We start from the raw sequence: 72,089 nt of genomic DNA on the forward strand, positions 1-72,089 counted from the left end.
TCTATATAAATAGAGATAACCTAACTTGAAGGAGATCTATTCTAAAGGTTGTACAATTGTGTCCTTAAGTTCTAAACATATATAAAGTGTAAAACAGTTAGTGCACGCCGTCTCTTAATATTTCTACAATTCTACCAGTTATCATGCAGAAATGGGGAAGAGGATCATTTTGTGCTCAATCACCGACCAAAAAGAAGAAAATAGTAAAAGAAAACAGAAAATAAATCTCTCTGCTCCTCATCAACGTATGTCCATAGACACCATAATCCATAGGAATACATTTCTTTCAGATCTCAACTGCGTAATCCCAAATTAACGATGGAGAAAAAAAAAATCCAAAGATGAAGTGTGAAAATAGAAATCCAAGTACGCCAAGGTAAATCGTCCAAGACTAGAAACAGAAATCATTAACGCGGCCATAGGTAAGAAAGCAGAATCAATAATCAACTTTCAAGAAGATCGATGCATCTATGCATCATTTAATCTAACATAGAAAGTCAAAACATTCACTGTATAAATCTCCGAAGACGAGAAATAACAGTATAGATCGATGGATTTGGAAATGGAGAAAACCTGAACGAGCCACAGAGCAGTTGTGGCGGCGGCGACACCCCAGCCGGCGGCGGCTTGGATGTCCGTAGATTGGAAACGGCGTCCTGGGCTCAAGAACTTGAACAAAGTCGATTCACCTGCCATTATTTTCTCTCAATTCCTCTTTCAATTCCAATTACAAACCTAATACTAAAACTAGGAAGTTTTTATACGATGGATTCGGTTCCAGCCACCATATCAACCGGGAATAATTTTCAACCGTCTGATTCTTTTGATGAGGTGGACCGCACCTTTTCCTAATCAGAACGCGCCACTTGTTATCGGGATTATTCTTTTATCAGTTCTATTGTCTTTTCCCCCACTGTGTCATTTGGTAAAATTGTCATTTATCCTTTTAATTAACTACATATAAATATACATACACACGTAAAATAAGGAATAATATTTCTTTCATCTAATGTTCTGGCTCTAGTTTCTTTACGATCCGTAGGTTTTAAAATGTTAGTTTTGATTTTCGTTTCAATTTAGTTTCAAAATATTATAATTTTTCTTTAAGATTTGAGGATTAAATTTTGGTCTATGGATTTCAAGATTTTACATTTTTAACCTCAATTTTTCATTAAATACTCATTTCAATCATTAACGTCAATTTCTATTAATTAATTAAAAATAATTAGGAAATAAAATTTAAAATTTAATTTTAAAAGTGGTAAAATAGTGAAACTTAATTATTTATAATTCTTTTAACGTTTTTTAATTTATTAATATAAATTAACTCTAAAGACGGAAAGTGAATATTTAGTGAAAAATCGAGGTTAATAGTGTAAATCTTGAAATATAAGAACCAAATTGAAGCAAAACTCAAATGTCAAAGATAAAATTGAAACCTAGAGACTAAATTGAAATCAAGCTCAAAACTTAAGGATAAAATGTATAACATTTTGAAACCTAAGAGACTAAATAGAAATTAGATCAAAAATCTAAGAACCAAAAAAGTATTTCTCTTTCTTTAGGACAATAACTAATAAGAGGATATTTGGCTCACCAGCATGAGTTGTACCAACTCAATATTTGGCCCACCAACTTTAGAGTTGGTATATTTTACCAATCCATTCAACCTCTCTTTTATTCCTGTTTTCAGTGGCTCCACCCATCGACTACTATCGATGACTATTACTGCCACACTCCGAGAACAATCAACTGCGGGCTCTAACAACCACCTCCGATGACAACTCCAGCGACCGATTCTAGGCTCCAACAACCACTCCGTGTAGGAATCGAAATCCTCAGCGGAAGTATGTGAACACTTGTGCTTTCAAAATTCGTTTTGAAAATCGAGGAAAAAAAACAAAGAAAACATACAAAACAGAATAAACATAAATTAATAAGCATGTTGTACATGGAAGAAAACATGCCCTTGGAGACAGTCTTCAATGCTTTCCTGTCGAACAAACTCCCATACCATGAACTCTTCATACAGTGAAAATCTCTCTCGAACTTCTCTGCACGAACTTCAACGGGACACCAACACGAGGTCTTCCTTTCTTCTTCTGTCTCTAACATCACAAAATTCTTCTGTGAATTAGACGTGTGGAAAAGAAAATAACTCCTATGAATCTTACGTTAACTCCCTTGCTAGCTACAACAGAGTTAACTTTTATATTTAATTTAATTAAATATTATTCAATTCAATTCAATTAAATTAATAGTGATTAACCCAATTAATTAACATCAATTAATTAAATATCATATATTTAATTTATGTCTTAATTTTATTTTTACCCTTTGTGAGCTAGCAATGGGACCTTATAGACCTACAAATTAAAAGCTCCAATGATACGAGATTAATTAATTGAAATCTTTAATTAAATTAATCAAATGCATTGACTTTAAGTCATTCAACTAAAGACCCACAGTTATACTCTCCATATTATAGATATATTTCTATGTCCATGGATATAACCAATAAACAGTAAGTTAACCCTTCACGAATCGCTTGTAATTACAACTGGGTCAAATTAATGTTTTATTCCTGTAATTATATCTAACTTCTTAAGTCTCATGGACCCTCTAATGAACAACCTATTATGGTTCTACCATAAACAAAACCCTCTCAGGTCAGTGAGAGGGAGGGGTCTCATTGTCCAAAACCTGGAATCAACACTTAAGAAAGCAATTCATCTACTTACCCTAAAGATAGGAATGAGTGAATTTTATCTTGTGTAGCTATGTTTCCAGCTCTCGACACGGAAAAATCTCCAAAATGGCAAACTTAGTGAGTCTGTGAATCTGCCCACTCTCACCCATACAGATCAAGAACTTCCCTCATAGACAGAAGTTCATAACTCACTCAAGATTAAGGTCGAGTCACCTATGGTCATCCTATAAAATGTTATTCTCTTCAATCAACGGTATTATAAAGAGAGATTAATCATTTCGTGGTCGGGTCTTATACAAACTCTTTGTATAGGATACCTCATCCGCATGTCTCCGCATGAATGATTAGGATCAAATCGTTTGTAACACTTTACAACTATTGTAACAATTGCAAAGTGGGTTGTATCTATAGTGTCATCAAGATAAGGCAGCCAATCTTATCTACATACTACAAACCATTTAAGTTATTACTTAAACATGATCCACTCGTATGTCAACCACATACATGTTTAAGTTACATAAAATAACCTTGGATCTTTCTGTAATGGATTATTGCATATAAAAAATAATCAACCATGATTCCAAATAACATATTACTACGAGGCTTTAAGGTATACATCCCAACACTTTGAAGACAACTCTAATGACTCAAATCCGATGACCACATTTGCATTATCAACTCCGGTGATCAATTTCATGTTCCGATAACTAACTCTGACAACAAACTCCAGTGACCAACTCTGAGAACCACTTTTATAAGCTCTGACAACTACCTTCGGCTACAAACTCTAACAAAAATCACATTCGATGATCAACTTCAAGTGAGCAACTCCGACGACCAACTCCGACGACTAACTCCGAGCTTTGATAATCACCTTCAATGATAAACTTTGGCAATCAACTCTAATACTACATTCATGTGACCAACTTCGAGCTTCAAAAACCACCTCTAACTACGAACTCTAGCGAAAATCATCTCTGGTGTTCAACTTCGATGACACCTTCAACGACCTACTCTGGGCTCCGAAACTACCTGCAACGACAAACTTTAATAACTAACTTTAGGCTCCGACAACTACCTCTGACTATAAACTCCAACAAAAATCATCATCGATAATCAACTTCAACAATTACTTTCGATTATTATAGTATTTTATCTACGTAGAAATTTGTAAAATATATTTTTATTTAATTGAATTCGCATATCAAATGAGTATTAAGAATATTCGGAAAAGCATTGTAGTAGTTAAAAAGTATGTAACACATAGCAAACAAAACCATAAAATGGAGATTTTTTTTCTAACATTTTCTAGCAAAAATTAATGAAAAATGGAGATTTATTCTCTAATAGTCCTCCAAATTTGGAGGAATTGAAAGGGAAATTGTTGAAAGAATGTGGTAGTATTCCATTGGCTCCTAAAATGATGGGGGGGATTCAATTAAAAAAGAAAAATCATGACAGAGTAAAGATACAGAGCAATAACAACAACAAGAAGAAGAACATGATGATGATGAAATTCATGAAGAAAAATTAGAATCAAAAGTTTTGATTTCTCTTTAGTTTTTCATTTTATGTAGCCATATTTCTACGAGAAATATAGTGGATTAATTATTATTCATTACCCAAAAAAGAAAGAAAGAAAGAAAGAAAGAACAACTTTACAAATTAAAAGGAAAAAAAATTGCAATCCATATTTTATTCAAACAAAAATAGGTAGAATTATTGAATAAAAAGTTTCAAAACAGAAATAGTGATCATAAAAGCATATTATTTAGAGTTCAAAAAGCTGTACCAGATACCCAGACATATAAACTCAACTTTGCACCCCAAACACAGACATAAGAACTCAGACCAAATAACTTTGTACCTCAAACACAGATATATGAACTCTACAGATATATGAACTTTATATACATATGAACTGCAAACATCATATATTTCAACTCAACACCCCAAACAGTCCTTAAGACAAATCCAAACGACTAGAAAAGAGAAACACAAGGCATAACTAATGTAAACTACTCAAGCTAAGAAATAAAATGTAATGAAGATTCCCAATCCTCCAAGACTTTCTGCATAGTGAGCCATAACATTCTGATTTTGACGAAGATGGGAGAAGCTGACAGCTTTCAGCTCACCAACTCGATTCTTTGCCTCCACTATGAAGAAGAGGACTTCAAAGAAATCAACAATAACATCATTCAACAAATTAACAACCTCAAAGCAATCATATTCAACTACCACATTCGAGATATAGATTGAAGAAATCCTTCTAAGCTAGAACAAATCGTCATTATTTCAAGAAGTTTTTCCTTCTTGCATCGGGAGATGAACTTCAACTCAGCCATATGAGCACATCCCAAGTGGTCTTGAAGCACCCAACTCAAACCACCTGAGTTTTTAATAGGGCTCAGGAGCTTACCAATCGACTTGTGGCGAGATTTGGAAAGAAATGGTAGACTCATTGCCTTTACTATTAGCTCCCTTCCCACCATATTTAGACTATGTAATGTGGTTATTAATCGAGTCACAAATAGCCTTAACATCAATCTGTTGTCTTTGAAACACTGCTTTATTCCTAGCCTCCCAAATCTTCCACACCATGATCACGATCTTATTGAGGTCGACAGTCGTAACATGATAAAAAATCCAATGTCAATAGTCTGGTAGCTCAAATGGACTCTGTCATCCCAAAGAACATCAAAATTAGTTTAAAGAAACCTAAGCAAAATCTCCCTAAGGACTAGGCACTTCCAAATAAGATGAGACGCAATTTCTACATGTTCCTTACAAAACACGCACGAAAATCAGAATGGACACCTTGATTTGAAAGATTGTATTTAGTAGGGAAGATATCAGTGATTATTCTCCAATAGTAGATCTTAGCCTTAGAAGGGGCTTTAATCTTCCATAGAAGTTGCCTCGTGTACTTGAAAGCCACCCATCAAATGAGCTAATTGTTAAGGAATTGAATTCCTCGTGGAAGCGTGTGAATGTTGTGCATTTGGAAATCAATTTGAAAATTGTAAAATACAGGAAGAATAAATAGAGTATTACAATTTAATAAGCATGCTGCTGATTTGAGAAGAAATTATGAGAAATTTACCCTTGAAGACTCCTCTTCGCGATGTTTCCTCTCCAAGTCTGGAACAACTTTAAACTTGATCTCCCTCAAACAAAATTTCCACGAACAACACTAACCACAAATATAGACACCACCAAAAAGATTTCCTTAGTATTCTTCGGTAAGGAACAATGGATTGTGGTTTTTTTTTTTCTTTTTTTTTTTTTTAGAGGAAAGGGAATATAAAGAGGAAATTTTAAGGGGATCTTGAGAGCACCATATGTTTTCTTCTTTATAACCTTTTTACAGAAAAAAAAACTCTCAACCTGATAGAGTTGACATTCAACATGGGAAGAGATTTGGATCTTAAAAACACTCTAATTACATTAACTTTAATGAATTAGTAAGCATGTTCAAGGAAAAAGCAGAATAGAATTTGTAGAATACAACCTTTGATGAATCCTCCAATTGATGCAATCTACCTGTGAATTCTTTTCTACAACTTGTTGTGACCACCCACAAGGAACTTCTCTACTATTCTCAGGCTTTGGATTGGATTGTGAGATCCAAATTGAGAGAGATTTGAGTGAAAATTGAGAGTTTGAGTGAAGGAAAATTTTCTAGAAATTTCACATTTGAAATTCAGATTGCATAAAAAAAATCATTCAAATTAACTTGTACTTAAGTAACTTGAACATGCAAAATGACTTAATTGTGGTATTGATACTTAAAATTCCACTCAATTAGTGGATTGGGTGTTTGAGATAGTGGGAAAATCCAAAATTTTCCACTAATCTCATTTATTTTAATCTTAAACGAAATTTCAAATTATTTTCATAAAATGAAATTCAATTTTATTTGATTTATTTATAATTAAGTTAATTTAATCGAATTAAATTATATATTTTGAGTTTCATAAATTCAAAATAAATAAATAAATTATTAATTAATTAAATTATTAAAACACCTAATTCAAACATGAATCCTAATTCATATTATTAATATTTAAATCTAATTTAAATATTTTCAACTCTCTAAAATCCGTTTAGTTTGTTGATTAAACTTTATTATATCGAATATAATAATCCAAACCCTAAATCAAATTTGAACATTTCAAATCCTCTCAACACGCTATTCTAAAGTTTTGATCCTTTTACGAGCTAGTAAAGAGACCTAATGGACCTATAGATCATGAGCTCCAACGATTTGAGATTAATTAGCTAAACTATTTAAACCGAATTAATCAATATTTGTTAACTACCAAGACACTCCACATAGCTCAGTAGTTGCACTCTCCTTACCGTAGATATATTTTTGTCCATTTGATTTAACCATAATCAGTAAGTCGATCCTTCAAAGGTTGTTCGTATTTATAGCTAGGTCAAATTACCATTTTACCCCTATAATACATCTTACTCCTTAAGTCTCCATTGATCCTCTAATGAACGATTGGTTTATGGTCCTACCAATAAAGCAAATCCCTCTCAGCCATATAAAGGGCGAGGTGTGGCCTCTTTGTTTAAGACCAAACATCAGTACTTAAGGGAACAACCTATCTGCTAACCCTAAAACGAGTAGGAGTGAATTTCGTCTTGCAAGACTATGTCTCCAACTATCTATATGATCTTACCCTTAAAATGGGAGGCTTACTGAGTGGCAATGTTGAGCCACTCTCACCCTTGTAGATTAAAGGATAATTTCAAATAAACAAGAGTTCATAGCTTAGGATTGAGATCGAGTTACCTAAGGTCATTGAATTGAAATAGTCAGTTTTAATCCTCTCTTATGTCTAAGGTCATCGAATTGAGATTGAGTTACCTAAGGTCATCGAATTGAAATAGTCAAATGAACAGCGTTATAGAGAAAAGTGACTATTTCATGGTCCAATCTTATGTAAACATCTTTTGCATAGGATGCCCCCACTTATATGTCTCCACATGAACAACTTTGAGATCATGTCGTTTGTATCAATATACAAAGCGGGTCATATCCATAGTGTTCCCAGAATAAGGTACCCCAACTCTATCCATATACTTATAGACCGTTTTGGCTATATACTCAAACTTGATCCTCTCTTATGTCTCCACATAAAGTTTAAATATCCAGGTTATAGCCAAGGGTTTGTTAGTTTATTGGATTTAGGAATCTATAAATGTAATTTACATATTCAATAACAACTTTATTGGAAAAAAAAAATCTCAATAACATCTTTATTATGAATAGAATATGTTTAAAGTTTACAAACTGTGAGTTTTAGGACATATAACCCAACAAACTCCCACTTGTACTGAAACTCTAGTTGGTTTAAATATATACAAATATACAATATTGAGTATATAAGAATAAATATAATAAACTAAAACATCTATATACCCATGAATTCTCCCACTTGCCCTAAACTTATGAAGCTCATAGTCCTAGTCCGACTAAGTGACCCTCAAACACTTTAGTCGTTAGGGTCTTCATAAATGAATAAGCTAAATTGTCTTTTGAGGCTGTCTGCGTGACGATCACTTCTCCTCGATGTAATAACTCCCAGGTGAGATGGTACTTGCACTCGATGTGCTTTTCACACTTATGGCTTCTTGATTCTTTTGAGTTTGCAACTGCTCAACTGTTATCATAATAGAGAGTAATTGACAGATGCATATTTGGAACCACTTCAAAATCAATCAAGAACTTTCTAAGCCATACTGTTTCTTTGGTTGCTTCACATGTAGTTTCATATTCTCCTTCCCTGGTGGAGTCAGCAATACAACTTTGCTTAATCTCTACTATAGCTCCTCCATTTAGAGTTAATACTGATCCCGAAGTAGATTTCCTAGAATCCACATCTACTACAAGAAAAACCACCTTTCTTGATGTTTGCAATTTTAAATACTTGACATTTTTATGAAAAAAATGTCAAGAAATAGGTGATTTTAAAGAAAAAACGTCAAGAATTGATTTTGAAAAGAAGGGGTTGTGCATTTTTCTTGGAAAATATAGTACTTGACGTTTTAAAAATGTCAAGTTCAATTAATGGATCCTTGACATTTTAAAAACGTAAAAAATTGAGAATATACAGGGTAGCATAGCGTTGCAACGCTACGTATTTTGACGGAAAAATGAAAAACGCGTACGCAGCGTTGCAACGCTACAGGCTTTGACGGAAAAATTGTGCACTCTTCAACAGCATTGCAATGCTCTTTTAGTAGCATTGCAACACTCTTTTAGTAGCGTTGCAATCCTATCAGACAGGTTTAAAAGAAATTCCAGTAGATTTAGTCGATTTTATTTGCAATACACCCGAAATCTTCTTGGTTTTTCACTTCCCTTTGATGCATCTTTGTTATTCCATCAATCTTGAAGAGATTCTTCATTGAGGTAAGTAGATTTAAGGCATGAACTTTCGAAGTTAGGGCTTAATCTTGATTTTCTTTTTTAGATAGGGTTTAATTCTTGATTTTCTTTGTTTGATTAGGCTTAATCTTGATTTTCTTGTTTAGATTAGGCTTAATCTTGTTTAGATTAGGTTTAATTCTTGATTTTCTTCGTTTGAGGCATGAAGTTTCAAAGGGCTTGATTTTCTTGGTTTGAGGCATGAACTTTCAAAGTTAGGGCTTGATTTTTTTGGTTTGAGACTTGAACTTTCAAAGTTAGGGTTTAATCTCTCATATATGTTCTTGAATCTCATAATAAAATCTTGTTTCATATTTTTCTTGAATGAGATTGAATTTCAGAGAACTTGCGAAAGTTGGGATTATCACTTTAATTCAATGCTTTGCCAAAGTTAGGGCTTTAATTTTAAAGAACTTACAAGAACTTGCCACTTTTCTTTAATTAAATGCTTGCCAAAGTTAAATATGTCGATGTGTCTAATTTGTTAGGGCCTTATGAACTAAGTAATGCTTTGCCAAATTTGGGTTCAATTTTTAGTTATTGGAATTAATATATGTTTAGCACATTAGCGCACGTGCACACCTTGGGTTCAATTTTTTTAGGTTTGATTACACCTTGAGTTCAATTTTTTCAGATGTGTTTGTCTTTGTTCTCTAATTTTCCTTAAGGTTCTCTAATTTGTCTTACTTTCTTGAGGTTGGAATATTATAGAGTTAGAATGACAAGTTGTATGTATTGGAAACTTGTTTGTTTTCCACAACTTGTGTTTTTGAAGTTAACATTGTTTATTCTCTTTTCTTACTAGATTTACAATCATGGATAAATCATGGATGCACAAGAGTAGATTATCCAAAGATTATGAATTGGGTGTGAAAAACTTCATAAAACTTGGATTTTCTAATACAAATAGCTCCTATATTCGTTTTCCTTGTTTGAAATGTGGGAATTGTGAAAAGCATAGTAACAAGGATATTAGAGATAATTTATATGTCAATGGGATTGATGAAAGTTATAAGATTTGGTTTTGGCATGGGGAAAAACTTCCTAAATCATCATTTTGTGGAGAATCTTCTAATTTGACACCTATGTGTATGAAGAGACTAATGTTGGAAGTTTAAAAGAAATGGTTGAAGTTGCTCATGAGGAATATTCAAGAGATCCGAATGGATTTGAGAAGTTGCTTAATGATGCTGAAAAACCATTATACGAAGGGTGCAAAAAATACACTAAGTTGTCTACATTAGTCAAATTGTATAATTTAAAAGTTAGATATGGATGGAGTGATACTAGTTTTTTAGAACTACTCAAAACCTTAAAGGAAATTTTGTCCACTAGCAATGAGCTCCCAAATTCAATGTATGAAGCAAAGAAAACTTTAGGTGCACTAGGAATGGAATATGAGAAGATTCATGCATGCTCTAATGATTGTTGTTTGTATAGAAAAGAATATGCAGATGCAATTGAATGTCCTGAATATGGTGAATCAAGGTGGAAAAATGGGAAGGATACAAAATGTGGGAAAAAAACAAACACCTTCAAAAGTGATATGGTACTTTCCACCAATTTCACGATTCAAAAGGCTTTTTAGAAGTATTGATTGTGCTAAAAACTTGACTTGGCATGTTGATGAAAGAATTGTAGATGGTAAGTTATAACATCCAGTAGACTCTCCAGCTTGGAAGTTAAAAGACTCTAAATGGCCAGACTTCGGTTTTGAACCTAGGAATCATTGTTTAGCATTTTCAGCCGATGGATTAAATCCACATGGTGAAATAAGTTCTAAATATAATTGTTGGCCTGTAGTGATGGTTATTTATAATATTCCACCATGGTTGTGTATGAAAAGAAAGTACATGACACTATCAATGTTGATTTCCAGGGGACGAGATTGACACATACTTAGCACCACTAGTGCTTATCGAGAAGAACTATTCAGCTTAAGGTCAGTTTTGTTGTGGACAATCAACGATTTTTCTGCATATGGTAACCTAAGTGGATGTTGTGTGAAAAGGTATAAGGCATGTCCAATTTGTGGAGAGAATACGTTTTTTTATAAGATTGAAATATGGGGGAAAATGGCATACCTTGGACATTGAAGTTTTCTAGCACGAAATCATCCGTACCGGCATAAAAAGTCGTTTAACGGTAAAAAAAGAACTTGGTACAATTCTAGAACCACTGTCTGGGGAGGCTATATATTTAAAAATCAAAGATTTAGAATTTCCTAAAGGAAAGAAGAACAATAAAAAACAAACCACGAAAAGAAGTTCAAAGATCTGTTCTCTTCTTTTTTTTTCAGCTGCCATACTGGAAAGACCTTCATATCATGCATTGTTTAGATGTGATGCACATTGAAAAAAAATGTTTGCATGAATACCTTAGGTACGCTTCTTGATATTCCAGGGAAAAGTAAGGATGGATTGAATACTAGACATGATTTAGTTCATTTAAAAATTCGACAAGAGCTTGCACCTGTTAGTAGTAACAAAAAAAATTTCATTCCTTTTGCGTGTTATACTCTTAAAAAGGAAGAAAAATGTTATGTTTTAAAGACATTGTCAGGAATAAAGGTTCTTGAAGGTTACACTTGGAATGTTAAAAACCTTGTGTCGATGACAAATTTCACTACAAGAATTTTGGGCTTTAATATTGGTTGAAAAAAGTGAAATCAGATGTATAATGTCGGTTTTAACAAAAAAATGGATCTTTAATGTCGGTTTTAAACCGACATTGAAGATGGGCTACAATGTCGGTTTAAAATCGACATTAAAGGCCTACATTTATTTTTCTTTTACTTTGCATCTTTTTCATTTCATATCAAATCTTCTCTCTCCTTTCACATCTCTCTTACCAAACCCTCTCTTCTTCTTAACTTGGCCGTGCGAATCACTCCGATCGTTGTTGTCACTGGCGTTGCTTGGATCTTTGTCTTTGTGGGCGTTCTTCCGGTGGTTGGTCATCATTGTGGGCATTCTTCCAGTGTTTGGTTGTGGTCGTTGGCGTTCTTCTGGTGGTTCGATCTATAGATTTGGGTCATCATCCGATCCAACTTGTTTTGGTCTTCGTCACCGGCATGGTGGAGTTCATCGTTCGTAGATTCTGTCAGTGGTGGAGTTCTCTCTTCTCCTTGGATCTGTAGATTCCGATGGGTCACTCGTCGTCTGTCCAGCTTGTTCTAGTCGTGAAGGTGAGTTGCTGGCGTTGGATCTATAGATTTAGTTGTGGATTTTTTCGATCCGATCGTTTATTTGCCCGATCTACTCGTGGGTCTTCCGATCTGGTCGTCGACGTTGTACTTTTCAAAGGAAACGACTATGTGACTGCCAAAGGAAACAACTCAAACCTCCATTTATATGAAGGTTCAGTTAACTCAACTAAGCGCCAACTACAATCGTGGATTTTTGTGTGGTGGGTCAGTATTATACGAAGTTTAATCATGGATTTATGCGTGGTGGGTCAATATTATCTCAGTCTTTAGTGTTGAACGGTGAGAAGGGAGAGCTTGTAAAAGCACCAATTTAGTCGTCAAAGAAAAGGGTTTCGGAGGAAAAAAGCACTTGCGGATTAAAGAACAAGTGAGGGATTAAGATTTTTTTAAAATTATTTTACACAGTGTTGGATTACTGCTTGTTTTGTTGTTTACTAATTAAAACTAAACCAAGTTTCAAAGGAAAAAAATACACACGGTAAAAGAGAAAATTGGGTTAAAAGTTGGAGTTCTCAATATTTATGAGAATTTAATCGAAACTGAGATGATAGTCCTTAACTAACCAAGCTTATTTCTTTTTATAAGTTTAGGTGTTTATAAGTTTTTTTTTTTTTAATTATGTTTATGCATTTGTCCAAATAAATTTGATTGCTATTAATCTTCTCTTAGAGGGATAAGCTTATACTTTCTTGGATTCATAAAGTGATTGCATTTGTCTTATGCTTTATCTTCAACTTTTGGGAAAAATTGAAGGTTACAATGTGGATAAAAAACTCCATCTTTGTGACTTTGTGACTCTGGCTTATACTTTCTGGCGTTCATACTTTGTGACTTTGACTTTTGGAGGCATCGAAGGTTAGAACTTTGTAACCATCATTCTCATATGTAGATTTGAACTTATTATATGGTTATCTATGTGTATATTCCTGAAATTCTTGTTGAATATTTAAATTTCAGTTCAATTTTTAAAATGTCCTAGAAATTCTAGAATAAATGTGAAAATGCTAGGTTAGCATATAGATAAAAATCATTACAAGTATGAATTTATGATGAATTTGCTCTACTAGCGTTCTTTAACATCCGGTTAAATAGTTAGTATCTAACTCTGTAACAGAATCGGTATTTCTATTACATTAGTAACATTTTTCATATTAAGATTCGATAAGCATCATTCTAATATTCGATTTAAATTATTTGATCATTCGATAAGCATCACTACAAGAATTTTTCCTTGAATGTACCATTTATGCACATTCCCAATAAACACGTTTAGTTGAATATGAATTTTGATAACATTTTCACTTTCAATCATTTGTCTTAAACCTTTTTTGTTTGTGTGTTTTTTAGGTGTTTGGAAGGGGTGGGGAGGAGATGGATTTCTTGCAACAGCAAGGGATTCAAGTGAAAATTGTTCCTGGTAAGTGCATTTTTGAATGCTTTCAGTTTTAAGCACAGTTTCTAAGTGTTTTCAAGTGACTCTAATGATATGAAAATTCCTATTTAAGAAGTTATAGTGTGCTTATTTCTCTTTGGACCATATTGGATTAGAATGTAACACCCGTTTATGACTCATGGGCACATTTATTTGTAGTTTAGATTTGATTCAAGGTGCTCGAGTTTGTAGGTCACACTATGGTAGTTTGTGGGTTATTCATGCACTATGGTAGTCTTTGTGACAACTTTTGAGGTTTGAATTACATTGTGAGCTAAATTTCCTTATTGATGTATGTGTTCTTGAATATTCATTTTTTGGGAATTCTAATAGTTTGAGAACAAGTGGTTGTGAAATATTTTTGGGAGTGTGTTTCTTTGAACAGGTTCAAGGTAAATTTTTGGTTTTGTTGTGGTAGCATCGTTATGCTGCCGAAAATTTTTCATCATCTTCGTATCTCATATCTAGGTAACCAAGCTTCTCTTCTTCAAGATCTTGAAAAAAAAGATTCTCTCATTTATTCAACTATTGAGTTTTCTTGTTTTGCAGATGCAACAAAGGAGTAAATATTTTGTATCGCAACCTCTTTATGCTTTTTCTTGGGGAACTTTAGATCCAACACATTCATTACAAGAATTTGCCTTGAATGTACCATTTATGCACATTCCCAATAAACACGGTTCGTTGAATATGAATTTTTATCACATTTTCACTTTCAATCCTTTATCTTAAACCTTTTTTGTTTGTGATCCTTTGAACAACAGTGGTCAGACAAAGATACCTATAACCAGACACTACTGAAGCTAAGGGGTTGGTTCAAGAAAAATTATGAAGGGATCCATACTTACCAAGTGGAGAGAGACAATAATCTCATAATGTTTGTAAAATTATAATGTTTGTATTACTTGTAATTTGTGTTTTCAAGGCATGAATTATTGTACGACCTTTTAAATTATAATTTTATAATAGAATTTGTGGATTAAATGTGAAAGATTTACAATCCATACATGAATAATATGTCATAGCCACAACGTTCAATGATGATGTGTCATGTTACACTTTTTGACCAAAAAAATGGATTCAGCAACGAAATTGAAAAAAAAAAAAACGGACAGATTCGGGCTTCAATGTCGGTAAATAATTAAAAAAAAAAACACAGGCTTTAATGTCGGTTGAAAATTTCACTGAAGGTCTCTAATGTCGGTTGCAACCGACATTGAAGGGTGTGTTATTGAAGTCCTTTAATGTCGGTTTTAAACCGACATTAAAGGAAACCGACATTAAAGGGCTTTGATAACACTATCTTTAATGTCGATTGTCAACCGACATTAAAGCCCTTTAATGTCGGTTTAAAGCCCAAATTTCTTCTATTGTTTAAAGCTTAATAGTTTAAAATCTACGATTTTCATGTGCTCTTACAACAATTATTTCCTATTACGATAAGATCAGTGCTACCAAAACATGTTTGATATGCCATAACCCGATTGTATATATTTTTCAATTCGGTATGCAACAAGGTTCTAGATGTGCATCAATTAGAAAAGTTGGAAGAAGATATTGTGCTTATATTATGTTTATTGGAGAAGTATTTTCCTCCTTCATTTTTCACAATTATGGTGCATCTCACAGTACACAGTTAGAAAAGTCAAACTTTGTGGGTATATCTACGATGGATGTATCCCTTTGAATGATTCATGAAAGTCATTAAAAACTTTGTCAGAAATAGATATCGTCCAAATAGTTGTATTGCTAAAAGTTATATAGTAGAAGAAGCCATTGAATTTTTTTCTAATTTCCTATCTGGAGCAGATCCTATTGGGGCTGACACTTATAATTCACAAGACTGTTTAAACAATTCAAATATTGGTAGACCATTGTCCAAAGGAGTTTCTTTCAAACCTGAACAAGAACTTTTATATCAAGCTCATCGGTATGTTTTGGAAAATACAATTGATGTGTAACCATATTTGGAGCAAGTTTTTTCAATGATTTTGGTTTTATTTTTTCATTTAGTTTTATGATATAAATCTAACTATACAATGTTTCAATGTTCACTTCAAAGAAAACATAGGCTTTGCAATTGCAACATCGAAATAAGTCAAAAAATCATAAATGGATTCAAGAGGAACATAATCGGACTTCTATATCTTGGCTACGAGGAGAGGTAAAATGTTCAACCTATTATTTTACATACACTTTTTAATGTTTGAGTTGTTATGAAAATTCTCATGGTAGGTTGCAACTGAGCTCGAAATGGGAAATACTGAAGTTTCAAATAACTTGAGGTGGATTGCTCATGATCCTCATTCTTTTGTGATTACCTATGGTAGTTACGTAATTAATGGATGTCACTATTATACAGAATCTTGTAATAAGGATCAAAGTGTACAAAATAGTGGAGTTACTTTAGTTGCAAAAACGATGCAAGTGTCTAATTCAAAAGATAAAAATCTCATAATTGGAGATATGTCTTTTTATGAAATGATACAAGAGATAATTATCATACGTTTAATGTTGTTGTGTTTAGATGTGATTGGGTTGAGAACAATAGTGGTATCAAAATCGATGAGCTCGATTTTGTCATAGTTGATTTAAATAGAATAGGTCACAAGTCTGATTCTTTTATACTAGCAACCCAAGCAAGACAAGTATTTTATGTTGAGGATCCAAGTGATGTTAGATGGTCAATTGTGCTTACCCCACCACAAAGGGACTTTGAAGATAAATATAATAACGATGAACTTGGAGATACAATATTACACTATCAAGAAATACCCAATAATATGTCGATTATTGATGTACATGATGACTTTGATGAGAACATGTCAACATATGTACGATCAAATTGTGAAGGCACATGGATACCTACATAACATTTTATGGGTAAGTTATATATTATGTAATATGGTAATTATTTTTTTTAATTTATAAATTTTATCCATCACATTTGATTTTTTGTTTGCTTAATATGTATACAATGCTAATTGTTTCTTAAATTTGATTGTCAATTTTTTATTTATACACCACATGGAGCATAGTACAGTGGGTGACGAAGATTTAGAGCTTGGTGACAAAGTAATAGTAGTAGTTAGGTCAAATGAAACCATTGATCAAAAGAAGAGAGAATAGGAAGCTACTATTATGTTTGATGTAACACAGATTAGGAGTGCGGGAGAAAAGAAGTTTGTAGAATACAATGAAGATGGCGTACCCCTTGGTGAAAATAGAGCTAAGTTAAAGACTTTCATTTGGTCCTTATGCATTATCATGTACCTATTATATATACATCTTGGAAATGTGTGCCTACTGAGTTGAAAGATAAGATATATAGTACAGTTGAGGTATATATATTCAATTTTTTGTCTTGATAATATTGTAGATGTATATGTAATGCTTTCACTAACTTTTCAATGTTTAGGCCATCTTTGTAATTGATATAAGATCTAAGAAGAACATTATGAAAATTGCAGGCATAGCTTTTTGTCAGTTTAAGAATTGATTAACAACAAAATACATTATGCCATTTAAAGATGAACCTCAACTTCTAATAAATCCACCAGAAAGGTACTCATTTATTGATCAAGATTGTGCGTAATGTTTCAGGTATATTATTAATTTAATTTTATAAATATCTGTTATGTCATTTCCTACTAATAATCACGACGTTTGTATAGTAAAAAAGACGCTTGCAACAAGAACGTTGATCTAAGAATAAGTACAATTATCGAATTTCAAGGAAAGGTTATGCTAACCTTGTTGAGAAGATGGTAAGAATTTAGTATATGTTCTCACGATTCCTAAATTTATCACAATATCTAATTTTTTTCTTCATTTGAATGTAGAAGAAAGTATCTTCAAATGAAAGTAATTTCGATCGAGCTAACCTATGGAAGAAGGCTCGAGTTAATAAGAAAGGAGGATATGACAATGAAGATGTTCAAGAAGTCGCCAATCGAATAGTAAAACAAGTATTAAATTTACATGAAGTATATGACATATGACTTAATTATATTAAATTTCATTTCTTTTTAGGATGAGATCTCAAAGAATAATACAAATCCATTGTGCCACAAATATCACTCTCCCAATGATATCTTAACACAAGCTTTGGGTGCTCAAGAAAGGTACGGGCGTGTGCGTGGGGTTCACTCCAACGGATTGCTTTCATACAGTGAAACGAAAATCAAAACATGGGAATGATGAAAACAAGGAAATTGTAAGTGAGAATGAAGCACTTCGTCAATGTGTTAGAGAATTAGAAGCTCGTCTTCAAATGTCATCTTCTATAACATTTTCTAGACATGGAAGTTGCTCCAAGAAATTTTTAGTAGATGAGATCGAATCTCAAGATAAATAAAAAGACAAGATGAAGACTGCATATAAAAAGAAACAGAAAGAGAAGATTGGGGTGGAGGAGATTAAGTCCCCAGAAAAACGAAGAGACAAGATAATGGTGAATGTAAATTGCAACGCAAAAGATTTGAAAATCTTTAAGGTAAGTGAGACAAATAAAATCAATTAAGTTAATCAAATGTCTAATTTTTCTGCTTTATATACTTTTGTTACTATGATTTTGCTGCATTAGGAGAAATCTTCAATGAAAATGACTAAGAAAAAAGAAGTTAGTGACTCAATATCAGTTCTTTTGGTATCTTTGAAATCCATTCTTAGATATGTTGAGAAGGTGATGACCAAAGAGTCTAGTATTTCTTTACAACTTCCAGTTGGACTTTTTGGCATCATCCGAAAGAGTTGTGTTTTATGAGAGGACATAATTAACTTTTGTAATATGGATGAAGTCAAGACAATGACTTTGGTGGTTTACGTCACGTAAGTAATGTTATTACTTTTGTAGACTTTAATTATGACGTTTCTTTCCAATTTTGGTTGTCTATATTTATGTTATAAATCTTTTGTAGGTATTTGCACTTATCCTTTATTGATTCAAAGGAAAGTTCACAATACACTTTTGTAGATTCATCTCTCATTTCCTCTGGACATAACTCTCAGGAAGTTCAAACTCAAAACCTGTGTAGTAGACTGATGGTCTCAAAAGCAAACCAAATAGTTCTTGCTCCTTTTAATCCTGGGTGAGTTAAAACACATTTTGTTTTTATCAATTACAATTAGCAATAAAAATACTAATTATATTTTATTAACTAGTGGTCATTGGGCACTACTTGTTATAAATGCATACGATGATACTGTGTACTACCTAGACTCAATAAGAACAACATCACAGATAGATATAAGATATATAACTGACACGTAAGTTAACCTTTTTCATTTGTAGTGTTTGTTTTAAAGTGTACTTTCTTTTAGAATTTGTAGTTATTTCTTGACAAATAGGGAAATTGTGATGTTTCAATCTCAAAAGAATGTTAAAAAAAAAAAAAAAGAAAAGAAAAGTTGGAAGCAAACCTTATGGAGAACAGTAAAGAGAAGTATAAATTAACAATGACTACTTATTCATCATATTAAGTAGACATCTAGTGCTTAAGGATTACTTCATTCTTATTTACTGGTTTTTCTCTATAGTAGTGTGAAGGAAATCGAACATGAGGGATTTCCATGAGCAACGGAAGGATCATTCCAAATTACAATCGTATATGAACTTTACAATTACAATCACAAACGAAAACATACGGTTATGCATTAAATATAGAAATTACAGCATGCTATACAAAAAATCAAGGACAAGAATCTACACACTTTTGTACATCTTCAAGCTCCTTGATCACGAATGCTCGATCATAGAAACACAGCAACCCACGAACGCCCGTCCAACACGACCGCTACACTGCACGAACACTGCGCACTCAAACTCAACGTTCGCCAAGATCATGAACACCCCGAACTCCACGAACGACCTCCACAGAACCTTGCCAGTGTCAAGTTGAGTATGACACCACCAAGAAGGCTACTTTGGTATTCTCGGCGTGAGAATCCAGAGGGTGGGCTCTGTGTGGACTTGGTTTGAGGTAGAAAAATGGAGAAACCATAATCGTGTAAATGATTGAGCAAGTGGGAGATGGAAGAACCTGTCGTATAGGTCGATGCCCAATCATTTAAGAAAAGCTAAGCGATCTTTAGCTCATTGCTTAGCTAAGTGTCTATCGCCTAAGAACACTCCACGATATTTAGCTCATCCAAGTTGTCACTTAGTAAATCTTATTCAAGCCCCAGAATCAGCCCTTAAGAACACTTTACTGAGTCCTCTCTTCCAAAGAGAAGTTGTGGCCACTATGTTCAAGCCCCAAAATCAGCCCTTAAGGGAGAAATCTCTCTACTTACCCCTGCTTTAGGGAAGAAGTGAATTCCATCTTGTGTATTGAGTTCCCAACTCCCAAATCAGAAAATTCCTAAAAAAGGTAGGCATGTTGAGTTGGAAATCTGGCATTTCTCACCCATACTAATCAAAGAACCGCCCTCAAAGACAGGAGTTCCCAAAATACTCAGGATTAAGGTCATGTCACCTATGGTTGTTTAGGTGAGATGCAAGTCTCTAGTATCAACGACGTTATATACAGAGTCTAGTCATCTTGTGGTCCGGTCTTATACAAACTCTTTGTATAGGACACCCCCGCTCGCATGCCTCCATATGAATGGTCAGGATCTACCATCTATAGTAGTTTACAACACTTCCAAACCTCTACAAAGCGGCTCGTATCTGTATTGTCACCAGGATCATGTATCCACCTTAATCCTTATACTACAGACCTATTTAAGTTATCACTTAAGGCATGATCCACTTGTATATCACATATACATGCTTAAGTTTACATAAGATAACCATGGAGCTTTGTTTATTGGATATGAGTAAATGCCAGAATGAAATAACAGTTATTTTATTCATAAACAATGTGTATAATTACAAACAATGAGACTCTAGGAGAATTAGGACACCAATCCCAACATTGTCACATTGTTCATTCATTACTACTTCTTTTATATAACACTTATACAAAACAATAATGAAACAAGCATAACATGCTTCCATTCACCCTTAGACTATAACAGTTATAATAAAAGGATGATGCATGATAATGCTCACTGTATGCAAAATATATCTTTTATATTTCATGATGCATGCACATGCTTTCAAGTAATTTCTTCATGCTTTATTATAACATTTATAGTATATGAAACATGAATAAATGCACAACCTAAGGTGGGTTTTTAAACTGTATGTCAAACACTTTGCCATATAAACACCACACATCTCATGTATAATAAACAAATGTTGATGAGCCACGTAAAAGTGCCTCAAACCTCACAAAATAAAGTTAACTATTACAAAACCAAGGAGTCTCCGGTTCAAACAGGCGAACCGAGTTTTAAACCATTCGGGCAAAGCAACACGTCTCCAACCATCGTGCACCAAACTCCCCGCGATCGTCTACACGAAAGAACAAACAATTTGCTCTATCGTTTGCGAATGCTCCTAGTGCTAAACGATCGTTTAGCAACGATCGTGTACCTTTTACCAAGCGATGAAGCCTGAGGTACGTGATCGCTTAGCGCGCTCTGCACAACGCCTGCCTTACGAATCGTCTAAATGATTACGATGCAACAAAGCACCATAGCCTACACGATTGTTTAGCGAGCGCCTTTGTATCGTATACCGTGTGATTGTGTAGGCAATAGCTATGCGATGAGGCTTGCTGACTATACGATCGTCTAGCGCGCGCCTTTTACTAAATGATGAGCATCAAATGCTCCCACTACGATCGTCTACCTCCAAAGCCTATGCGATCGTGCAACCAACACTATGCGATCGAGTAAACGATTTACCCCATCGTTTAGTAAATACTACACGATCGTATAGAAAAATCTACACGATCGCTTAGATAAATCTCAACGATCGTTTATCTTAGGCTACACTGTAATATCCCGAATTTTAGAAAAATTTAAGTTAATTATCTAAAATTATTGAGTTTAAATTTCTCTTTCATTTGAAAAATTGGGATTAAGTTAAAATAATTGAAAAACTTTTATTGGTTAAATTTAATTTAATTGATTAGATATTCGAATTGATTATCTTGAAAATTTTGAATTTTGCTTCCCTTTGATTTTGGATTTTAGGGCCAACTTAAAAAAAATAAAAATAATAAAAATTAAATTAAGGAGATAATTAATTTCATGTGGTTTTGAATTGATTTAATTTGTGTCAAATGGATGGATCTTATGCCATTTAATTTTGGTTTTTGAAGCCTAAATTAAGATAATTTGAAAAGTTAATTGATTTATTAATTTAATAGAATCTTTGGAGATTTTGGAGATATTGTGATAAAATATTTTATTTATCTTTTCAAAATTTGAAAAAAAAAATAATTAAGATTTTTTTGACATTAAATGAGAGTGAAAAGATGCCGAAAATTGGGGAGAAAGCAATTCGACTTTTCAGCGATAGCTTCTACAAAATTATCGATTGTCGAAGTTTGAACCATTGGATCGTGCTCAAATTTGGTCAGTCTGTTCGAGACATATAGAGGTTTATTTTGAACGGTTGATCGTTGTTTGAAGCTCTGATTTGTTCAAAATAACTGCTAAATAAAATCAGTAAAACTAGAAATTCCCCTTCTCTATCGCAAACACTCCTCACGCAAGACCTTCACTACCAACCGCTAGCCTAAACAATTTATGTCGTCTGACAGCAACACCCACTGCCTATCTATGGTAGCTATGAGCCGACGCGCCATCAGTCGCCACTGCCCGATCTTTGCCGGAATCTTTAGAAAAACCTTGAGTAAGACTTATTTTCCTTATAATTTGGGAGGTGAAATTCACCCATTTGATTTTGGGTTAAATTAGTAACTTCTCTTTGGTGTGAAACTTAGATTCAAGATTTGGAAGTTTTGAGGCATTGACCATTAAGCTAGACACCATTTTTCGTTTTGCTGGTAAAGATCGGTAAGTTTTGGGTAAGTTGTTGGTTTGTTATTCTTTTGGATTGAGAGTAATAGTGGAAAATCAAGTTATTGATTTTGGATTTAATTCTTGATCAGATTGGCTAATTGAATCAAGTTTTGGAAATTTCCTTGGACCAAGCTACAACTTTGGGTTGATTCAAGTTTTCCAAAGGTTTTAAGGAATTATTTGCGTGGACTTTTGTGACTAAGTTGAGGTAAGTGGTACTATTATCGGTGCCTTTGTGCCAGACGACCTAGTCTAGAATTATAAAGTTAACTAATTGACTTTTGAAGCATGATTTTGTCATTATGTTTTACTTGTTGCATGACAATTATAAGTATTATGAGCATGCTCGAATTTCTAATCAGTACTGATATTATGTATGTGGTGCATGAATAGACCAATAGAGCGGTTTACTGTCTCACCTTGACGCATGTTTTATTTCAGAGGACCTACGGATCTAGTTTGATGTTTGACGGTGTGTCTACGGGCCGCTAGACATGCGTGAGTCGAAAGGTTCACGTTCATGTTATTATTCCATGTTTGACGGTGTGCCTACGGGCCGCTAGACATGCATGAGCTGAGAGGTTTATGTTCATGTTACTTTTATTTTCACGTTTCATGTTTGACGGTGTGTCTACGAGCCGCTAGACATGCGTGAACCGACAGGTTTACGTTCATGTTATTTTCATGTTTGACGGTGAGCCTACGGGCAGCCAGACATGCATGAGCCAACAAGTTTACGTTCATGTTATTTCCATGTTTGACGGTGTGCCTATGGGCCGCTAGACATGCGCGAGTCGACGGGTTCACGTCCATGTTATTTTCATGTTTGACGGTGTGCCTACGGGCCGCTAGACATACGTATCAAGGCAAGATAGTACGTCTTTTGGTTTTCCTTTCATCATAAAAAACCGATGTAGCTGTATGAGCCACGGGCTATTTTTTTTCTTTGCTCAAGGATGCATAGCCTGATCTCGGTAATGGGATCACTTACTAAGTATTTTATACTCAACCTTTCTTAATTTATGTTTTTAGGTAATGATAGGAATAAACCGGTGGGTGACGAGTGGGACCTGTGATCGTGCCATATGGAACATGTAAATCGTTTCCGCTCAGTTTACGTTTTCAAGCTATTTAAAAGTTTTGATTTGAAACTCGATGTTGGTCAAAATTTTATTTATTTAAGTTATTTTTTTCTTCATTATTTTAGGGGCCACGAATAAAGGTTTTACTTATTTGTTATTTATTTTAGAAAACTATCTTTATTATTTTAATGAAATTTATTTTCCTCAATAGTCAAAATGTTTTTAATGTAAATGTGTAATTATGAGCAACAACCGTTATCAGAGTACTCAAAAGGTCGGGTCGTTACATACACGATACGACCAACTCTTGGTCTTCTTCCTTATTGAGAACTGCATCTTCATGCTTCGAAACTTCATCACGAACGATTCGACTAACTCAAACTCTTTGAATTATAGACTTGATTGCAAGTTAATTACGCCCAAAAACACAAGGGCCCTTACAAATTAACACTTTATAATTGAAGAAAGCTTTAACTAAAGGGACTTAAACCCGAGAACATTCATTAACTCTATCCACAACACAAATGTAGAAAACCCACCAAGACTGTAAAAGAAGTTCAAAACATAATTGAAATTTGGAATATCAGAACAACCTAGTTCTGATACCAATTGAAGGAAATCGAACACGAGGATTTCCATGAGCAACGGAAGGATCATTCCAAATTACAATCGTATATAAACTTTACAATTACAATCACAAACTGAAATATACGGGTATGTATTAAATATAGAAATTACATCATGCTATACAAAAGATCAAGGACAAGAATCTACACATTTTTGTAAACTCATCTTCAAGCTCCTTGATCACAAACGCTCGATCACAGCAACATGGCAACCAAGAACGCACGACCGCTACACTACACGAACACTGCGCACTCGAACTCAGTAATCGCCAAGGTCATGAACGACCCAAACTCCACGAACGACCTCCACAGAACCTCGACAGTGTCGAGTTGAGTATGAAACCACCAAGAAGGCTATTTTGGTATTCTCGACGTGAGAATCCATAGGGTAGGCTCTGTGTGGACTTGGTTTGAGGCAGAAAAATGGAGAAACCACAATCATGTAAACGATTAAGCAAGTGGGAGATGGAAGAACATGTTGTATAGGTCGATGCCCAATCATTTAAGAAAAGCTAAGCGATCGTTTAGCTCATCGCTTAGCTGAGTGTCTATTGCCTAAGAACCCTCCACGATCGTTTAGCTCATTCAAGTTGTCGCTTAGTAAATCTTATTTATTTGACAACTCTTTGTGAGTAATTTCCAAGATTGGAAATCTCTAAACAACTTCTTTTTTTTTTTTTTGCAAATCTTACTAAAATTAGGAAAACATTTTTCCTTTTATCTCACGGTTACCATGAAACCACCAATAACCTCCCACTCAATTAGTTATTAGAGAAAAAGAGATAATTATCCAATAATTAATATTATTATAAATATAAATGATAACAAACTTACCATCTATAGTTTAATATTTCGTCTCATGAAACATATAAACCATATCTCTTTTTCTATTCCATGGCTCTTAATGTAAATCTCATTTACATTAATCCTCCATTTTATGTATCTCATACATCATATCGATCATATCATATATAATTGAATTACCTCTTATCAATTTGAAAATTCCTAATCAACACTAAGAACTGATCCTCAACTTGAATCCATTGAGCTACCAAGGGGACCTTATGGACTTATAGCTCGAAGCTCCAACGGTACATGAATAACTGACTAAACTCTTTAGTCACGGAATATACCATCCGTTAACTTCCAGGCACTCCACTAAAGACCGACAGGTAAACTCTTCTTACCACAGATATGTTATGTGTCCATCTTAACCAATCAACAGTGCGATAACCCTTCACAGATCGCTCGTAGGTACAGCTCGGCCAATAACCGTTATGCCCCTGTAGTTACATCTAACTCCTTAAGTACAACTGAATCCTCTAATGAACATAAGTCATAGTCCTACTATGACTGAATCCTCTCTTCCAAAGAGAAGTTGTGGCCACTATGTTCAAGCCCAAGAATCAGCCCTTAAGGGAGCAAGAATGCTTATATTCTTGACATTTCAAATATGTCAAATGTCTGTGTTTCTTAACGTTCTTTAAATGTCAAGTTCACAAAATTTCTTCATGTTTTTTCCTTGTCAATAATACCCATATTCTTGACATTTCAAACATGTAAAATGTCTGTGTTTCTTGACGGTTTTTAAATGTCAAGTTCACAAAATTTCTTGACATTTTTTCCTTGTCAAGAATGCCCATATTCTTGACATTTCAAACATGTCAAATGTTTGTGTTTCTTGATGTTTTTTAAATGTCAAGTATCACTTTTCTTGATGTTTTTAACACGTTGAGAAAATCGACATTTTTGACACTGGCTTCCTTGACATTTTTAAAAAACATCAAGAAAAGTCACTCTTGACATTTAAAAAAGGCCAAGAAACACTATTTTTATAGTAGTGATTGGTCGAAAAATCAGAATCTGGGTATCCAGTAAGAATCAAATTCTTAGAGCAATACGAGAGCATATAGTCCCTCATTCTCCGAAGATACTTGGGAATGTTCTTAACGACAGTCCAATGACTATATCCAGGTGTTGGGTTTGATGCTCTAAATCTCGTAGGGTCCTATAGTTTGTAAACACCTGTATGAACAAACACTTGTGATGTAACAACATGAGATATTTTCTTCACTGTTGTTTATGAAATATGAGATATTTTATTTACATTAACCACAAACCAATAAACTCAGATCCCTAGTTGTCGTTGTAACTTAAGCATGTATGTGGAGACATACAAGTGGATCATGCCTTAAGTGATAACATAAATGGTCTGTAGTATATGGATATAGAAGGGAAACCTTATCCTGGTGACACTACGGATACGACCCACTTTGTAGATGTTACAAGTGTTGTAAAGTGCTATAGATGGTCTGATCCTGATCATTCATGTGGAGACATGCGAATGGGGTGTTCTATACAAAGGAGTTTGTATAAGACCGAACTATGAAGTGTTTAGTCTTGTTATATAATGTCGTTCATGACAAAGACTTTCATTTCACTAGGATGACCATAGGTAACATGACCTTAATCCCGAGTGAGTTGGGAACTCCTACCTATGAGGGCGGTCTTTTGATTTGCATGGGAGCGAGTGACCAGATTGCCGACTCAAACCTACCATTTTGAGGATTCGTCTGATTGAAGAGCTGGGAACTTAGCTACACAAGATGGAATTCACTCATTCCTCGAAGCAGGGGTAAGTAGATGATATCTCCCTTAAAGGCTGATTCCGAGGCTTAAACTATGTGACGCCACACACTTTCTCGTGGCCCGAGAGCTGTTCACTCATAGTAGGACTATGATGTATTGTTCATTAGAGGAATCAGTGGTACTTGAGAAGTTTGATGTAACTACATGGGAAAAATGGTAAATTGGCCTAGCTGTACTTACGAGCGATCTGTGAAGGGTTATCGTACATTGATTGGTCATATCCAATGGACACAAAAATATATTTGTAGTAAGAAGAGTGTAGCTGTCGGTCTTTAGTGAAGTGCCCGACAGTTAACGGATGTTGGATCTCGTGATTAAATAGTTTAGTCAGTTATTCACGTACCATTGGAGCTTCAAGCTACAGGTCCATAAGGTCCCCTTGGTAGCTTAATGGATTCAAGTTGAGAATCAGTTTGTGGGTTAGTTTGAAGTGTTCAAATTAACAAGAGGGAGTTTGATTATATATGATATAATTAAACTGGTTCAATTATATGTGATATAGTTGACATGATGTATGAGATACATTAATTGGAGGAATTTGATATAAGTATGATTTATATTGAATAAAGAAGAAAAGAAATATGGTTTAAATATTATATATGATGTGATATTAAAACGATAGGTTATAAATATAATATGATAAATTATTATATTTATTTATAATTAAAACAATTATGAGATAATTGTGGTTGGTTATTTTCTCCATTAGCCGTGAAAGTGGGAGGTTATTTTCAGTTTTGATTAACTGAAGGATAAAATGAAAAGTGTTTTCATTTTGAAAGAGATCACTTCATAGTGTGCATTACTAATTGTTTAGCTCACGAAAGACCACACGATAGCCTTCAAGCGAGATTTTAAACGATCGTGTACTAGTGATTTACTAAACGATCGTGTAAAGCGATTTACTAAACAATCGCGTGCTAAGCGCCTTTTCCTAAATGATTATAAAAGATCAAGAGTGTTTTACTAAATGATTGTGTACCAACCAAGTTTTACTAAACAATCAAGCATCTTAGTCTATGCGATAGACAATATTTTCTCCCACTTGCTTGATCATATAGTTTGATTGTTGCCTTCCTCCATCCCTCTACAAATTCATAACAGAGCCTATACCTCCTGGATTCTCACTCAGAGAATACCAAGGTTGTCGAGTGGTGGTGTCTAAGAGTGCTTGTTCGTGGAGAAGATTGTTCGTGATTGGGTAGGCGATCTGAACAAGAGCAAGAAGATTGGAAAACCTTGGTCGTCCTTCGGACTTTAGTTAGCATCGAGCCAGAAGAATAGGAAAGAAAAGAGTTTCAATATTGAAACAGCATTGGATAAAGGAAGTCATCTCGATCAAAGGGCTTTGGATTTGTCTCTACATCTGGAATATCTGTAAGAGGATATGGAACTCAATATCGATCTGAAACGTCGAAGGGGTGCTCCATATAGCGAAAATGCCTCCGCCCGTTTGAGTCGGTCGTTCCAAGCCGGAAAGCGTACCGGCTGTTTGAGCGAGGGCGGCCCCCTCTTCCCCTCACTCTCCTTTCCCTAATATGAACCTTGAGTCATCAAAGCCTTTCTGACTCGGCGCAGATGGAGAGTTTTTTGGTAGGAGACTACTTGCCAAGGCTTCGGGGAGAATTCGCAAAACTCCGTTTCCATCGAGAATTGAATGGAGTTTTCCCATATTTCGACTAGAGGCGGACCTGATGATCCGTAGGAGGCTCCACGGTAAGCTGCTGCGCGACCTCTGGTGCGACTATCTTAGTCGCGGGATTGGCCCCACTAAGACGGATCAAGGTAGCTTACCTGCCAAGCCGATAGGCGAAGGGCCGAAGGATGGAGCGTGCAAAGTCAATCGTGCACCTGTCGTGTGACCCGTTGGTCCTAAGCAATGTCTTGCACGAAGCGACCCACCCGGGACTCATAGCAAAAGATGCCTCAAAGCATACGGCCACGAAAAAGATGAGGGCAGGATTCGAATTATCTTATCCCATTCGGAAGGATATCGTCTCATAATTATCTATGACTGTTTCTGTCTCTAGCACGACCACTTGATGAAATGGGGAGGGAAGTGGGACAAATGGTCGAGTTGGATGGCCTGGAAAGCTGGGTAGGGTTTGGGGCGAGCTGTGGGCTATATTAGATATGGGTTGAAATGGCGAGAGGATTTCTAAAGCGAAGGACTTTTATTGCACGAGCTAGCCAGCCAATCCAGCCATTTTCTTGCTTCCATCCACCTATCTGATGAACAGACCTTCAGCTTCAATCAAATAGGCCATAGATATAGATTGAGATTCACTCATGTGACGGTGAGGAAAAGGCGTAGGTTGGCCTGGCTTTGTCTTGCTCTGGTCATTATGGCAATTGATGATCTTTGGGAAGTTTGATCAATAGGCTCGAAGGGGTGTGTATTTTGTATTTGAATATGAATTCGTTTTTAGAAAATGTCGTGAAGCTTCTGCCCGGGGGGGTCTCAGGGAGGGTCGAGAGAGGTTTATTGCACGATCCACCCAACTCAGCTAAACTAATAAATGCTGCATAAGAGAGTGGGAGGCCGGCCCCTGCCCATCTGGAGGTGCACACCCATTTAGAAAGATATCAAAAGGGGTAAAGAGAAAAAAAATGGAGAACTACCAAATCCAAGTCATTGGATTTGTTCGTACCATTCTGTCATTGATCACTGCTGGGTCGGTTGGTGAGTCACCCCAAAAAAAGCATCGAGAAAGGTCAAGCATATATGTTTTATGAAATGACCAGCGGTTTCATTTATGTTATGCCCTGCATTGTGTTCGTCTGTGTTTATTGAGCTTTCTTCACTGTCCCCTTAAGCTATAAGGATAAGGTAGGCCGCTTATTCCCATCCAAAAACCGGATCCCTAGGCCAACCCTACAGGAAAACTACTTAAGAAGACAGAACCCCGAGGGAAATAGTGAATCATAGGTACTTACTCTCGTTACTAAGATGGGTATATCTGGGTTTCTAGGACCCTACTTCCTAATAGCTAAGCAGACTCGGAGGAAGATGCTCCTGATAGTGCGCATTTGTATTAGTACAAAAATGGATCTATGCCCGAGTGCATTACCAATCCAAGAGCTGGGTAGCTAGTAGTTCTTGTTCTTGTCATTCCTACTAGTCGGATAGGAACAAATGCCTAGCTACCTAGTTACAAAAAGAGAGCTACGAGTTAATAGCTAATAGGATAGGAACTCAGAACCGATCTACGACTAAGATAGTCGCGCCAGAGGTCACGCAGCAGCTTCCCGTGGAGCCAAACTCTCATCCCTCTCGCTGACGCTCGAGCAACTCTCGTCCCTTGCGCTTAAAAGGAATGGTCGAAACAGCCTTACGGAACCCCATCGACTTTGCAAGTAGACGACTTTCCGCTTGGGAATTATACAACCATCGAACCTTCTTTATCATGATCCGACCCACACCTAAGACCCAAGATTGAGCACCAGAGCAGCTCATAACAACATACCAAAAAGAAGAATGTGATGAGTTCATATTCTCCAGATTCGACTATAAAGCAGATAGTGACGATGAAAAAAAAAGCAGAAGGCCCTTACTACACTAACCAGAAATGAATTAACAAATATGAAGCAAGACCTACTCCCTCTCATCCCAGGAATAATTGAAGAGAGTTATCTCCAGTCACCAACATTGGCATAAAAATGGTAAAAATGGATAAATAACACATAAATCGAGGGCTATGCTGGAGACATATCTTTAAGAACCAAGAACGGGATATTCGCATTAGCGGAAGGGAGGAGAGCGAAGAGATGAGCACTTTTCAAGCAGCTTTCCTTAACAAAGTCATCTATGTGACGAATGCACGCTTCAAAGAAAAAGCAGGGAAGCGCCTCTTCAGCTCAAATTAAAGCCATGAAACAAGTAGCTACTCCTACTGCAATTGCAATTGGGGGCTTCTTTTAAGCCAGCCCACCAAAGAATTCCACCTCGACTCCCCTCTACCAGAGAATCCATTTGGCTAAATGGTTAATGAATCTTTAATAGTCAAAAGGCCTAGAAAGGATGGATCGGACACTGCAAACCGGTCGTTATTGGAGTCACCATTTCCGTAATTTCAAGTAATTGATCCGGGTCTCTTTTGAATCCATCTTTTCAGACTATATATATAAATAAATTCCCTTGGTTTATTAGAAAATCTTGGTAGGATTCCAGGAAAATCAGGCCTTTTTACTTACATACCAAACCCTTTACCTGTGGAATTGGTGCATTCGATCATATTCCCCATACCCAACTCACGGGTCTTTCTTAGTAAAGGATCGAAATGAGGAAACGTCTTATGCCATATCGACCGAGTCATTTCTCGGGGGACATGGTCCCAAAATGACTTCTATATATTGAACGAAATCTGCTGCTACTAGAAGAGCGATGCCCTGAGACCAGGCTCCCCTCTAAGCCTAAGTATTCCTCAATGACCGATAGCGTACAAGTATTGTGAGGGAAAGGTGAAAAGAACCCTATTTAGGCCCCGACGCCCAGCTCCGCTGGAGAGGCCTAGCCTGATCTGAGAAGTGCTAATTCGGTTCATCTCGACTTCATTCAAGAACGCCGCCGCCCCTAATGCATCCATGAGTTGCGAGGGACAAATCAATATGAAAGCCCCAGCTTGTTTCTTATGCCCGAAAACTAGAATCTCTCTGGTTCCATAGAATAATGAAAACCACTCTTTCCTTCCTTCCTAGAATAGTTCGCTTGTCATTGACTTCCATAAAAGAAGAAGCGGTTCACCAGCCACTACATCTGTGGATCCCACCAAATCATTAAACCTGGCGGCAGCTCGCTCTTTGATCAGTGATTCGCCGACTGTGGGTCCGCTAACGTAAAGCGAGGAGTTGAGCCTGAACTAGCGAACCGAAGTCACTTTCAGGGGCACTAAAATGCCTTAGCCAGAGTCTTTCCTTAGTTTACTGGAAATGCTTTAAGGTGAACTAGAAGATAAAAAGTGAAATTAAAGAAGAAAAAAAATTCTATATTCACAGCTCATTCGTTTAAGAACTGAACAGGACGAGAATTGGTGGGCTTCTTAGGTAGGGACCACCACAAGTCTTCCAGCCATTCTAGATATCCTCGTGCTGATTTGATTAAATGACTTCCTCATATTTTACTTCCCCATGGCGAACACCTATTCGTGGAAGAAGTGTTGTTGTTGTGAATAAGGTGGATCCTTCTTTCCCGTTTTTGCCATTCATCAAAGGCTTTAGACTGACTTTACTACCATATCTTAGGTCGGAGCCTACTCTATTTCCTAGTGCAGTCTCTTTCGATGGGGAGCAGAGCAAGTTACGGGACTTGGCATCCGGGGTATATGGAATGGAATCCCTGGTATAAGGTTAGGCCTTCACGCGACGACCACGCGCAACGGGCGAGGAGTGAGTGTTTGCAAGGTCCCAGGTTATGACACCGATCAAGCTTAAGAATTTGTGCTGGAGGGCACACAGTGGCATGTCTGAATGTAGAGCAGTCCGCCCCTACAACGTTTGATTAGTCGATTCTTTTTTTCTTTGGAAGATGGTCAAGGTAGGCTCCCGGTGAAGCAGATGAGACGGATAGGATAACGAACTTGAAACGCGGAGCCCGAGCGGCCGATGAGTGAGTGGTTAATGGAGGGGACGAGCGTGTCTCAGCACTTAGACAAGATGAAGAAGATTCGAAAAGAATTTTGAGCTGTGAGAGTCAAAATGCCCTATACAAAAGAGTAATCAGTGACCAGGAAGTCCGCTTCAGTCATTTGAGTCTTTGACAACCACTCACAGCTTATAGAATGGATCACTCAAGAAGAGCACGGGCATAAGATAGCGAAATTTGATACTCTCGCGAAGGGAATGAACGGGCTATACCACCCAAACCAACTGAGGGAAGTCGCATCCGTCCCATCGCAAGCACCTACAATGTCATGATCACATTGGTTTACCCCTTTTTCTTTGGTACGGATAGACGCCCGCCCCCAAGCCAGTGTCCATCTTCATGAAATGACATTGGTAGACGGGTTGGGACCAGCCTTTTATCCCGGGTTTTCTTTTTATTTGAGAAGGGCTAAAATCATTTATTTTGGCTTTTTGACCCGGGGTGGATCTTGAAAGATCTCCCTCCAAGCCTCGAAGATCCGGAGGATGTCAAGCGTGCTCACCAGTTGGCTCTCCATGACGACTGGGTGAGAGGTTCCCCACTCTTCTTTGATCTGTCTTAGGGCCGAGTGGCGGCCTCGACCCGAGTGGAAGTGCAATGTGTCTGGAAACTCGGAGCGAAAGTGATAGAAAGTCTCGTCCCTCTCCTTTCAGTCGAGCTACTTCATGCGGTTCGCCTGCCTTCCTGACCACGGATAAGCTACGGGGCTTTGCACTTCAGCCCCTGAGAATACCACATCAAGGTGAGGTATATCCGAGTTTCTAGGACCCTACTTCCTAATAGCTAGGCAGACTCACAGGAAGATGCTCCTGATAGTGCGCATTTGTATTAGTACAAAAATGGATCTATGCCCGTCCTGATACCCGAGTGAGGGACCCCTGCGACGACTGGGGGGCCCGAACGTTCCATTATACACTGGGAGTTTTTTAAGGGATGTTGATAGGAATCGGCAAAGACCTTCTTGTACATGTCCTCGAAGGCAGCATTCATGGCAATCAGAACGTCTTTCTCCCTCATTTATTCTTTTTTCTCTTGAAAGAGGATAAGCGCTATCCATTGAGTAAAGGGAGGGGGCTGGAGCCGGCGCTCTGCGTTCGAGATAGGTTCCGCTCTGACGTACGCCCCACCTTACATAGAAGAAGGGGAACCCCTTCAATAGAATCAAAGAACCCGTGTGGTCATCGATAGACGAAGCTCTCTCTTTATCATCTCGTGCCAGATGCAACAAAGGATGTCCTTTTTCCTTCTTCCGCATCTCGTCAATCAAAATGGGGATTCTCAGATGATTCTCAGCATAGAAGAGATCAAATAAGTCATTCCCCAAAAGCCAACAGACAGGCATGGTTCTGTAGTCAAAGCAACTTCGTCACTTTCGTGTACCCATCGGACGGCAGCCCTTTCGGGGCAAACCCTAGCTTTATTGTGAGAGGGGGGCGTGAGACAAGCTTCGTAGGACCTTCAAAGGTCAGGCCAATTCCGAAAGTCGAGACGATAGAAAACAGGCAAAACTCAAAGAAGAAGACAATAGGCGGATGGAGTCGCGATACCCAAATAGGTTCATGCATTGGATCACCATTGCGGAGACGAAAATCATGGCTCCAGCACCTCACTTCGCAGACTTTCACGCTCATAAGGATTGGAACCGTAGATATTGGGTAGATCGACGTTCTAGCTAACAACTGAACTAAGAGCCCTTATTACTATTATATTACACACGACTGTAAAGATGCGATAAAGTAAGCCACTCTGGATGGGAGGAAGGATAAGATAGCCAGCACGTCAGATAAGATGATGAGGAATCCTTAGTCTTACGGGCTGGAATGTGCCACTTCGCTTAGTCGACTGAAAGGAGAGGGTCGATGTAATTGAGTAGAGGTCGACCGATAGGGAGAATTCTAAAACTACGAAACCAACTGGTTTCACACCGGGGGAACAACATACGGAGCAACGACCCCAACAGTTTGGAAGACTCGATGGATGGAGGGAGGGGGCCCCCCAACTCAAGCACGAAATCAATGTTGAGTCAACAATCATCGAGAGGGGCGAAGCAGCTCGTCACTTATAGGTGGAAGAGACTTATTTCATTTAGTGACTAGCTCTTGCACGCGGATCCTTTCTTGATCCCTAGTGACTTCTAGAGCCGGGTTTTTTTCGATGTTTTTTCTTCCCTACTAGCAACTACTATCAGGTTCAAGCCTTAAAATGCTCTCTCTTTCTAAGAACTAAAGTAAAGGCATGCCTGATCCCAATGCAATGGCTGTTTCCGTTTGGATTCGTTTAGCTTTGCTTTGCCCAGATGTTTGCCTTTCTCAGTCTTGGAAAGGTGAACCCGCCGAAGACGGGAGCCCAGGAGGCAAGGGGTCTTGTCTGATATAGAACCAGAACAAGGGCGGAGGGAGTTGTTTTCCAGTAGCAAGAACTTTCTTTCCTGGTGGAAGGGGGCGGGATGCCTTGGAGGCACCATAGATTGCACCGTTGGCAACGGTGCTTTTGAGTGCCCCTAACCTTGAGCGGGTCGTAGATCGAGTTCTGCGGACTTCCCTGTACTCAAAGTGAATTGTCTAAGTGCTCTCCCCTCTTTGCTTTGTCTCTTTGTCGAGATCGTAATCATTCGATTCCGCTGGCAAAAGGGAAAGTCGTGGAGACGGCAGACTTGCCAGTCAGGCACCCGCCGCTGCCCTAGCAGCTCAACAACGGAATCACCTGAATCAACCAAATGGTGAAGGTGGGAATCCATTGGATGTTGAAAGGGAGACGATAGAGCTTAGATAGGGCCCTTTCTTATTATTAGTAAGGTTTTCAAAAGGCGTAGACAAGCTACCTTTATGAAAAACCTTTTTGTTTAGGGGTTTCTGAAATGAAATCAAAGAAAATACTAAATAATAGTACGAATTATCTTATCCCATTTGGAAGGATATCATCTCATAATTATCTATGATTGTTTCTGTCTCTAGCACGACCACTTGATGAAATGGGGAGGGAAGTGGGACAAATGCCTCAAAAAGGTTCATTTGCCATTCCACCCTCCGATACTCCTTGGAAAACATTAGCTGGTGAAAGGCCTCCCTTTCCTGTTCACTCAACCTTTCTCTGAGGTTGAAACAAAACGAACCACTTCTATTATTGGAGCCCACGGAGCGGTATATGAAGAATGGCTTTTTGGTTCCTTTCGTCCAGTGGTTAGGACATCGTCTTTTCATGTCGAAGACACGGGTTCGATTTCTGTAAGGGATAGGTACTCATTTCCGACCACTGCAGGTCCACTAGAACATGGGAAATTCAAAAGGACGACAACTATCTTATTCGATCATGAACGAGAGGGTCTAAAAAAGATTCCATTTTTTAGGAGAGACCCGGGCTTTAGACACTTGCCCTACTTCTAAATCTCGATAGAAAAGGTTGGGGAGTGCCAGATGCGGAAGCAGTTCTAGTCCCAGCTGCTGAGGTGGCGTAGTGACAGGTGAGAACAATAACAATAGAAGCAGCGGTAGGATTGGAAATCCTGTATTTTACATATCCATACGATTGAGTCCTTGGGTTTCCGAAATAGTGTAAAAAGAGGTGCTTCAAATCATTACTATTTGACTCGGACCTGTTCTAAAAAAGTTGAGGCATTTCGCGACTGCTTGTCTTAGTGTCTGGAGTTCCTTTCTCTCGGTGTAATGGCCAAAAACTTTTTGTTATGGGGGGACCCTGGTTCTCAATCAAAAGAAAGAGCCCTAACCTTGAGTCTTTTTGCGAGGGAAGATTTGAAAGACAAGTTTCGATTCGTTATGCTCAGCACCTCCAACAAGCCCTAAAGTCTCTTGCCGCCTAAAACTCCGCCAAGAAAGCGCAGCTTTACGCTGAATCTGACCTTCGTCCAAGAGTTCGGGCTTCTACGTGAAGAACGTGCTTTCTGACATCGAGTTTCAGCTATGCCAAGAGATCACTACTTTGATACGGTCGGTTCCACCGTCTCTGACATACCTTTCTTCTTGGCTCTATTAGGCTGTGGGGAGTCTTAATTCCACTCCGATCCTAGTTAGTCGAGTAGCTTGAAAGCAATCTACCTTTAGCTAATAGCTAGATTAGTTCTCCCTAATACTGATTAGTTGGTCGAGCACCTCAACAAGGGTTCGTAGAACGAAGGGAGTGTTCAACTGGGGCGCAGCTCTATCTGACATTATCTTGTGCAGCCAAAAAAAAAGGTGAGCGCCCCTCTCCCTATCGGTCGAGCGTCGCAATCCGATTGAGAAGAAGGTAATCATAGATGGGACTTTCCGGTCATATGAAATAGCATATGATAAGCTTGGTCTTTCTTCCCGTACTGATACAGTATTGAAAGCTAGGAAGTCTAATGCATTGGCCTAACCTTATACCAGGGATTCCATTCCATATACCCCGGATGCCAAGTCCCGTAACTTGCTCTTCTAGGAATTGCAGAGCTGAGATCTACTGTTGTTGAGTGGCAGCAAATGAGAAATCTCGTTTGATTTGATTCGAAAAACGATATATATATTTCTATAAATATCAAAGTCGACGTTTGAAATATGAAAATCGAAAACTCTTTAAGATCACTCCACTCTCTCTAGACAACAGATTTCTTCGACGTGTGTATCCTACTCTCATCTCAAAACCCAACCCAGCAGACGCACGCACCCCTGCCTCCCTCGCTGTCAAAACTCTCCTCTCCAGTGAGACCAGCCACCTTCTTTCCTTTAACTAATTCAAGCGATTTCGTCAGTAGGAAACCCCCCTCCATTATATCGACTGGAAGTAGTCGACTGCTCTATGACGGGCTTCCCCGTGGGCTGGGCTTGGCTTGAATGCCGGTTTGGATTTATTGGAAAATAAAAAATACGCATGCCGGATGAAATGGTTGTTGCTATCTATTACAATAACGAATCATTGGTTTAACTGAATAACTAAAGAAAATATCTCGACCTTTCTCTTCGTCTCAGGCAGGATACCAGGCCGAGAAACCTGGGCAACCACCCCCCTATGTGCTGATCGCTAGCGCATCCAGGGCCCCGGTGCCCAGCTCCGCTGGAGAGGCCCCAAGCCGGCCCCGACTCCTCCTTCATCATTCACATCTCTCTTTCTCATTCCCCGCTTGACATCTTTTTCTCTATATGGTGCTCTGCTCATTCAGGATAATTTGCAGGTTGTTCAAAGGGATTTCCCGTTCTTCCATCAAATATTCTGCTTTCACAAACTCGAGTTCAAGACCTCCGATTCAAATCCGATCGACTAGATCTAATCACATGATCAAGGAACTATTCATGAAGAAGAAGTTCCAGCCAATTTCGATTTCGATTTTCTTTCTCCGATCTAGTTCGTTCTGTCTTCTTTCCTCACAGACAGAAAAAGATTGTAGTTGATTTAATAATGATCGAGTGACATTGCTTAGACCCCTGAGTAGGACGGGAAAGGCTAAGCTTTGGTGCCGGCCGGAGGGGTTTATTGCACAAAAACGCCGGGACGCAGGCCCCCGAAGAGGGAAGCCCAACGAATGTCAGATGTATGCATCTAACTCAGCAGAAGTACGCCATGGATCTTCTAAGCCGCCATGGAATGCTTCACAGGTTGCCCTGTGTGACTCCAGCTTAATGCGAAGCTGTACTCTCATGATGATGAGCTGCTATCAGATCCATCGGCCTATAGGAGTATGTATGGTGGGTGGTCTCCAGTACTTTACTCTGACTCGCCCTCCAGCTTAATGCTAAGTTGTATTCTCATGATGGTGAGCTGCTATCAGATCCATCGGCCTATAGGAGTATGTATGGTGGGTGGTCTCCAGTACTTTACTCTGACTCGCCCAGAGATTTCGTTTGTTGTTGGCTGGTAAGGTTTTGCACGTTGTATCGAATTAAACCACATGCTCCACCGCTTGTGCAGACCCCCGTCAATTCCTTTAAGTTTCGGTCTTGCGACCGTACTCCCCAGGCGAAACCCTTTATCCAAAATCAAACAGTGAGAAACGAGCTAAATTTCTTCAAGCAGGCCCCCTTCTTAGCTCTTGGTGCCTCGAATTTCAAATCATTCACTTGCTTTAACTACTCATGCTGTGGATGTGGGAGCATCAACTCCGTTCCTGTGGGCTTTTGAGGAGCGGGCTGTTGGATCTTTCAATGCACCGTTATATCCTTTCTCGTCCTGATACCCGAGTGACGGACTTCTGCGACGACTAGGGGGCCCGCGATCATGACAGGATTCGAGGAAGAAGCCCCGGCTAACTCCGTGCCAGCAGCCGCGGTAAGACAGGGGGGGCAAGTGTTCTTCGGAATGACTGGGCGTAAAGGGCACGTAGGTGGTGAATCGGGTTGAAAGTGAAAGTCGCCAAAAACTGGTGGAATGCTCTCGAAACCCATTCACTTGAGTGAGACAGAGGAGAGTGGGTACTTTAGTTGACAGTGACAGCTATCTGAGTCAGATTTCAAATGAGTATCCCCAGCGGTTCCGTTTTGGGCAGGCTGGTGCCGGTCCCCGGATGGTCTAAGTCCTTTTCTTACTTTAAAAGAACAAAAGTAGACAAAAGGGGGAAGGTCTGTCCCGATGATGATTCACTAAAAAGTGCTGGTTTCTATATAGCTATGAGAATTCTCGAGTAATATATCTGGCGCGTACTTCAGCTTCTAATCTAATAAGGGCACATCCGCTTTCTCTGTCTGTGGATTTTGGAGTCGCACTGATCGACAGGAGAAGCGAAGCAGCTCGACCGAGAGGGAGAGGGAGAGGGCTCGTAATGATTTTCTCTCTCAGTTACTCATCAAATGGCACTCAGTTCATATCTTTAAGTTCGATCATTGTCAAGGTTCAAAGAAAAGGTAGGCCATTGATAAAGAATTGATTCCAAACCACAATGCTAGCAGATGGTTGGAGGTGAGCTAAAGTGGAATGACGGAGATTGGATGGCCTGGAAAGCTGGGTAGGGTTTGGAGCGAGCTGTGGGCTACATTAGATATGGGTTGAAATGGCGGGAGAACTTTTCCTCTTGTTTCCTTTTTATGAACACGGAATGATCAGCATTCCTTCTCTGGAAACCCATCGATCTTCATCATAACCAAACTTCATATCTCGCCTGTTAAGGCTAGTCATCATTAGCTCTTTGTCTTTCTAGCCGCTTTCCTTGCTTCGCCATACCAGCGAATGAATTATCGCTTTCATGCCTAGGTTTTAGTGCTACTTAGATCCAGTTCTATTACATTGGTAAGCTAAATTCCTCTTCCTTACGATTCAGTTCTTGGAGTGATAAGGACATCTAGGGTCCCAAACATTAAGATCTTTATCCCTGTCTCCCGCGCCGGCCGGTGGGATGGCGGGCTTGGGTACGATCTAACTAAAACGATTCCACATGAAAGAGGACTGGACAATAGCCTTCGTCGAGTAATGGGAAGCGGGCTAGTCCCCGAAAATGCTCGTTCCTCTGACGTTGGGGCTTACAATTCACCTTGTGACTCATTCCTTCGGTCGAGCGTTCTTCGGACGTCGATCAATATATCACAGGACGCTCTGTCATTGTCTGATTTTTTGTTGTCTGATCACACTCGAAAGGTCAGGTCAGGCTTTTCCTTCGTTTCACTCTCCGAAGTGGCATGGCACAAAGCCCAATTGGAAAAGAACCTCTTCGTCTATTCTCTTCGGGGGATAGCAGCAATCTGTAGGTTCGAGAGACCTGTGGAAGAGGAAGAGAAGCACGACTCTCTTATACAATAAGTAGGGAACAGAGGCTTTTGCAGTGCTTCGCTTCAGTCATATTGAAATATAGGCTTGTGAGATCTCTCACGCTGACTCTTGCTCTAGCACTATAACTAGCACGCTGACTCGAGCTTATACCTACACCCTACACACACACTCACTATATCTATATATGTCTACGTTTATAGCTTTTCGCAAAAAGCCCCTCTCTCTCTCTACTAAATCGACGTTTTTTCAGGTCGAACCACTAGCTGAAAAACGGAATGGAACCGAGATCAATCATCAAGCCAGCTACCCATGGTCAGAGGGGGAGTTAACGATAAGAAAACCATATCGTTGCTGACCCACGGGCTAAGTCCTTATTTCAAAAGACCAAAGAAGGAAAACCATATCGTTGCGACTGAAGGTGACGACTAGTGCAGGCAATAGTAGACCACCTACGGATCATCCCGTGCCTGACTATGAGCTTGATTTGATTAGTAAGGGGACGCATTTTTTGGACAAAGCTATTCTATTAGCGGTAGGCGAAGAAGAAGACGAAACTCCTCATGATTGGCAAATGTTCTTCGACGGTTCTAAAAAAGAAGATAAGTAAGAAGGGACTTGAAGTTTACAGTCCTTACCGCAAATATTTCCAGATCGCGAGACATAATGTTCTCTGCGACACTGGAATCGATTTCTTCCATTTCCGGAAAGTGAACGCCGCCCTTCCCCCTTCTCACAATGTTCTCGAACTTTCTAAAGAATCAAAGTATGAATGGCACTTCGAAATGCTTCACGTTTGGGATCGGCGTGGGGAACTTCCACCGGTTCTGGAGGAGCCGTTTTTGCTTTATTTGCAGGATTTCTCTATTGGGTGGGTAAAATCTTTGGTCAGACATACCCTGAAACTTTAGGTCAAATCCATTTTTGGATCACTTTTTTCGGGGTAATCCGACCGTTCCTTTATGAGGTTCTATCGGGATAGGTAGGCCCAAGCCTTTCCCCTCTTCCCGACCGAGCAGTAGTTCCCCACGGCTGTGCCCTTCCTATCTGATAGAAAAGGATCCCATGATCCTGAACTGATCTTACCTGGGATTGCAAATCCCAAGTTTGTCTATGAAGAGCAGATCGAATGAGATTAGTGTCTCTCATTGATTTCTTCTGCGTAATACTAATCGATAGGGCCTCATTGTTAAAACCATCTTGTTTCCTTTTTATGAACACGGAATGATCAGCATTCCTTCTCTAGAAACCCATCGATCTTCGTCATAACCAAACTTCATATCTCGAACCAAGCGCGTGGGCTGCCCCAGCTCCCAACTCATCTGGAGAATGCATTGGGTCCCTATGTTGATTTGATGATCCACTAGTTGATTCAAGATCTGGGTGATTCACCCCATTTCACTAGTGCCGAAATAGGCCAGGAATCCGAAATGACGGCACAAGCGGAGCTAAGAGGTGGTGCATTTCTCAGTCACTGAGGAACCAAGTCTATCCCCGAGTGGTCAACCCTGTTGTTTACTTGAATTTCTCGTTACACTGTTCGATTGAACTCGTTGGCTCCGCGTCCACCGAAAGTAGGTTACCTTCGTCACCGTCAGCATTTGGTACTCTCTCGATAGCTTCTCTCGTTCACTTCAAGCCTTTGGTGTAATGACCCGTAAGCCCTTCAGAAATAAAAACATCAAAAAAAGAAATGGTTGCGGGAACTGACGGTGGCCATCGGAGCGGGACTTCTTTGGGAAAAAGAACTTGAATAACTTCGTTTTTCTGATGGCACCACTTGCCACATCATCACGACTTTGGCCACGAAGCCCTATCAAAAGAGGAGAAAAAGGGATTTAGAGTCGCCCAGTCTCCTCCATATGAGGGATTTATTGGGGAACCCCGAATATAAGACGGAGCTACGAAGCTCTGTAATGAAGGCTAAAGCCCTGGGGAGCCCGGGGCTTTCGTCTTTTTTCCTTTCCGGTTGGTCCTCCTTTGGCTTGTCCATAGAAGGTGCAAGCATCCCGGTCTCGCCTAACATTATAGGAGAAGGGGCTGAAACCACTCAAATCTTCTTTGTGAAATTGAAGAAGAAATGGGCGGGCAGCTTAGACTCTTTCCCGAAGAGAGCTCCAACAAATAGATGAGATTCAAGCTGGCCGAACGCTCTGAATGAATAAGAAATAGACAGCTCCGGGAATCAATGATTCTTATTCCACCGAGTTGAAGCTAGCAACATGCCGATTACACACCGGAGGTTGGTAAGAACTGAGGGACAATGCCCCCTAATCAATCAAAGAAGAGCCAGTCGAGTTATCGGGATGGTTGGGTCCGTTAGCCAATCGTCCACTCGTACGTGAGCGTGGGCCTGGCTCCAGGGACTCACTGGCCAAAGCCTGCTAAATGATCCTCCAAGCCTGCCAAGGGTGGTCAGAAGCTGCCTCAGGAACAGGATGTGAGGCTTCGCCGAATGTGATTGTTATTTTTCTTTATATAGCTAAAATAAACCTTCTTTTGAGAGGGAGAAAAAGTCCAACATTTACCTTCCCGCCGAGTAAGAAAATTGGCTTCCTTTGTCTCACGCAGGTCTCTTGTCTTGGTTTGATCAACCGTAAGCCCTATGGAAAAAGGTTGTTAAAGCCAAGAAAGTCAATCAGTTAAGCAAACTATTCTAGATTGACTTAACTTAAAGAAAGAAGTGTTAAGCAAAATCAGAGAAGCAGAAAGTCAAGCTCATCGTTCGTTCCCCTATCAAGTGGGTAACTTCAATGTCAATCAAGTTCTCGAATTCATTCCCCTTGCCTTTTGAGCTGAGGAAAACGTGAAGAATTTCCATTTTATGAGCTTGTCTTTAAGAGAGAATAGGGAGTAAGTAAGGGGAACCACAATCAAGAAATTCATTCTTGTTACGCTAACTCATGCGGATAGAAGACCTACTGCAAAGAAGGAGTTGGTGAGAGACCGGCTTAGGCAACTATTCGACAGACCACCTAATTGACACCAACGAGTCAAATCTCCTTGTGCTTCAGGACCCCATAGTAACAATAAAGAGTGAGCTAAACTATTAACAGGAGTCGAAACTGCGGCGGTTAAGAAGTTACATCCTTCCAAATAAGAACTTACCAATCCATGGGTGTGTATCATTGGCCGGCCAAAAAATGCAATTTCGACTCATCAAGATTCAATCTATTTGGGGGGTGCCCGAGCCCAGACTTGACATACATTTCAGATCTATCTTCCATTCGCACTTTCGAGACCTGACTAGATATGAAATGAACCATCTATCCGTACTTCTTGTCTCAGCTCTTGTCTTCGACGACCCTCGTACGGCTCTTCCTAAGAACTTAAAGCCCCCTCTCTCTAAATAGAAAAAAAAAATACTTTCAAAAAAGCCTTGCCAACTATAATAAGTGGCTATTATTAGAGAAACAGCTTCGTTCCTTGACTTCTTTGCTCAGTCAAGCTTCCTTGTTCCTTAGTGTAGTCTCGGTCCATATTTTAAGACCTGGATGGAGCCGGACAGACGGCCGTCAATCGAAAGCTCAAAAAGGAAGTGAAAGTACATCTGCCTTAGTTGTGTGTGGGATCAACGGAGACACTTGCACTTACTGATCGTACGTACTCACCTTGCTCCTCAATCCGTACTTCACTCACTGACTCATTCATCAGTAGTAGGAAAAGATGTATTGGATGCTATCCTTTCCTTCTTTGACTCTGGCAGTTTGCTTAGGGACTGTCATAATGAATCCAGCTATGTATTGGTGATGGGTATATAACGCAGCTTGAGTAGTAAAGTCTTGTGCTATGAACGCATAAGCAGGTAAAGAGTACATGTGTTGAGCTACCAAGGAAGTAATAACCCCTGCCCTCCAAACAGTATGGGAGCCTTTCAGCTCGTACTGCTCACACTCCTAGATTTTCATGGCACCTCTTCCACCATAGTGTGAGCTGGGAGCTGCTCCGAAAAGTGAGGCCTACTTCCAAATTCGCTCTCAACAACACCACGGGTAGGTTCGAAGACGCTCGACCGATAGGGAGAGGGGAAGAGGGGTGAATTCGTAGAGTAGGCAGAGACCCAACTATACGATCGGAGTTTAAACACGTAAACCATGGGCCCCCCGAATATCCATCATCAGCCAACCCCCTTTCCTGCTGCCTCAGACAGCTTCGAGGTTCCCATCGATTACAGAGGTTGAAACCACTGAACTTGCTTATGCTCCCGAGTGCTCTTTCTATAAAAAAAGATTGAGTAGGAAAAACGAACCGAACGTCGAGGGGGGTTGGCCTCGACCTCTTCTTTGAGATCTCTGTGAAGGAAAGCTTGATTGACCTCGCGATTCGACTGGAACTAAAGACCAGAATGAAAGTTCAGAGCTCTCGCGCTGCTTGCTATCTAAAGAATGAAGAAACCCCAAAGGCCCTAACATAGGAATTAGGGTGCTGCTCTTCTTCGTCCTTTTGCTTCAAAGAGCAAGCCAAGTAGAAAGCGAAAGGCTAAAGGAGAGGTGTAAGAAAACTGCTTTGATTAGACCAATCACACTAAAAGAGAATGGACAGAAGCATCCAGTAGCGCCATGCCGGTTTAGAATTCGATTCTCAGGGCTAAGGCTCTCCTTATCCCTCTCCCTTTTCCTCCCTGGCCGTGTGTGGGCCACACTTCTTCAAGGCCACTGCGAAGGAGAGAAGGTGAAGCTGCTCCCTGGGCTAGGATCGGCTACTGTTGGGATCGGTCTGGCAGGAAGGAAAGCGTCGGCCGCCGAGCGACAAGAACAAGCAGGAGTCGTCCTATCTGCCTAGAAAGATTCTCGAAGACTTTCTAATATTATCAAAAACAAGCCCCAGCGACCACTTGATGAAATGGGGAGGGAAGTGGGACAAATGGTCGAGACTACGGGCTCAACGGTTAGGTTCGACTCTGGTCTCATTGGACACCCAATGAAAGGCTGACATTCAATTACGAAGCGGGCCCTCGTACCTTAACCTTTAGTAAGAGAGATCCGGGGGGTGACCCTTTATCTCACCTATCAGTACAGGAAGGTGGGCAGAGATGGTATGGAAATCCTAACAAACTGAAGACGCCTTTGGGATGCAGCAGGCCTGAGAAACTCTATGGCCAGTGCTTGGGATTGTAGGTCCCTTACAGTTATCCGTTCAGTTGCACTTCAAGTTTTTCTTAAGCAGTGAAGATGAGTCAATAAGGGTTGGGTTCTTCACCAAGGAACTTGGTCTTATGAAAAGAATCTTTTAGTGCTGAGGAGATGGGAAAGGGATGTAGATAGATCCCAAGTGCAGTTCCATATGGTGCCATGGAGGATCCACGTAATAGGGTTTCAAAGTGGCAGGCGAGTTAGCGAAGATGCTTAGGCTAATAGATAAGAGAGCGTCGGTGCGTAGCCTTCATTCTACTACGCTACACAAAGGTTACGAAGTCACTTAGCTCAACGTTAATCGTAATCAAAGATGTTTTCTTGTCTCTCATTTCTTTTCCGAATAAATCGAAGAACCTCGCGTCATTTTATTGAAAAGATATTAGATCACCGTGGGAAACTTTAAAATGAGTAATGTTGACCATTCCTTTATTCACACAAACCCAGTCACTAAAGTAAACAACGTAAAAAAAAGCACCCATTTCTGTACCAGTTCCGGAAGAGCGAAGAAAAAGGGGATGTTTTGTTAATAGGAACAAGAAAGCCAATAGGATTTTCCTTTCACACTAGACTTACGATGGCACTAAAGCTTAGCCTTTCCCATCCTACTCAGGGGTCTATCGCTCTGTTGGTCCCAACCCGTCTACCAATGTCATTTCATGAAGATGGAAACTGGCTTGGGGGCGGGCACCTATCCGACATATAATCGGTACAGCCGGTATAGAAGATTCTTACTATGAATCAGAGTTCCACCCTCCTTCTCGGCTGATTCTGTGCCCACCCTCAGATCTCATTACGGACCTTCGACTGCACTTCTTGCCTAATGGAGTACAAGACAAGTCCCCCGAAAGAGGGAAAGCATCCTACTTGTAAACAAGGCAGAAGTTTGAGAGGTTAAGACAAAGCCCCCTCCATGATTGAAAAGAAAAGGTTGAGTTTGGTCAAGTCCTATAACGAGCGAAACCCTCGTTTTTTGTTGCTGAGACATGCGCCTAAGGAGAAAGTCTTTGCAACCGAAGTTCGCCGAGGAGCCGAGTGACGTGCCTGCCAGTGCGACTAATTGAGTGCCTTTTTTGTCGATCGAGCCTTCCCCTCTCCCTATCGGTCATCTTATTCTGCTTAAAAGAAGAAAGGGGCATCTTTCGCTTAACTCTAAATATTCTTCATTTTGATATTGATAGGGATCCCCATTCATTCCTAGATTCCCGTCACTACGGATTGATTGTCCCTACCTAACTACATGGTAGTGGTCTAGGGAGCGCAATTGTTAGAGCACGGGAGAATTCAGAGTAATGATTTCAGCAAGAGCAGCTGGACGAACCAAGGAACTATGGAAGTCGGGGCTACCCCCTCCCCATGGGCAATGCAACAGTGTCCTGAGGAAGGAGTTTAGAGGCCTTATAGTAGCACGACTGATTTTTCTTTCTAGGTCTTGCGAAGGGGGCCAGGCACTTTAGTGGAAACCTGTAGGACTAGAGCTGTTGGACGTTGCTCAGTGCTGCTATAACTTAACAACCAAAAAGCTCTGCGTCGAACTTCAGCCCCTTCGAGTTGGCCATGAGGCCCCTTCTTACTTATCTTCTTTTTTAGAACCGTCGAAGAACATTTGCCACTCATGAGGAGTTTCGTCTTCTTCTTCGCCTACCGCTAATAGAATAGCTTCGTTCGCTCTCCTCTCCTTATAGTCGAGTATATTATATAACCTCGAAAGGAGAATGAATACCATTTTAGCGAGTCTCTGTTCTCTTGAATAGGTAGGCTCAGTACGCTAAGGACCCCGATGAAGGACTAAGTCCGAAAGCACTAAATGATGAACTTTGCGCCTACAGGAGGGCCAAGCCAGAATGGAATTCATATCTCCTTCGTCTGGTCGAGAAGGGACTGTGACTATTCTATTACATTACGGAGAAGTCCATTTTCGTCATGATTGATCCACGTCCTACTCGGGCTTAGAAAGCTAGCTTTCTAAGGCGAAGGACTTTTATTGCACGAGCTAGCTAGCCAATCCAGTCGTTTTCTTGCTTCCATCCACCTATCTGATGAACAGACCTTCAGCTTCAATCAAATAGGCCATAGATATAGATCGAGATTCACTCATAAGACAAGCGACTCCTCGAGGCAAAGCGAAAAGGAAGAAAGCTCTGGCTTTCATTGGTCTTGAACTCGCTCCCCGTTCGAGACCGGCCAAGCAACCCCAGGGGTAGGAATAGTGAAAGAAAGATAAGAGGAAGAAACGGGGTAGAGGAATTGGTCGACTCATCAGGCCCATGACCTGAAGACTGCAGGTTCGAATCCTGTCCCCGCCTAATCAGTGGAAAATGCGACGAATAGCCCGGGGGTGAGCCGATAGGCGAATAAGATGCCGATAGGCTCAGAGGACGAAGGAGTAAGTAAGGCGGGAAACTTTCAAACTGTTCGTCAGCCCACCTTTAAACTGGCTTGCTATAACCCGCTTTCCTAAGCTAAGAGGTACTTCACTAGCTCGCTAATAGGAAAGAATTATGAAACTGTTAAAGGCAAAGAAAAATCCAATAGATCCACATTCAGGGGCAAGCATTTCTGTCAGTCGCATATGCAGTAGCTCCAGATCGATACCCCAACCACGTGATCGAGACCTATACACCCCTCCTTCGTATGGTTCCAGGTCCAGTCCTTGTCGCATCTTGTCCCGCACAATAAAGTAGCTCGGCTAAGAGAGAGAAGACAAAGAAAATGACTTTCTTTTTTCATATATATGGAGATCAAATTTCTGAATGGGGGCGGTTTTCATCTCATCGCTGGCGTGTGGAATACAAGTCATCCAAGCACAGCGCAACCAAGAGGGTCCAAGATTGCTTCGTTGAATGGGCTGTTTAGAGAGCAGTAGAATGTTGGGTTAGCTCTACCTTGTTGTGATAGGGGGGTGAGAGGAATTTCTTCAGAAATGTCTTAGTTGGTTGAGGGTCTTTTGAAGAAGGATCATGAGACTTCCTGACCCGAGGCTGGTCCTAAAGAAAGACACTTGCAGCTTAAAATGAAGGTAGCATTTATAGAGAGATCAAGATTCAGGCGGCAAAGGTTTTCCTTCGCCTGACTTTCCGAGGAGAGACTTGGAACCAAAGAAGTAGGGATGTTAATCTCATTCCTTTTGCTTGAATGTGGCTTGAAAAGTGCTCATCTCTTCGCTCTCCTCCCTTCCGCTAATGCGAATATCCCGTTCTTGGTTCTTAAAGATATGTCTTCATGAACTCACCCCTACGAATCTAAATGGAAGTCACGCACTGGATTCCTTTTTGTTATATTAAGCAAGTTGGAGTGCGAGAAATTGGATCTACGGTCGGGCAACTACCAAGTGCGTATCACGGAAGGAGACGAGCCAAAGACGACCTGTGTGCGAATCCAGCCAGGTTCTATTTCTCATGTTTCCTTCCCAACAATTGCACCTTGTCTTGGGGCGTCTTTGGCTTTACGAGAGAAAGCCCGCCGGAGAAGTCTTTCTCTTCCAGCGAAATGCCAAGCGGTCGAAGGCTGTTTTCCTGGTTTCCGGTTCAAGGGGGGCCAGAGAGGGAGTACCTATGCCTCTGAATCGATAGAATGAGCATTCTAAGCAGTCGTAGGCGAAAACAAAGAAGAATGTCCGGCGATAGCATAGGTGCTCTTGCTCCCGCTCCGATTGAGTCCGTTCGAGTTTCAGCTTGGCTAGGGCGCTGGAAGAGAAGTCATTAAAGCGAGCTACCGTGTCCTTATCCGAACCACTACGTACTCCAACAAGGAAGCCATCCCCGTACGGGTTCAAAACTTGCTCCTTCCTGAGTTTTTGGCAACAATTCTCTATTACATAGCTCTTCTTCTGATTCTCTGTATGGAAACTTGCTTCCCCGCGGGGTTTGAGCTAACTGCAGTGAACCCTCAGACGACCTATCTAAGATTAAGGGGGAGATCCTCAGAAGTGGTGACCGATTCCAGCGACAATGAGCTCTGGTAAAGTGTGATCTGACGTTTGAAAGAAGAACCTCCACTTGAAGGCGACAGCAAGGTCTCGTCTGTCGCCCGGTCCGATTGAAGCTTCAAAGCGGACCTTCTTATTAGAGAAAGGAGAAAGGGCTTTTTCACTTGCTTACTAGGGTTAGCAGCTAAATTCAATCTTCGAGACCCCATAACATAAGAAAGTCGTGGAGTACATAAGCCCCCTTAGAGATATGAGCAACTTTCTTATGGTAGACGCCTTAATATCAAGGAACCCCCCTCTCTTCTTCTCTTCATGTATGTGGGCTGCCTGCCCCGTCCCGAATAGACAGTTGTGCTATTCAGTCCTCGATTCGGGGGGACTCCACCAAGAGGTTCTTTCTCTCACGTAATTTCGCCCGTTCCACTTCCGTGCCGGAGGAAATGGTCCATTGATAGATGGAACTTCAACAACAGCTAGGTCTAGAGGGAAGTTGTGAGCATTATGTTCATGCATAACTTCCATACCAAGATTTGCACGGTTAATAATATCCGCCCAGATATTAATTACACGACCTTGACTATCAACTATAGATTGGTTGACTGCATGGAATGCCACACTCAATTATCAGTGACAGGGGACCCGGTCTTCATTAGCTATTTCTGGCAGGAGCTCTTTCGTTTACATGCCGTATGCGGGGGAACTCGCACGTGCGGCTCTTACGGGCCACTACCGTAGCTGGCGAAAATAGCTTAATGGTAGAGCATAGCCTTGCCAAGGCTGAGGTTGAGGGTTCAAGTCCCTCCTTCCACTCAAGGCTTCGTCGTTTAGTGGTAACGAGTAGAGTGCATAAGCCCCCTTAGAAATAGGGGCGAGCAGCAAGCAGCCCCTTGCCTAAAGTCAGATTTAAAGAATAGTTTCGAATGAACCGAACCCACCCCATTCAATTCAGGGCTGTAACTGAAGCAAGCACTTGGCTTTAGAGCCCTATCACGTAAGGGAGAAGAAAGACTGAATGTGCAAAGTCCCTGCCCAAATTTAGATCTTAGGTCTTCTTTTAACTTCAGAGCACCACCGAGAACAAATGATGGAAATATTTCGAAATGCACATGTCACCCCAGACATTTCACCCGTGAAATCTGCTATTTCTTCGTATGCTTTTGTTTTGGCACCAGCGTCAAAGGCACGAGAAAAGAAAGCCCTTTCTCACCTTTCCTTCAACAATAATCGATATGAAAGCGCTTTCATAGGCCACGACAGCATCACGGTTGTTACAGTCGGCGCTCTGCGTTCATGATATTGGGGGGGCTTCCTTGATATTAAGGTGGCAAAACGGTCGTAGCGTTCATTGAGATGCAGCTCTTTGATCTCCACTTAGGTCTGCAGTTTCACTCGTTGCCGAAGACCTTGAAGCTGCTCTACCTTTCGGCATCAATTTCATTCGTTTCAGAAGGGAATACTCCTCCAATCTCAGTGAAGGTTGGTTCGTGGCACCAGATCTCAACGTCGAAGGATAAGGTAGACCGACCATACTTTTGACAGTTGGGGATCTCTTCCCGAGGCTTCTTGCGAGGAAGCCCTCCATTACACTAGCCTTAAGCTAATGGCGGACATAAGGAAGCATTAGTCCAGGCCTAGAAAGAAGAGAAGGATGAGTAAGAAAATCAGAATTTGTCTCGAGCACGACATGTGTTCTCCTGTATGTAGGAACTGGATCCATTTGAATAGCAGTCGGACGTGCTGTTATGGAATCCGAAGATCATTCGCTCAGGACCAGAGGAATCATCCGTGAATCAGCCCCCCGCTAATTCAGTTGCTGTTCCGGAACCGGAAGCAGCAACTAGATCTCCGCGTGTGGTCCCCTATCCATATCAACCGGATGAAGTGATAGGGGGTGACTCGATCTATGCGATCGAGCGGCGGTTCTTATCTGCTAAGCCGTCTCCTTACTACTTTGACCTAATGCAGGCCCGAATTGACGTTGAAGACCTATTCGAGGTCAAGGTCGAGAGTGTCAGGATCATGTCTGGTCTTGATCCACAAGGAGATTGGCTGGGACGGGGAGCCCGGGCCCTCGATAACCCCCGTGGAACTGTCCCAGAGAGGTTGGGTTGCTGGTCCCCTTTTCGTTTTCTCGGGGCATCAAGCTTCCCTGAAGTGAAGCTAGATGTCTAGCTATGGCTTTGGTAAGGCCGAACTCTTATTAGAGCTAGATAGTTTCTTTGTTGCTCTTTGGATTTGACCACCCTGAGGGCACCAGTTGACACGGCTCTCCCACTTAAGTTACCTTAGCCCCAGGCCATGCTATTCAATGATATTGGAAAAATCAATGGCAGCTAAAGAGAAGATAATAGGATTTTGCCTCAATAGGACAGAGTGAAGCGACCCAACAAGCAACGAACTTATCACATAGGTCTGTCAAGGTATCTGTATGGGTAGGAGTCAGTAAAGGTATACCATTAATAGGTATCCGCCTACCGTGAAAAGGAAAGTTCCCTCACGATAGGCCCTCCCAGCCTCCTGCCTCACTTCTTTCTCTCCAATAGCTTCCATTCCTCTGCCAAGCAAGAGAAAGCTGCGGGCTTTCTCAGTAGCAAAAGCGCTTCTCTTTGCCCCTTACTTTTTTCGGATTACACCCATCCATTGACACAAATAGTTCATGGGAGAAAATTGAGTTATTTGGGCCCAGGAGGATTGACAGGGCGAACTGCTAGTTTTCGGATACCGAGTAAAGTCAAAGGGGTAAGAGGGCAGCAAAGTTCGAAAATTCCAAAAATCGAGTGTTGCCAAAAGGTGTTGGAATTCTCAAGGAAAAAAGTGCTCTCTGAACCGAACGTGAAAGTCGTTTTCCATCAGACGGCTGTTTCCATAACTCCACTCTCGACTTGGTTAAATGGACTGAAAGAAAGCTTAGCGATAGCTCTACTGATAGATGTTGAGAGAGTCCCCCGTAGTGCTTTTCGATCTTAGGGTTGGTTCTGTCTGTACGCGAGAATGAGATCAGAATGGATGTTTATTTGGTTTATAGAGCTCTCTTCAACCTGCTCATGGCTAGATCGATCGGTTTCGGGTCAAATAGGAAGAACTCGAAGATTCCACCTCTGGAAAGCACTTGGCAGGTTGAATGGATCATAGAAGGTGCAAGATGTGTTTCCATTCCTTTACCTATTTTTGTGCTTTTAGTAGCTTCCGCGCTTATTTCGAGGCGTTTGCTCCTGTGGCCAAACTAAAAAAAATTCCATACGAGTCATTCTATCAGTTGCAGCTAACAGATCTTGGGTGGGAAAGTCTAGACTAGAGCCGACGACTCGTGAAGAGATAAACCGCCAGAAGTAGGCAAGAAAAAGTCCCTCCCCTTTTTGTTTGCAGCCCGACGCGATGCTTCAATGGCTCGATATGAAAGACGACCAGCTCTACAACTTTTAGTGTCATATCTTCCAAAACCAAGTTGTGTACCGTCCGGTTTGCAACCCCTACTACATCTGCCTTTACGATATTTACAGTGGTTTTCTAGTAAAACCCCGATCTAGTAAAAATGGAGTATCTAAGACACAATTAGCAGGTAACCAACGACATACTAGCAGTCTAGTAGGAACCTTAGAGACTACATGCGCAACAACTGTGCTCCATCTCTACCAATGATGAAATCAAAATGAGGTTTGTCCCTCCTCCTTTAACTAAGTTCTCATTTTTAGTGCTAATTCGGTTCATAACTAAGGACAAACACAACTCATGGATGCTTTCATTACTTACACTTTTTTTATTATGGATCTACTACCAGAAACTCAATGCGTAATCTTAGGGTCTTCGTTCAACTATTTCACGGGACTTTTAAGTCAGATGAAAAAAAGCAAGCCCATAGCATAGGAGCCCTTGCTTGGTCCTAAGGGGAAGGTTAAAGCCTAAAACCGAGAAGATCTCAGTGATTATGGAAAGCAAAGCTATGTCGTATTTTCTTTGAAGTAGAGTGAGACCTCTATTTCAAGAGGGATCCTGCCCTTGAGCAAGAAAGTCCTACCATCCTACTTCCCTTCAAACTATTCTTCTTCGATACCGCTTCATGGAATATCTCCATAAATGGGAATTTTTGAAAAACTGCCTTTTTTTTTCTTTCTTGAAACTGTTATTGGTTAGGGGGAGTCATACGAGACAAAAGAAGATATAGATCCATCGAAGGTAAAAGAGCAAACAGTGTAAGATCGAGCGAAGAAAGCGGAATCAAAGAAGAAAGCGAATTCCGGGATCTGGATGCGGGTCAGAAGTTTTTCAACTCAAGCAAAGGGCGCATTGCGCACAAAACACAAAATAAGGTGAACGGTACTGACTTTGAACAACCGCTCACAGTAACTTAGCAACTCAAGACTAGACTCTTTTTCTCCTATTAGTATATTTATAGAAAATGAAGGGCTTGGGAGTCCCTGATGATTAATGATTCAATAAACCAAGATTTGACCATGACTGATAAAGTAGCTTGCTCTCTGTCACCACTGTCGAGTCAGAAGGGGCTTCCTTGAAGCTTCGCTGCCTTTGCTTTCGCTGGATCCGAAAAGACAATCGTAGAGAAGAGATTCTTCCGGATGGCTTAGCCGAAGCGACGAAGGGGGAAGGTAGAAGCTCACCCCCCTTGCAACAGGTCTCAGATTTCTTGAGTAGGCAGGTGGACCTGAAGGCCGTTTAGGGCTTGGGACGCGTACACCCGAAATTGGTGAGCCACTTACTGTCCTTTAAGTCAAGAGCTAGTAATACTATCAGCATCAGCAAAGGATATCGTAATTATGGCGAATACGTTTTTCTTGCTTGCCACATACCCGGAATACGAACTAAGCTAGAACATGTGAACTAAGCCCAGGGGATGATCGAGGATTGAAGGTCTGGAATTGTGGACACAGGGCGGAGGCATACCAGGCTTAATAACGACTAAAGACCATTGGACGACCGGGAGACAGCGAGAGACAGAGCAGCTAAATTAGTGTTTAATTTCTTTTCAAGGGTATTGACATAGTCCCCTATTAGGCTTTATCCTAATAGCATAAAAAATAGGTAAAGGAATGGGAAACCCGCAGGTCAACCCCCGACATTATATCGACTAGAAGTAGAAGACGGCCTCTCTCGGGAAACATAGCCTAATTTCTCTTCTTTTTTCGGATTCAATGGCATCGCTTATTCCTCTAAGCATGCTACCAGTCCTAGCTACTGATACTGACTGACGAAACTTGAATCAGAATCTCGTTCACTCTCGGCTGAGTCAAAAATCTTTGTGACAATAGAGGGAAGAGCCTATCTGTTCTTTTTCTCTATCCTTGAGCCAGGTCCGGGTGGGGGCCTTTTCCCAGGCAGGGTGAAATCCTTTCAAATCTCGAATTACTAAAAAGTACGTCCGTCCAATCACAAAAATCATTTGCCCGCCTCCTGAGCGGATTAGCGGATGGAGCATACCGGTATCCGAACTCCCAGCATCAATGATCATCTTTGCACTGGCCAATTCCGACATAAAAGCGCTCCTCGCGACATCAGAAGCCGAACCCAAAGGCGATGCTTTTGTCGAGGCTGGAACTTTTGGCGATGAGACTTTCGAAGCACTTATTCTTTCTGATAAGCGAAGCTGTTGGTGATGCTGCTGACGAGGCTCAACCCGATTGGGAGTCAGAGGATCCATAGTACCTGCAGCCCCACACAGACTTCATATTCATCATTTTAGAAAGCGGGGGGAAGGGATCTCTTTATCTATTAGTTTTTTCTTTTTTTTCTTTTCATAGGAATTTCGCATATTTTCACATCTAGGATTTACATATACAACATATATCATTGTCAAGAGTGAATTGATTTTTGATTTCAATATTTTGAGGCGGATTACAAACTTGAAAAAAAAAAAGGATTGGGTTGCGCCATACATATGAAAGAGTATACAATAATGTTGTATTTGGTGTTGTATTGTTTTAGAGCATCTCACTCGAGATTTAGTGAAAAAAATATTTATGCCCATTATCTAGCTTTTTTTTAATAAGCCAATTCGCTGCAGATCCACTCTTTTTCCTATACAAAGATCAGCCTTTTGTCTTTGTGTTTTCACATCGAGAATTCTTTGCAGTACAAGTAGCTAAGAGGGCTTCTTATACCAGGGATTCCATTCCATATACCTCGGATGCCAAGTCCCGTAACTTGCTCTGCTCCCCATCGAAAGAGACTGCGCTAGGAAATAGAGTAGGCTCTGACCTAAGATATGGTAGTAAAGTCAGTCTAAAGCCTTTGATGAATGGCAAGAACGTCCGCTTATCTTGATGCTATAGATGGTCTAGCTAGAGATGCTAAAGTCTCTTCCTTATCACTCATCAATTGCATCCTTCTCATTGCCTAAGGTGGCAAAGATCGAAGATCATCCGAAGTAGGAAAGAAAGACCGAGCAAGTAGTATTGACTTAGACGGCCTACCTTCATACAAAGACTGATAGCTTTCGGGGATGAAAGAAACATAGTAGAATCACGCGGTGGAACAACGTAGTTGTTAGCGCTTAAGAAATAGAAAGAAACAAGCTCATGGACATTTTGGTCAGCAATCCGTTGTTCTTCTGTCCAATCAAATATCCCGGTTGAGCTGGCTTGGCTGGTACATCAATTGGCATATTGCTTGTTTGGTACACATATCTTTCAATGTCAATCAAGTTCTCGAATTCATTCCCCTTGCCTTTTGAGCTGAGGAAAACGTGAAAATTTTCCATTTCCTGTTCTATCTGTAATGTTCTATGTTACCAACTCTGTTACCGAGAGAACAAGTAACTCTGCTACCTCGAGATATATGAGCGAGACTCTATACATATCTATGGATCTCCCCAGCATCAAAGCGAGTCTCCATCAAAATCTGCCACTCGTTTGGCGACGCCTTCTTTTCTATGAACACCTCACCACTGAATGATGAACTTTGCCAGTCTTCGCCTCCGACCCGACCTGGAGGCCCCGGATCTGACATGTCGCTTGCTGCAAAGAAAAACCGAATTCCTCTATTTGATGTCCATTCATCCACACTTCCATTCCTTGTAGAGGAAGGCTAACTGCTTGCTGGCTGGGAGTTGTATGAGCGGTAACGTCCACGTACGGCTCTGTGAGAAGGGCGGTGGACAGAAATGGCCTTGTTGTACCTCACTCTCGTCTTCAATGGGGTCTGCTCTTTTTTTTTTTTTGGGTTGGACCAGGTACGAAGAATGAATCTATATCTGTGTACGGAAGTTGCTGGCCAGCAGTCGCTCAACTGTTCGAGCGTTTTCCTTTCTCCCTCAAGTTATTTGCAGCATTTCTATTAGTTGAGGTGAGGGTAGTTGGCTTGGATTGCTATCTACCCCTTAAAAGTTCACAGCCTAGCTAGCATTAGTTTGAGTAGCTTGGTTTCGAGTGACAGCATAGGGCGGATCGGGTGGAATATAGAAGTTTATGTGGCCAATCAGAAAAAAAAGGGAAATCCCGGCGGGACCCTTGTTCGCCGTTACTGGAAGGTACTCGACTCCTTCTAGAAAAGTCAGGCCGATCGCCTTGGCTAAAAAAGAATGAATCTCAGTCAATGCGAGGGGTAGGGAGCGCCCGCCCTATCAAAAATGACGAGCGGCTCGACTGTCTGGCAAGCCGGTCGAGGGGGTCGACCCCAAAGCCATAATGTCTCAAAATGAGTAGGCCATAGAGAAACTCTTTTTTATTCCTTTCTTTCGAACTTCGTGAAGAACCCCACCATTGCGGCTAGAGGGGTCTTGCCCATCAGCCTACTTTTCCAAGAGGTGGGGCAGGAGCGCAACGACCTAGCCCAAACCCACTTAGATGAAGCTGCAAGGCGGATCCCCCCTTGTACGCCAGTTCTTTCTTTCGAGCGAACTCCCAAACTACCGTCCTCATCCTTAGAAAGGGTTTTGCTGGTACGGAAACAATATTATTTCTGGTGCTATTATCCCTACTTCTGCAGCTATCGGTTTGCACTTTTACCCAATTTGGGAAGCTGCTTCCGTTGATGAATGGTTCGCCTTGTCAATCCTCCTGGGCCCAAATAACTCAATTTTCTCCCATGAACTATTTGTGTCAATGGATGGGGCTGTCATCTGATTGTTCCAGAAGAGTCTTACGGGCCCTGCACTGAAATGGTTTACGTCACTAGATCATTCTAAGTTAGCCTCGTTTGAGCAATTATCTCAAATGTTCATCGATCAGTACTCCTACAACTTAGATGTCAAACCAAAAAGATCTGATCTCAAGGCTCTAAGTCAGAAAGATGATGAAAGCGGTCTGATTGAGGAGTAACTGTTTTTGCCTGAGAGTTCCTCTCCCTTCGATCGAGTTGGAGTCCGGAAGGTTTGGCACTTAGCTCATTGGATAGGACTACCGGTTTGCAGAGTTCATCACTTAGTTAGCAGAAAGCAGAGTTGAAGGATGGCGGAGTCTCAGTAATCCGTGCTAAAGCCCACCCTATAGCTTCTACTTAGTTTTTTTTTCTAGTCCTAAAGGTCCCCAGACTCATCTCGCCGGCGAAATTCGATTCTCTGTCCTACCTCCTATGAGGTGGTAGGATTAAGATTAGGAGATTGATTGAGTGAAGTAAGGTTCGATGAAATATTAAATAGAAGTAGGACATCCTTTATAAAGGAAAGTACGACAGCCAATCTAAAGTCAAGTATGCCAGAACTCGTAGCCTTGTTGAAAGAGTCTCCTCTTTCTTGTCTTTCTTCTCCCCTAATCTGTCTCGTCTCGAAAAGACCAATTTTAGCTTTTCTCTTCCGGCTCTGAAAGAAGAGGACTGATTCCTATTCCCTGAAATGCGCCTACTCCCCGTTTCTTCCTAAATTCGTAGGTCGTGGATTGGGTTCGACTAAAGCTTCCGGGCTCGGGCACCCCCCAAATAGATTGAATCTTGATGAGTCGAAATTGCGTTTTTTGGCCGGCCAGTGATACACTTTTGATGCTTTAAGAAAGCCTCTGGGAACAATATAGTTTACCGACGTCACTCACATATTTGATCGGTTCGTTCGTGCGGAGCGAACAAAAGCTGACTTGAGAGCCGGGCAGGTTCGCTCAGGAACCTTTTCAATACGGTCCGGATTGCTAGCTCCCGTTCATAGTTTTGCTACAGATGATACACGAGGAATCTTTTTATGGCGGTTCTTCCTTCTAGGGCTCTCAGTAAGGTTGGTTCTAGAGTACGGAATAAGAAGAAGATCTTTGAAGTCACTAGGGATCAAGAAAGGATCCGCGTGCAAGAGCTAGTCACTAAATGAAATAAGTCTCTTCCACCTATAGGTGATGGAGAGTCTTCCTAGTGCAAAGAGAAAGGATAAGAGCGCTCAAACAAAAAAGAGTCTGGTCTGAATTCTGGCCCAGCCTGCCCGTCTGCTGCTAAGTCCGGGAATGGCACCAGGCATTCCTATTTCGGTCTTCGAACCTCTCCTTTCAGTCGAGCTACTTCGTTCCTCGCCCTCGGGCTGTTAGCTACGTAGTGACTACAATACAAAAAGGGATTCGGGTGTTCCGGATCGGAGATCCATGGATCATAGACGGTATCTCCCCATGGCCTTTCGCCTCTGAAAGCGTCCTCTATAGCATGGGGGGACGTCTAGTCCTTTTGCCGCCGCAAGGCTGGCTAATCGTACGCAGCAGGCTCGAAGACCCCTGGTTCTGGCCCAAACCCCATTTGAGGCGGACGACAAGAACGATGTCGAAATCCGGAGGAAATCGAGTTCTTCCCGAAGCAAGCGTGTTACCACTTAGTAGAGTCCTGTGTTTTTAATAAACAGTCGCTACCCCTTGGTATGTGCCACTTTCCTAATCAAAAGATAGGAGAGCACCTCTTCTCCCGAAGTTACGGGGTCATTTTGCCGAGTTCCTTCGACATGGCCTACCGAATGTGTTCCGAAGTCCGCGAGTAAAGAAGTTGAAGAGACGGTTCAGTCGCAGCCGAACCGACTGAGATCACAGGGAGCGATCCTCACAGCCGCTAAAGGTAGCTGGAGCCGGGTTTTTTTCGATGTTTTTTCTTCCCTACTTCCGCTACCCAAGGCAAACTAAGCATTCGTTCGGAGTTGACAAGGGAGAGGTTCGAAAACGCTCAACCAAGTTTAAGTTACACACTAGGCTCTAGGGCTTCGGCAGCCCTGCTCCATTAGGTAGCCACACCGAGGGGGCTAGAAGTTAGTGAAAGGGAGGATCCACGCTATCATATCTTACTCTTTTTGAGATTACCTCATTCACCCCTTTCTGTAGGTCAGGATCAACAGGATTGGTTGGGTGGCTGGAAGCTGACGGATCCGCTCGAGGGAAAGTGATGGATGGCAAAGGAGGAAGTCAATATACGCTGCCTGAGAAACTCTATGGCCAGTGCTTGGGATTGTAGGTCCCTTACAGTTATCCGTTTAGTGGCACTTCAAGTTTTTCTTAAGCAGTAAAGATGAGTCAATAAGGGTTGGGTTCTTCACCAAGGAAAGCGGCCGCCACCTTCTCGTCGGCGATCACCGTCGCCAAGAATGGCATAGTCGCAAAGCTTCGTCATGCCATACATCCTCTCAGCAGCTAACCACACAAGCATATGATGTGTAAGTGTGAATAGAGGCCAAGAAAGAACGACAAAATCCGAGGGGTTGACCCGACCTAGACATCCTTCCCCTGGGATTGTGAGAAGCTGAATTTTTCAATCCCTAAATCAATAAATTTTTACGAGATATGACTTCGGACCTATTGTAATGCGTTCCAACAGTTTCTCCTATGAGAAGGCTTTTGGTGCTAACTCAACCTTTTCTTTTCAATCATGGAGGGGGCTTTGTAGCCTCTCAAACTTCTGCCTTGTTTACAAGTAGGATGGTTTCCATGGAGTCGGGTGTTTGATATCTAGTGTTCTTTTTTAAAGCATTATTTTCGATTTCCATGATGGTTTATTTGTTGAAATTAGGTATCTATTAATCATGCATTCACGTAGTCGTAATCATGCCTTAGAAAATTGGATTTTCCATGATGACGCTCTTTTGCTCGCCCCTATCTCTAAAGGGGTGTAAGCACTTCACTTGATAGGGGATGGGATTCATTCACAACAAGCTCCCTCTGGTTGTCCAGTCCCTGGGCGGCTCTCGGTTTTTGAGCATGTTGGGAGATTAGGCGGCAGTTGAAAGAGCTGCTCGATCCTTCTAACTGTCCCGTGCATTAAGGTGGCATGTCTTACTCCGGGCCAGCAGTGAACGAAGTGTTAGAGTAGAGAAAGCTAGCATTCCGTACTCAGCCTGCCAAGCAAATGAGCTATTTTGAAACTATGCTATATAGGAAGAGATAGAAGCGGCTGGCTACTCGCTTTGCTTTTGCTATTAGCTCTAGTAACAGGTTTATGGATGAGTGCTCTTGAAGTAGTTGGTCTGGCCCTGAACGTGCCTATGACTTCGTTTCTCAGGAAATCTGTGCAGCAGAAGATCCTGAATTTGAGACTTTCTATACTATACCAAAAATATTCTCTTAAACGCTATCTTGCTAAACGAAAGGAAAAAGCACGTACGGGTTTCCTGTAGGGGAAAAGAGTCCAATCTCTGAAATAGAGCTTAGTCTCTCCAAAGTAGTATACTAGTAGAAGGCGTAATAATTAAAGAGAGTGGGAAAGCTGCTGTAATTCTTTGGAAAAGCCCGGTTTTCTTTGTCTTCGAGCTTTCATTCCTCAATCCGAGCTCGACCGATAGGGAGAGGGGAAGGCTCGATTGACAAAAAAGCCCCGTTAGTAGCGGCGAGCGAGAGCGGATTAGGGGAAGGACCGAATAGAAAGAGGTACTTGGGTACTAAAGAGATTTCATTTCACCTTTACCTTTAGCAGAGATCAGGGATTCCCAATAAGCATCTCTGCATTCAGTCAAAAGAAGAATTTAGTGCTAAGTCAAAAGAGACAGTTCTTCTTTTATGGAAGATAATGTGAGAGGACTTTTAGTACCTGCATACCCAAAAGGGGGCGCTGATTAAAAAACAAGAATTTGATTTTTTTTCTTGCTCTCCTTCTTCCGCTCCTAGTCACTAAGTTGTGCTATTCAGTCCTCGGCTCGGGGGGACTCCACCAAGAGGTTCTTTCTCTCACGTAATTTCGCCCATGTTTGGCTTGATCTTTCCAAAATTCAAAAAATAGGATTCCCAGGGAATATGACTCTCAATTCCTTCTTCAAAGGGATCCTCGTTCGAGCTCAATTATATCCCTCATCGCAACCCATAAAACAAGTAAAAGAGTCTGAGGCAAGAAAGGGTATATAGGTTGAGTTGAGTGGATGAGTCCAATCCTAGGGCATTAACCTTTCCGGGAAGCCGGTCCCGGCCTGGTCCGGCCGCCCTACGCGACTGGCGCGGCCGGGATAAGACAAGGCGGCTAGGCTGAAGGCAAGGAAGTCCCGTCCGGCAACTGCTGGCTGGCTGTCGACGAGGAGGCCCGCCCTTCATCAGCCGATGTGTGTGAGCTTCACTCCAACTAGCTCTACCCAGTTGACTAGGTAAGGGATTACTTGCTTCTTTCTGTGTTGTGCTTTACTTTGGTTTTGACCTGGTTGGCGTACTTGATTTTCATCAATCCGCTCCATACAGACCCTACTTGAGGATGCACCGTTGGTGTGGAATAAGAAGCCTTCTCTCCGAAGTGGCGTGGCACAAAGCCCAATTGGAAAAGAAAGGGGAGTGGGTCTGAGGCTTCTGGTTTGAAAAACCTCTTGTGACTATTCTTTTCGACTATAAACGATGGAATCGTCCATTTCGATATATAAAAAATGAGAAATTTGAAAATGCAAAGTGTTCCGCATCTCCCCGAGGCCGGGAGAACAAATAGGCGTGAGGAAGAGGAAGAGGGGGGGCTACGAGCCCTTTCCCGTTGCTGTTTCTCATTTTCATTTCCAAATCCGGCTCGCTCCCACGTGTCCTTTGGACCTTTTGCTTAGAAGTGGTCAGCCTAAGCTTAAAGTAAAGGAAAGGCCCTGTTCCAGTATTGGAGGAAGCATGGCATAAAAAGCAGGGTATGTCATGGGTTGTAGGGAAGAGGTAACAGGTTTGCACCTTTCCTCACTTGAGTAGAAAGCTTTGATTTGAAGAAAGGAGGATATCCTGAGTTTCGTTTCTTCTTCTTCACCCGGTATTAGATTAGTGTCTTCAAACTCCCCGTCTCGTCTCGTCGAGAGGCTTGCCCCGAGGCCGGGAGAACAAATAGGCGTGAGGAAGAGGGAGAGGGGGGTGAGCAGCCTTTGACTTTTTTCTTCTGCGTCTACGATTAGGATTTCTCAATCTCATATTGAAAAAACATCCATGGTGATTCAAGAACGGTTTTTAGTATCTGAAAAAGTGAGGCTTTCCAAGACGAGTAGACCTTAGTTACCCGCTTATTGGGACCTGCAAGAAGCTGAGTTTCTTTGCTTTCTTTCGTCACAGTAGTTGGAAAAGATTCCGAAAATTGAAGCGTGCTATAAGGCTCCATGGGAAAGAGGGTCGGATTAACCCCGAAAAAAGTGATCCAAAAATGGATTTGACCTAAAGTTTCAGGGTATCGTACGGATATGTAAAATACAGGATTTCCAATCCTAGCAGGAAAGGGAGGGAAACCTGCTGCCCCATTGACTAAGAAGGGGGCGGGCGCAGTAGCTACATGGGCCCCTTCCTTTCTGTTGTTGCCAGCGCTTTCCCGTGCCAAGCCGGACTTCTTTATGAGAAAGGGCAGGCAAAGGGAGAGGAGAGTTTTAACAGCGAGGGAGGCAAGGGTGCGTGCGTCTGCTGGTATCGTATATAAGAGAAAGGCTGCATTTAGGAGTGATCTTTCCCTCTTCTTTAAGCTAGTGGTGATCTCACTTTCGAAAGACCAAGAGAACCCTTCAGATACCGTAAGATGCGTTTTGCAGCCTGGAGATGTACGATGGTGAAAGCATGCATGAACTGACAAACTTGATTGAAAGCATAGCGGATGTCAGGTCTAGAGAAAAGTCAAGCAAGAATGAGAACAAAGTCTGGCTTTTTTTTTTAATATAGATTTTTTCTCGGAACATAGGAAGGCACTCATTTTCTCCGTCTTAGAGATATGATATTCAATGACCAAAATGATCTTGTCACGAGCTGGATTCGAACCTGCACCTCTGGGCAAAGGACATATACCCATCTTATGCAATCGATTGATTCTATCAGGTCTATTCTTCGGTAGTGCATAGGCTCCGGCTTCTTCCTCTAGCCGAGCCACTACTTGCGTGTGTGTAATTCATAGCTGTTTTTTTATTATGGAGCTATTGGATTATAGTAGAAAGCAGTAAGTTAGTGTTGTTCTAAGGAAGTGGTAGCAGTTCCAAGGCAGTAGAAGATCGGGCCCTGGATGTCGTCGCGGTTCCCTGTCAATGTTCTACACTCTACTAGGCCCGCGACATCTAGGGATGATGAAAAAATGAAATCCAACCCGTGAAGAGCGTAATCGCCTGAAGTGATTCAAATCAAATAAGGCAAGTAAGAATCACCAACCAAATCGGAAACTCAATCCTAAACTTCGGAGTGGAAGATAGCAGAAGGCGGAGTCAGGCACAAAGCGATCCTCAGCTGTCGAATCCGACTAATCCCCATTGGTAGTCAAATTTGCATGAGGCGCTCTTGAATCTAATTTTACAGTTGCCCCATTTCGGCTGCAATTGCAGAAAGCCTGTTTGCTGCATCCATAGCCATACGTGCTAGTACTCAATTTTTTTATTTGAATTTGATGAAGTGAAGACACTTTTCGAGCCTCCATTTATAGAGTGGCGACAAGAGCTTTCCCAGAGATTCTCATAGATGGGATGATCCTATTCTTCCTCAGTTAGGGAATCTTCCTGCGACTAAGCGGCCCGAAATTGTTTGTTTCTCCAAAAAAAAAAATCTAATAGCAGATGTTTGAGTTTCGAACTGGGTATTGGTGCTACTAGTAACTTGGGTAAATACCTGGGTGTCCCTCTTGTCCATGGTCGTATTACGAAAGCAACATACAAGTAGGTAGTCAATAAGGTTGCGGCAAGATTGTCGGTATTCTTTACTTCACTTCTGGTAAGGCTCAAAGTCTCGCCGGGGTAGCCAGGTTTCGCCCTTTCGAGATTCTTAGTCAAGCCTCAAACACCCTGCAATCTTTCTAAAGCGCTATGGTGCCCCGGGGTGGGTAGGAGCGGGTCGAGTCCGTATCACCATGGAGTAACAGCCGCGTTCGGATCTGATCTATCTACTCGACAATTCATCCGGTGCTCTTCCAATCTCGTTGAGAGTCACCGAAGAAAAAGCAAAAGCCAGTAGTGGAGCCCCTTCATCGAGATTAGTTTTAGTGATTCACCTAACACTTCAAAGCGTTACGGTTGTGCTTCTTTAGAGGGAAGCAAGCGCGCCAAGCGGCCTCTCTCGGGAAACATGGCCTAATTTCTCTTCTTTTTTCGGGGGCCCGGAACGTTAAAAGGTGGGGGAGAAGCAAGCCGAACCTCTGATCGACCTAGAAACATCACAAATTCTCGGCGTCGAGAGAGATTTGATAGAAGTTCATAGGCTTTTTAAGGAATTTTCGGTCATCGACGATGTGACATGATCCCTCAGTTCTCTTGGCCCCGGCCGAGATTGAAAGCCTTTCGCGACCTCTTGTCCTTCTTTCCGGGGCTTTCGTCTTTTTCCTTTCCGGTTGGACGATCGGGAAATAGCACTGGACAAGCAAGGGCTAAAAGCTTCTTTTACCCAGTCTTCTCCCATAGGCGATGAAGACCTTATCCCCATCTTAGCCCAGGCTAACGGGGCCTTACAGGGAGAGTGGAGCCTCAAGAAGCACTGGCTGCTCCAGGGCTTTTAAAACCCGAAGATAGACATCGCTCTCCCCTGGCCAAAGATTCCCCCTCCACTGATACGAGTACGCCGATTACCCCCCGAACCGTACAAGATAGTTACCACCTATCATACGGCTTTCTAACTTCACTTTTTTTTCTGGCTACTGTTAAAAGAGATGGTACAACTGCTTTGACTCTGTCTTCCTTAGCAAATGAAGCATTCAAGCCCTCAACTGAGGAATTCGCAGGCGTTCGTGATAGCCTCAATCGCGGCATAGATGCGGGCGTCCTCTTCTTGTGCCCTAGCCTCCCTTTCAGCATCCAATGGATTCCCACCTTCACCATTTGGTCCTATTCCTAGGGCATCGGATGAGCATCAGAGCCATCGAGGAGTGGTAAGCACCTACCAAGGTGAGTGAGCTAAGATCGTTTTTAGGGCTCGTGAACTATTACCGAAGATTCATGGTAAGTTACTCGAAGAGGTCTGCTCAACTAAAAAATCTCCTAAACTAAAGAAGGACGTACGGACCGATCATGGCATTTCACTGATCGGAAAAGTGTCAAAGAGCTTTTGAGGACAACAAGCAGGCAGTGATTGATGACTCCGTAAAGTAAAGAGATATATTCATTGATAAGAAAAAGAAAAAATGTGAACGGGGTCTCGAACAGTGATTTCTGATAAAGATGCATGGTCCTCCCAAAGGACACACGAACTAGTCACTCGTGAATAAAGACTGTTCCTATATACGACCCAACAGGCCCATACGCCCAACCTTCTCCTTCCGCTGAGACGGCCCTTTTTTTTTTTTACCGCGGCACGAAATCATGAAGAAGCTGGAATAACTCAGAAAGAGAGTCGATAGGCGAAGGGTCGAAGGATGGAGCATGCAAAGGGCACGATAGGCTTAGATCAGATGCAAGCAAGCTCAGTCTCAATATGCGCATTAGAGAAGGGGGAGAGTGTGAGGTGGATTGGCGCCGCTGGGGATTGTCTCGCTCGGATTTCGATTTCCGCAACCTGGACCAGTTTTTGGATCAGGCCATCACGGAATAAGAAGAGGATCTTTGAAGTCACTAGGGATCAAGAAAGGATCCGCATGCAAGAGCTAGTCACTAAATGAAATAAGTCTCTTCCACCTATAGGTGATAGAGAGTCTTCCTAGTGCAAAGAGACTTCGACCAAACAAAGATAGGAAGACTTCGACTAAGTCCTCTTGACGACTAAAAGCCAACAATCCCAGGGTTTATAAAAGTTTGGAGATTGAAATCTTAGTTGTTTAGCTTAGGTCCATCTTCCTTCTAGCAGTATTCCTTTAAGCCTTATCCATCCCAGGAGATGCAGATGATGGAAATGGAGTCATACCGTACGATGGGAGGGGTCCGTACCTTCTTTAGATATCTCGAGCCCCCATGCTCCTAATGTCGAGCTAGAACGACAGCTACCGTGGAATCTGCGATCACACATGAGTACCTCGCCTTCCAAAAAAAGCGGCTGCTAATTGGCACTAATGCTAATGGGGACCATCGATCAAGAAGGACTTCGGAGACAACAATAGAATTTCGAAAAAAATTGAAATAGGCCAACTCTTCTAATTTCATTGTAATTCAGGTTACAGATTCGGTCAAGAGGAAGAAACTTATAATATCGTAGCTGCTCATGGTTATTTTGGCTGATTGATCTTCCAATATGCTTAGCCTAACGTTATTGGCGGGTATTTATGTTACAAGTTAGTTTCCTAGGAATTAATATATTTCTAGTCTCATGTGAAGTGTCAGATTTGCCTTCGCTTTTTTCTAGTCAAGTGAGGTAGTCCTCTCCCAGTCCTTCAACTATCATCCTTCGTAGCAGCCCTAGTAGGTAGCAATCTTAATAGCAGTAGTGAATAATGCTATGTCCTGATATTCTCACTCCTGAAAGCAAGTCAAGCCTACACCGAGCGGGTCGAAGACCTAGCCAATTTGCTTACTACAGGGATAAGAAAAACCTTTACCCTAGTAAGCTTCCTTTCTACCCAAGAGAGTCTCTTACTTATCTCACCTTAAGGCAGGAAAGAATAGGCAAGATAATGTATACCCCCGTAGAGGTAGAAAGTCAAACTCTTCTTCTAGTATCAAAGTAAACAGTATAATCAAAAGCATAAACCATTCGTATTCCTTCCTGAATCTGGAAAATGAAATACTAGCAGTTGCTCTAATAGCTTTAAGTAAATACTTTCTCTTCTTTACTAGTGCGAGCGGGTAGAGGGTCAACCCAAGCTTCATTCGACAGGCAGTCCCTTCTCCTCGATCCTGTAGCTTTCATTCTCCTTTGTTCGAGAAAGCCTGTGCCTAAAGCAGGGGCTTAGCCGCCGGGGGAAATGTCAGCGGAGGCCCTGGAGATTGTTGTCCAGTTCTTCACAAAAGCGAGAGATCTTCAGAAGAAACGTTCTTCAAAGGTAAGTCTCTCACTCCTTTTGTATTAAATTATGAAAGAATGTTGTAATTTGTTCTAATATGCATAACTGTTCTGTATGTTTGTGAATGCCTTTAATTCTGTCACAATGGGCTTGGAAAGATCTTGCTTCCGCTTACTGGTTCTCTTGTATAAGAGTTCCTTCAATTGGTATCATAGTCAGGTTCTGATATTCTAAATCCATTGTTGTATAGAATTGCATTTACATTCTTGGTGGGTATTAAGCATGTCTACATTTTGTTTATGTGTTAAATATGTTTGTGGTTGTGGATTAATGGAGTTTCTAGGATGATTACCTCTAGTTATTATTTTCTTTTACATTTTCAAAGTTAATTGTGAGGGCCCCTGTTTTTTTGGGCATGTTAACTTGCTATCGAGTCAGTAATTCAAAGTGTTTGAGTCAGTTGGAGTCGCTCGTGATGAAGCTTCAAGGCATGGAGATGCGCATTACTTCAAGGAAGAAGAAGACCAAGGTTGGTCAGATCATGTAAACGATGGGGTAAGCGATCGTTGAGTATAGAATACTAGCCATTTCTTGATGTTAGTAAGGAATCTTATCTCATTCCCAATGAATAGGATATCATCAACAAATAGTACTAGGGATATCATCAACAAATAGTACTAGGGATATCATCAACATATAGTACTAGAAAAGCTACAGTTTTGTTGACAATTTTCTTGTAAACACATGGTTCGATCAACATTTTGTTCAAAGCCATAAGATTTTATCGCAGTGTCAAATCTTATATTCCAGGATCGAAATGCTTTTTTAACCCATAAATGGATCAAGCTTACAAACTTTTTTCTCTTGACCGTGTTCAATGAACCCTTCTAGTTGAGACACATAGATACATTTTTCAAGATAACCATTCAGAAAAGTTGTCTTAACATAAATTTTCCATATTTCATAATCATAAAAGGCAGCAATGGATAAAAGTATTCTAATAGACTTGATCATGGCAACAAGAGAGAAGGTTTCTTCATAGTCTACCTAGTCTCTTTGGGTAAATCCTTTTGCCACGAGTCTAGATTTATAGGTTTATACCTTACTAGCTTGGTCTCGTTTTCTCTTGTAGATCCATTTACAACCAATAGGTTTTACCCCATCTAGTTGATCTACAAGTTCCCAGACTGAATTGAAGTACATAGACTCCATTTTAAGGTCCATGAATTTTATCCATTGGTCTCTATCTACATTCTCCATTGCTTGTTTAAAAGTCAATGGATCCTCTAAGTCATCATCAGGTATGACAACCTGAGTTTCTGTTGAACCCATATACCGGTCAGGCTGTTGAACAATCTTCCCACTACGTCGAGGTATTCTTAATTCTTGAGAAGAATGTGACAAACCAGTTTCATCAACAACTCTTGTTGAAGGACCAACCTGATCAACAACTTTTGTTAATTTATCTGTAGTTTCTCTAAACATCTCATTCAATACTAGTTTACTGCGAGGTTGATGTTTTCTTTTGTGGTCTTCCACTAATAATGTAGTACTTTTTTGTACCAGCACTTTATCATCTTGAGGATCATAAAACAAACAACTCTTTGTTTCATTAGGGTATCCTACAAATAGGCCTACTTTAGAACATCGTTCTAATTTCATTGGATTTTGTACCAACACATATGTTGGGCATCCCTAAATCCTAAATTGACGTAAACTACCTTTATGCCTTTTCCATAATTTGTATGGTGTTTTTGAAACACTTTTCAAGGGAACCGTGTTCAAAATAAATATGACAGTTTGTACTACATATCCCCAGAAAGATTGAGATAACTGGGCGTAACTCATCATCGAACAAACCATGTCTAACGGGTTTTATTTCTCCTTTCTGCTACACCATTTTATTGTGGTGTACTAGGTGCAGTAAGTTGAGATGAATTTCATGTTCTATCAAATAGTTCTGGAATTCTAAATCCATATACTCACCACCTCAATCTGATCGAAGTGTCTTAATCTTTTTACCTAATAAATTCTCAACCTCTGCCTTGTACTCTCTAAACTTTTCAAGAGTTTTAGACTTATGATACATCAAGTAAACATACCCATATCTCGAATAGTCATCAAAACTGATGAAATATTCAGATCCTCCTCGAGCTCTAATATTCATCGGACCACAGAGATCTAAGTGCACAGGCTCTAGAGGTTCTTTGGCTCTTAGGCCTTTTTCTTTAGAAGATCTCTTAGTCATTTTACCCCTAAGATGTGATTCACACGAAGGTAGAGTATTGTCTTCTAACTGATTTAGAAGCCCATTCTTTACTAACCTCTCAATCCTATTGAGATTTATGTGCCCAAGTCTTAACTGCCTAAGATAGGCATTAGGAGAAATTTTTCGTTTTTTATTTTTTATTTTAGTTGTTTTAGACATCTCTATATTAAAAATGACTTTTGCCTCAGTTTTTTTAATATATATATATATAGGTTATTTTCAAGTTTAGTATAACATATTTGAACACTTTTTGAACTAATAAACACTTCATTGATATCAAAATAACTTTATACATATGTTCTAATAAACAGGAGATTGAAATTAAATTTCTTTTTATATTTGGTACATAATATACATTTTCTAATAAAATGTAAGCATCTTAAAAAAATAACTTTAGATCTCCCACTGCACGAGAAGAAATGACTTTACATATTCTTATCTTGAAAGTCATCTCATTCTCTGTCAGCTATCTACAGGAACTAGTTTCCTAAAAGAAAGTGCAAATATGGTTAGCGGCACCTGAATCTAGTATCCAGATCAAATGAGAACTTTCCACTAAACATGTTTCAATTACAAGTGAATCAAATTTACCTTGGTTTGCCTTTTCAGCCTTCTTTTCAGCAAGATATTTAGGACAATTTCTTTTCTAATGCCCATTCTCATTGCAATGGAAACATTTTCCTTTTGCAACCTTCATCTTGATATTCTTTATAGGAGTCTTCTTTTTCCCTTTTCCCTTCTTCTTCATTTGGATACTCTTATCCTTAGAAGGTCGAGACTTCTTATCAGAAGGTTTCGTCCCATATGACAATCCCTTTTGGAATTTTCTTTAGGTAACAACGTTTGCTTCCCCTTCCTGATTCTTATTTTTCACAGGGATTGGTAAGTCTGAAGCTCATTTAAAAGAGTAGTCAAATTATGTTCTATTTTATTCATCACAACATTTGTGTGAAATGTCGAGAAACTCTTCGAAAGAGATTCTATAATGAAACTGACTTGACTCTTTTCGTCTATGACAGCCCTGTTGCTTCAGCTGTATTGAAGTGGACCATCACGTCCAGGGCATGTTCCCTAACAGAGGTCCCCTCCTTCATATAAGAATTTAAACATGGTTAGTAGCATCATGTCGAACGGATGAGAACGGTTGTCCAAACATCACCTTTAACGACTCTATGATCTCTCTAACGGTGACCATGTTTTCATGCTTCTTAGTTAACACATCGGATATGCTAGCTAAGATGTAGGCTAGGGCTTTGTCATTTGCCCTGACCCACCTGTCATATGCATCCCCAACATTTTGATTTACAGTAGAGCTGGGAACTGAAGGACGTTCCTTCGTTAAAATGAACCTTAAATCATCTACAACTAGTATCGTATTGATGTTTGATTTTCGGTTTGAATAACCCTTGCCATTAAATTTTTCAGAAGCTAAAAGTTAGATAATTGAATTCGATGTGCTGAAACATAAAAAAAAAAAAATCTATTAGGAAATTGCATCTAAAATCAAATTTAATTTTAGCAAAAGTAATAAGTACCCATATTTCATTATTTATTTACAATGATACTTGAGTGAGTCAGAATAAATGCTACCGAGGGGTACTCAAATACTCCTTCACTAAAGCAAGACATTTTTTTTTACAAAAAACTAATTTCAGAATGACTCTTTATTCCATTAGTTATTTAGTTATCGTTTTCAGCCAAGAACATACTAACATTTAGTAACTCTTGTAAGTGTGACCTTCCATTTTGAGATTTTCATAAAACAGTATCAACAAGACCCCGAATTGAAAGACAATGCTGAAGACGAAACTAAGAAACCCCTAATCATTTATGAAGTTTGAGTTGTTCTGAATCCTATGTTATAACCCTCTGAGGGGATGGTCACTAAAAAACGACTAGGTAAACCGCCTAAAAACGATAGCATGCACAACATAAGAATCTCACGGTTCAAATTAATGAAAGAGACCATAGGATATGTTGACACATTTCCTTCACCCACTTACTATGAAAAACTTCCCCTATTCACCTTGTTATTGACCTATGCAAACACTTTCCAAATGGAGCAGTCGCAATAAAAGCGACACGAAATCGATCATGGATCTCACGGTGTGAACTCTTAGGGACGTGAGATCTAGAAACAATATATCATATATAATGCTAATCTCCCACTGAAATGTTCTAATTGATTGGGTATATTCATTTACTTAGGTATATGTCAGCTAAAACATCC

At 40.6% G+C, this 72,089-nt stretch overlaps 1 pseudogene; it reads left to right on the plus strand.

Annotated features, from left to right (window-relative positions):
- The first annotated feature begins 9,970 nt into the window (after positions 1 to 9,970).
- On the plus strand, positions 9,971 to 12,294 carry LOC150036867 (uncharacterized; annotated as a pseudogene).
- Positions 12,295 to 72,089: the final 59,795 nt, after the last annotated feature.

This window comes from Benincasa hispida, chromosome 4, assembly GCF_027475165.1.
Source record: "Benincasa hispida cultivar pf3 chromosome 4, pf3_genome.v1.1, whole genome shotgun sequence".
NCBI lineage: Eukaryota > Viridiplantae > Streptophyta > Magnoliopsida > Cucurbitales > Cucurbitaceae > Benincasa > Benincasa hispida.